Here is a 69,883-nt window from a genome sequence, read left to right on the forward strand (position 1 = left end):
ACAATCAAAACATAGCACAAGTGGATAGTTTTTAGCTACTCTCGGGGAAAATTTAATAAAGTTAACTCCACAAAATAAGAAACAAAGTCAATGAATTTGGGCAAAGATGCAGCCAGCAGGCCTTTGTTTGTTTTTCTTTTTTGGAATTGGAATGAATGATTAGCATTGTTCAAAATAAGAATATATCTTATTATTTATCTTTTATTCTTCGATGATCAAAACAGATTTCTTGTTTTTCACAAAAAAAAAATACTAGGTTTCGAAATATTAAAAGAATTTTTTTTGGATAAGATAGTCATACTCCTTAAAAAAAATCAAACATGTATTTTTTTTCCTAAAACTATTACCAACTCCCAAAATATAATCAATCAATAAAATTATTCACCGAGCACTAGTGACTTTTTTTATAAAAAAAAATTAATAATAACTGTCATGTCTCGAAACTAAACGTGAATATCCGATGTTGTTCAACAATCATATAATCTTAAAACAACAAGTCTCATAGCGGGACCGTTTACAACTTAATAAAATAATTTTGAAATAATATGACTAAAATAAATTCTTGAATCGAAACATGTTCATCACAGTCTCGAAACATATTTTGCTCGTCGGCTTCCTCCTCTACTTGTTCTTCGTTCTTATCTAAGGAGAGAGAATAAGAGATGAATATTTTGTGAAATACTTAACAATTGGAGGCCGTTCGAAACACATAACAACATACATATATAATTTCGAAATCTTTTCATGACCTGAATCGTAACGCATATCATATTTCGTAATCTTGGCATCATAACATAAATAATAATAAACACTAAAATTTATCAATTTTTCATAGTTTACTGATATCGGTTCCTAATTTTTAATCATTTAATAGGACGAGACCATATAATGGTTATAATCCCAATATATAAGGGCTATAAATTTATTGGATTTGGGATTCTCACTCATATCCATTTGAATCATAATAGTGCTCAAAATATAGGGTTCTTTAAATACAATACGAAACGAATAACTCGTGCTCGAACGAAACATTCGAAAACTGAAATGATTCATGTGTGAATTAATTGAAAACATAAGCTCACTTACACGAAAAAGTATGCCAAATTATATCAAAAGCTCACTTACGTTAGTATTGCTTGAATAATCAATCGTTTTGAAAATCCTTTGCGACTTACTGGATCGCTATATCAAGCTTAAACTTGCACAGTGCGTCCTTAAGTAAAGCAACTAAATTGTGAAATGTGGAGTCGTTTTTACTTGTTTATGGACGAAAAACCGTAGATATATTATTCTCATCTAAACTCTGAACAGTTTTCTTGTAGAGACTGTATACAAAAATGTAACCATTGGATTTGGCTGAATCTTGAATATGTTATTTGGAACATATGATATTGTATTGCGAATGAAGATTGGATTTTGAGCAATATAAATACAAAATAATTTTTCAAACGTGGACAATACTTCGATGACTGTAGCAGCACTAGGGAAAGGCTTTTCAAAAATATTGCAGAGTAAAACTTGAAAATTTGAGACTTGAGAGGTTTGAGAGCCTTATATATAGCTGTGTAGATGCTATCCAGATTGCATATTATCTTCATGTTAAATTTTGAGTTTAAGTCTTGAATTTAGGATAGATTGTAATCCAAGGTTTGAGTTTTGGATAGATTATGATCTCTTAATCCATTCAATTAGTATGGAATTTCGAAAATCTAAATTGATGCACCTAAAAATCGAAATATGTATGCAAAATTTCCATATCTGATGGATATTTTATTTGAAAAATTGTAGGAAGAATTTATTCAAGAATTACATACAACTTGGCAGATCGAGATTGAAGTTGAACTTTGACGTGACATCAAAATTTCAAGGAAAAAGACTTGTGAAAGAAGGTAATAGGTAATATTCTATTACATATCAAATTTCATATGCTTTATCTAATACACATCATTCAGAATTATTTATTAAAATGAGTTTATCGAAATAACAGATATTTGGAAAAGTTGTTCAAACAATCTATCCAACAAAAATCGAGTTTCCTTTAATACATGAAACAAATATCCAGATCCAAGACAAACATATTCTAAAAAGAAGTCAAAGTCTTATACTGGAACCAATGAGACTATCTTTTCAAGGAGATATAATAACAAGTCACTGGTGGAGAAAAACACATATCCAAGAAGTCCAACCGAAAACTCAAAATTTTCAACAATAGGAAAAATTAGATGTCTAGAAAGATGAAATTTGAAATAGTAATTGATATTACAAGACAAAGAAATCAATTTTCTTGTAATACTATACACTATTTGGAACAACCTATGATATGAATTACTAAGGAATGATTAATATTGGAGAATTGAAAGTTCACATCAAAGGAATCCCAAGAAAAAAATCAGATCGATTGGTTCTTGGGCTAGAGTTTCTCGAGGAACATAAAACTTGGAAACGACTGGATGATATAATGGAATTCATGGCAGATGATAGAATGTGGAAGATCCAATTATCATGAGCTCATTCTCGATATGCATTCCAGTACAGATGCTATATAAACAATATAAGGTACAATACTTTGCTGCTTTGATTTAGATGCTCGAATCTGTACAGCAAAAACATGAGTTTTTCCAAAAGTATTGGAAGAAGAATTACCTCAGATTATTGGACGGGATTTACGAGATTTCTCTAAACGAATCTTAATCTTATGTAAATGAATTAAGATGATAGAAATATTAATCGGAGGTGCTGGACAAACACAGTGGTACAAGGTAAAAACACCATTGATTTATTTTTATGATACAGGAGCTGACATTCAGTTATGAAACAATTTCCTAAAAATGTATAAACCATATACACAAGAAAATGAGACTAAAAGATTTTACAACACCATGTGATCAAAAAGTCATCGTCCATAGATTAAGAGATGTATTTTATAGAAAATTGTCAATCTAATTTCGTAGCTACACAAAAATGAAAGATTCTAGATGGTTTTGAGAAACAATGCTCCAATTGAAAGCAGATAAGGATATTCGACCAGAAGAAATAGAATTTCTCAAGATAGCTCTACACCAGAATGATGTAGATTTTGAATTGAAGGTATCCCTAGAAGATATCAAAAAAATGATGAAAGAAAATTATAATGAAGATCCTTTGGTGTTGTAAGATAAAAATCAACTCAAAAATAGCCTTACAATCAAGAAAGTCAAATAATATGAATTTGTCATATGCAAGCATATCCCGATGAACATAATTGATCAAAACGATATGCATATTATTATCAAAGAACATCTGGATCTTAGACTAATCAAAACATGAATTTCACCATGTAGCAGGAAAATATCCCAAGGTATGTATGAAACTGATTCATATCCGAAGGATGTCAAGATATGGTATGAATTCAGGCTTTTGTCTCAGTTTATGCTACATCACCCAACTTTCCAGAAATTCCAGGATTACCTAAGTGGATTCAAGAATAAGTGCACGAGACATGGACAAACAATGATTATTTGTGTTGGGAAGATATTTTGGAACTATACTTTTCAGTGCAACACCAAAACCAACAGGAAAAGGCTCACATGAAGCCTTTCATTTTGTCAAGCTAAGGAAGCCAGATACAAATATTCAAAAATTTATCAAAGATCGTCTAACAAAAAAACACCTTTGTTGCTTCATTAAATGAAGATGACATCTCTATCAAAAAATCATGAGGTCTATGTGTATGTCTAATCGAGATGGAAAAAGTCAAGTTTCGATTTAAGTTTTATCATAATTATGTAAATGAATCTTTTATATTAAATATTATAACAGGAAAAACAATAAGCTTTGTAGAAGACCTATTTGAAAAGAAAAGAAATATTCCGTGGAATAGCAAGTTGTCGAGGAGCAAAGAAACTCACCAAAATTTTGTAATATGGCTCATGTGGGAAGATGACCAAAAAGCATCTGTCCAAAATGCCTGAACCTGAAGGTAACATAATTCAGAAAAGGTTTTTGGTCAAGATCTGACCAAAAATATCTTGCAGAAACATGACCAAGTGGTGAAGAACCACACAAAAATATTTCAAGGACCATACAAAGGCAGAAGAAAGATAAAATAGGCATGTGATCCAACCACTCCATTAATAGAAGATGGGCCACCACTAAAAGTCGATTGAACTACACAGTGGAAGATGGATCATTCAATCATCCATAAAGACAAGCCATTAACTAGTGGTTGAAGAGACCGCCACTCACAAGATGTTGTCGGCCATAACTAGCAGAATAATTCACAAGATTTGAAACCTGGATTTCAAATTCATCAAGAGTTATATAAATACCAAGACAGAAGGAAGATAAAGACATCATTCAACCTCTCCATTTTCTTTTAAATAGATTGTAATATTTTTCTTTCTAAGTTTATATGTTGTATTCATGTTACTATAAGTAGTTAGGGGTGGGTACGGTACGGTATACCATACCGAACTACGGTATCATATATTGTACCGAAAATATCGGTATGAAATTTTTTCATACCGATACCTATATCGGAAATTCGGTATACCGCAGATTCGGTATACCGAATTTTCGATATGAAAAATGTTCATCCATGTACCGTACCGACACTAAAAATTTTGTCGGTATACCGAAAACATTTTCAGTATACCGACATTTTTTCGGTATACCGAACTTAAATTTTTTAAAAAATAATAAAAAATTATTTTCGGTATTTTTCGGTAAAAAAAATATTTCGTACCGATACCGAAAATTTCGGTACCGTATCGAAATAATGTGTATACCGATTTTTTTGGTAAGTTTGGTATTTTTTTGGGTACGATTTTTCGGTATTTTCGGTATATTTTCCCACCCCTATAAATAGTTAAGCAAGGTCCTCCTCCTCTAGAAGAGATTACCATGTATTAATAAAATGTATGTTTGAATAAAAAGACCAAGGCTTACAACCATTTTCATGTATTATTTTCAAATTGAACTACCTTGCTATACATCATGAGGTAGGAAACGAAACATGGTTGTGCTAGGTATTGTTGAAGGAATCTATGCTAGGAAGCATCTACTGCGACTACGTGGTTAGAATATGATGAGCAGTCTGTAAAACCTGATGGATATAACCTGACGGTACTTTTGTAAAAGAGGTAAAATGTTCAATTTATTTTATGGAAGCATGATGTATCATTAAAATAAATTAATCACCTGAATCAGGGTATATGTAATGCCCGGGATTTTATTTATTGTAATATGAGATTAATCTGGAATGATTTCTTGATTAATTGATGTGATTACAGACGGAACGGGGTGTACCGGAAAAGGTGAGAAAGGACACGAAATATCTGCGAGGGAGACGCCATTCGCGCACATGCGCGATCTGGTGCTCACTCATGCGCGGATTTGGCAGAAGACTCCGCGCATATGCGTGGCGTGAGGGCGCGCATATGCGCGAGGTGTCCAGTAGCCAAAGTTATATCCAGAAGACCTCGCTCGGCGCATATGCGCGAGATGCTGCCGAGACACACGCACCGAGACTTGGTGTCTCGCGCATATGCGCCGAGATAGGTCGTGCATATGCGCGAGACGTGCAATATGAATATTAAGCCACGTTGCTTGGATATGCATGATGTATATATATATACATACAAACGTAAATATTAGTTAGAAGAAAGAAAAAGAAACGAGGAGACGGCTCAAGTTCTAATTTTGAATTGCGAACGATCCGTCCGTTTGAATTGAAATCTAAGCACAACACCGAGTTCCTAGCAACGACAGCTACAACTGGACGTAAGTTTTATAAAGTTTTGATATGATTTGTAATTATGATACTGCCAGAATTAGATAGGATCTATATATGTTGTTCTTACGATATCAGACATCGTATAATTGAAACCGGGTCGAAGAACAAAGACCGTATGGAATTGTTATGATTTTCAGAGTGATTAGACTGATAATTGATATAAGATTTGTATTGTTATCGAGTATGAGTTACAAGAATTGATATATGTTGATTTATATTGCCGGGTATATTTATATGGTACTGTTATGTCGTTGAAACCAAATTTGATTAGGTTCTGATTTTATCCAGTATTGATTTGAGTTTTATATTGATACAGTACATTCGATAGTATTCAGAGATGGTATCAGATGAGTTATTGATTTGTATATACTGATATTGTATTACCGATATTGCGAGATTAGACAGAGTTGAGATTATGATCTGTTATTGTTAAGATTTCGAGTAGTACTGATATTGATTATGAACCGTGTTATTATACCTGTGACGTGAGATTGACGGGGCTACTGAGACTTTATTGTTATGCCGTCGAAACATCAGTAGGTTGATATTGATCAGATTCAGTATTGATTGAGATTATATCGTCATATCGTTGATATTGATCAGATTATGTTTTGATTCGAGTATTGATCAGAGCAAGTATTGAATTGAGTTGTATTTTGACACAGTACATTCGATATTGTCATTTCAGATTTGATATGGACAGATTGGACTTCGAGACTTCGACTTCGTCAGATCGAGACGACAAAGGTATAAGTCAATGTGGTATTGGGAGATCGACTCAAGTAGGATATACTTGAGTTTCCCTAAATCACATACTTATTGTTATTATATGCATTGATTTGATTTGATATGCTTGTTCTATTGATTTATAGGAAGCATGTATTAGAAGAGTGATCTTGTGACAGAAGTGCCTGATAGTGGTGGGATGGCCACAGGCACATTGCACGATGTCACAAGATAGTGAGTGTGTCACGTATAGGTCACCGGAAAATTGGCTATCGATGTGGATAGAATTAGAGTTTCTTCTATTACTGGTGATCGATACCATATCGATGTGGATAGAATTGGAGTTTCTTCTATTACTGGTGATTGATATGGAATGCCAACGTCTGGAAACCGGGATCCCTAGACTAGGAATGAGTCTAGTCTTAGATGTGGAGTCACGAGTCTGGTTGACAGTTTTATATGGATTATGTTCTTAGGAATTGATATAGGATTACTAGTTCATGTTCCCGATTGTGGTACATGTTCAGAGTATGATTTATTGTTTGATATTGATTCATGTTTCTGATTGCGATACATGTTATGAATATATGTTTCATGCTTTTATATATGTTATATGAAATGCATGTTACGTTGATTTATACTGGGAATATAATTCTCACCGGAGTATCCGGCTGTTGTCTTGTTTGTATGTGTGCATGACACAGGTGGGACAGGTTCAGGGTCAAGGATATGAATAAAGATTGTGATTAGAGTGGAGACTACGGCCTTGGAGTAGAAATAGGGTTTGGACACTTGATGTTTAGTTGTTACACTCTAGTTTGAATATATGTATGCTGTACATGACTTGTACTTTAATTTATACTGATATGTATAATATATGAATGCCATTACGTTCCGCATGTAATAGTGTATGTCAAAAAAAAATTTAGACCCTGTTAATTATAATTGATTAATTAGTCCCAAAGATGATTAAGAATCGAATTAGCGTCCGGGTCCCCACAACAGGTGGTATCAGAGCGATATATCCTTTAGATTGATATAGAAGCTAGTGAGCGGGGTAGATTGAGGTTTTCTTTCTTGCTTTTGATTGCTAGCATGTGATTTATTATAATGTTGACTTACATTGTACACGCTAATAGTGCAGTATGTTTTACTGTTTTGTTTGAAGATACATGTTACCTGAATATCTGAGTTGATGTGGTAATGTGCATTATTAGAGGACGAATCAGAACCAATTCTCGATCAGAGGTAAGCTTATCAGAAAAGGACTGAGATGGATTTGTCTCATGTGATTGATAACACTTGTGATTATCAGATATACCTCCTAGAAGAATTCCGGAACGGGATAGTACTGTGACCAGTCAGATGGATGTGTCAGAAACTACGATAGAAACAATGGTGAAAAGGTTTCAGTCGTTTCAACCGCCGATTCTGAAGGGTACTGAGATGCCAGTCGATTGTGAGAATTGGTTAGATGATATAGAAATACTATTTGAATTTCTGGGTTTCACAGATGATTGTAGAGCCAAACTGATTGGGCACCAGTTACGGGAAGTCGCAAGGAGTTGGTGGCTGATAACCAAAGAAGCCTTAGAACATCGTAGTTCAGTGATTACGTGGAAAATTTTTAAAGTTGAATTCTATCAAAGATTCTTCCCCGTATCATACAGACATGATAAAAGTGCAGAGTTTGTGAATCTAAGACAGGGTCAGTTGAAGGTTGATGAGTATTTGGCTCAGTTCTTCACCTTGCTACATTTTGCCCTCAGGTGGCTAGGAATGATGCAACTGTATTTGATCAGTTCATCCAGGGATTGAATCCGGAGATACGTACATTGGTAAATGTGAAACCACCGAATAACTTTGCTGATACTCTGAACAGAGCCAGAAGAGCAGAAACAGTTCTGATAAGACAAAAAGAAGCTTCGTATGATCTTCCAACACCGAGACCACATCAACTGCTTCCTAGAATCGAGATTGGTAGCAGCAGTAGTGGGAAGAAAGAACAGTTGAAAGCTCGAAAGAAGCAGTTCAAGAAGTTAGGGATCGGTTCATCTAGCTCCAGTGGTTCTAGCCCGAGTTATACCGGGGTGTATTATAGAACATGTGGAGGAAGACATTCCACAGAGCAATGCCGAGGAGTATTTGGTAGTTGCAACGTCTGTCATCAGCCAGGACATTTTGCTAGAGTATGTCCACTGAGAGCTTCCCGACGAACTCAGGGAGCAGAACCATCTGGACCAGTGGCACTGCCTGAGAGACAATCACCAGTTGTTCACTCTTTCCAACCGCCGACGACTTCTCAAGCATGACCAAGGCCAGGACATACCTGACCGTATGAATTATATTGCATATGTATTGATAGATACTAATGCCTTCCATACGATTGTTCTTTAATGAATTGCATTGATATATGCTTTGAGTATTGTGTTATTATATGTTGTAGTATTTATCTCTTTTTTGTTGGGGAGAGGTTTTATATCAAGAATATCTGTTGGATTTTGTATGCTACAGTACGACATATATGAGATTGAGTTAAATAATATAGTACTTGGTGTCATTTTATTCTAACCGCATTATTGATATTGATGTGTTGGCCAAGTACAGAGTTATCGTAGATTATTTCCAGGAAATGCTAAGAGTCGGACCTGAAATGGCCAAAAAATGAACATGGTACGGTAATGATTCTGGATTTAGAATACCTTTGATAAATGTGATGTTCATAATTCAATAATTATCGAAAGGAACGGAGTGATTTCTTATGTACTCAGTTGATTTACGGAAATTGAGCGTATCATTGACTGATTTCGCCAGTGACAGCAGAGTTGCTAAAGTCGTCTCAGATGAACTTCTGGGTTGCCTTTAATCAGGAAGATTGATTACAGTCTTGAATTGATATCAGGTAATGTTATTACTTTTAGAATTTCGTACATAATGATATTGATTGAATTGAAAGACTTGAAAGATTGGATAGCACATTTAGTAACCGAGAGTTACATCTGATTGAATGTTTCTCGTTAGGGATGTATCAGCTATAGTGGTGAGTTGATAAACTCAGTGTTCAGAATATTTTGATAATTTTCTGATGTATTTATTGATGGTATTCTGATATATTCGAAGCTATGACTGCTTTGTTGAATATCTGAGTATTGTATTGAATATTCTGGGAACTGGAAAGTTGTATACGGGAACTGTGGAAATGTGTATTTTGACTGAGACAGATTGTATTCAGGATTTGTGATATCTGAAGATGATATATCTGTTAATTCTAGCACATTTGAGACCGCGATCAGTTGGCCGGGATTAATATCCGTGTCGGAAATTTGTAGTTGCATGAGTTAGCAGGCTACTGTATCTGTTTGTTATTTTGAATTGCTTGTGAATGATTATTTTTTGCAGCAGTATTTGATACAGATTGTATACAGTTAAGATGCGATACCGTACAATCCGAATCAGAGCTGATTTTGAGAGCTGAAACAGTTCAGAAAGTTGATCAGGTATGTGATACTGTATTTTATGTTCATAACCGACTTGTTTGTGCCAGATATTTTGAATCTAAAATGACAGATATGGTCAGAAGCGCACAATAGTCGATTAAATATTTATCCGGGTGACAGAATTTGTACTGAAATGTCTGAATCGCCGACAGATGAAGACAGAAAGATAGAAACCAGGGGATTGGTTATACAGATTATTGATTTCTGAATAAAAATGGTAGTACATTTCTATGAATTTTGTGACGAAACTACCGAAATCTTTTTAAGACTGTACTGTGATGTGATTGTAATTGACAGATTTCTAGAATCTGCGTATATTATGTGGTACAGGATGAAGTACAAATATAACGGGATGACTGAGATATATATCAGAAAAGTGGCAGATTGCACTGAATGCCAAGTTGATTATATCATACCATGATTTTCGGTTGATTTTGTATTTTTGGCTGAATATACAATAAGATCTTCCACCTATTGTTTATAGATCAACGGATAATCGGAGCGAACTATCCTCATACTGGAGAATGTACAGGAACTGTAGTGTTGGATTTTAGCACTAGTTGACATGATTTATTGTCACTTGTAAATTATCGTATAACGATAGCTATCCGATGAGTGTCGATATAGCATCTTTCGAGGTATTGTACAGTGAAAACAGTAAGTTTCCATCATATGGGGATAATATCTCGAAGATACCTGAGATTTGATCTGATGAGGATCAAAGATATGACCAAGTAATTGAAGCTGATTCAGAAAAAAATAAAGACAGCTTAGAATATATAGACGGAAAATGTCAACGTCGGACGATGACGGTTGATATTAGAGATAGAAGACTGAATATAACCTGGATAGGGATTAACAGATTTAGTAGCAGATGATGTTATTATGTTATTCGGAGCTGTTGATTGGTATATACGGATAAGGTATAGCCAATATTCTGAGATTGAAATTTCAAAATGGTCTCTTGAGATGAATTTTCTGATTTACCCTGTTAGACATTTATTTCCTTATCTGAATTGATTATTTGCGATTTCGGGGACGAAATCGAATCTTAGAGGGGAGAAATGTAATGACTGGGATTTTATTTATTGTAATCTGAGATTAATATGGAATGATTTCTTGATTAATTGATGTGATTACAGACGGAACGGGGTGGACCGGGAAAGGTGAGAAAAGACGCGAAATATGTGCGAGGGAGATGCAATTCGCGCACATGCGCGATCTGGTGCGCACTCATGCGCGGATTTGGCAGAAGACCCCGCGCATATGCGCGGCGTGAGGGCGCGCATATGCGCGAGGTGTCCAGTAGCCAAAGTTATATCCAGAAGACCTCGCGCATATGCGCCAAGTGAAGGCGCGCATATGCGCGAGATGCTGCCGAGACACACGCGCCGAGACTTGGTGTCTCGCGCATATGCGCCGAGATAGGTCGCGCATATGCGCGAGACGTGCAGTATGAATATTAAGCCACGTTGCTTGGATATGCATGATGTGTGTGTATATATATATATATATATATATATATATATATATATATATACACACAAACGTAAATATTAGTTAGAAGAAAGAAAAATAAACGAGAAGACGGCTCAAGTTCTGATTTTGAATTGCGAATGATCCGCCCGTTTGAATTGAAATCTAAGCACAACACCGAGTTCCTAGCAACGACAGCTACAACTGGACGTAAGTTTTATCAAGTTTTGATATGATTTGTAATTATGATACTGCCAGAATTAGATAGGATCTATATATGTTGTTCTTACGATATCAGACATCGTATAATAGAAACCGGGTCGAAGAACAAAGAACGTATGGAATTGTTATGATTTTCAGAGTGATTAGACTGAGAATTGATATCAGATTTGTATTGTTATCTAGTATGAGTTACACGAATTGATATCTGTTGATTTATATTGCTGGGTATATATAATGGTATTGTTATGCCGTTGAAACCGAATTTGATTAGGTTATGATTTTATCCAATATTGATTTGAGTTTTATGTTGATACAGTACATTCGATAGTATTCAGAGCTGGTATCAGATGAGTTATTGATTTGTATATACTGATACTGTATTACCGATATTGCGAGATTAGACAGAGTTGAGATTATGATCTGTTATTGTTAAGATTTCGAGTTGTACTGATATTGATTATGAGCTGTGTTATTATACTTGTGATGTGAGATTGACGGGGCTACTGAGACTTTATTGTTATGCTTTCAGATTTGATATGGACAGATTGGACTTCGAGACTTCGACTTCGTCAGATCGAGAAGACAAAGGTATAAGTCAATGTGGTATTGGGAGATCGACTCAAGTAGGATATACTTGAGTTTCCCTAAATCACATACTTATTGTTATTATATGCATTGATTTGATTTGATATGCTTGTTCTATTGATTTATATGAAGCATGTATTAGAAGAGTGATCTTGTGACAGAAGTGCCTGATAGTGGTGGGATCGCCACGTGCACATTGCACGATGTCACAAGATAGTGAGTGTATCACGTATAGGTCACCGGACAATTGGCTATCGATGTGGATAGAATTAGAGTTTCTTCTATTACTGGTGATCGATACCATATCGATGTGGATAGAATTGGAGTTTCTTCTATTACTGGTGATCGATATGGAATGCCAACGTCTGGAAACCGGGATCCCTAGACTAGGAATGAGTCTAGTCTTAGATGTGGAGTCACGAGTCTGGTTGACAGTTTTATATGGATTATGTTCTTAGGAATTGATATAGGATTACTAGTTCATGTTCCCGATTGTGGTACATGTTCAGAGTATGATTTATTGTTTGATATTGATTCATGTTTCTGATTGCGATACATGTTATGAATATATGTTTCATGCTTTTATATCTGTTATATGAAATGCATGTTACGTTGATTTATACTGGAAATATAATTCTCACCGGAGTATCCGGCTGTTGTCTTGTTTGTATGTGTGCATGACAACAGGTGGGACATGTTCAGGGTCAAGGAGATGAAGAGAGATTGTGATTAGAGTGGAGAATACGGACTTGAATATATGTATGCTGTAAGGACTCGTACTTTAATTTATACTGATATGTATAATAGATGAATACCATTACGTTCCGCATGTAATAGTGTATGTTAAAAAAAATTTAGACCCTGTTAATTATAATTGATTAATTAGTCCCAAAGATGATTAAGAATCGAATTAGCGTCCGGGTCCCCACAGTATATAAGTTGGAAACATTGTGTAGTGGCATATCTTTGGGCTATATGTTTTTAAGAGCATGCTCAATAGGTATAACAGTGGCTCGTATCATAATTATGAATATTTATGATATTTTTGGAAAATTTACATGATTAGGGATATGATATTTTTGCAAAATTTAAATGATTAGTGAGCTCAAACAAACATTTAGATGAAAGGGGAATAAAGAGAAAGTTATGTTTAGATATTGAGAGTTATTAATAGTTTGTCCATAGATATATGCAAGTGTATTTAGAAATTTAACCATACTGAATCAAACTGTAAAACCAAACCATATTGTATGGTTTAGGTCGGTTTTCAGGCAATCATGATTTGAATTTTTTTTTTTAAATCAACCAAACCTTAAAATTCTATTTGGTTCAAACTTTGTATACATAAATCAAGCAAAACCGATCCAAATCGGCTACATTAATATAAAAAATCATGTAATTTTTTTTTTAAATTTAGTGTGATTTTTTTTAATATAAGTATATTTTATTTTAGTTTATATTAAATTATTAGTGAGCTTTGTAATAGTCCAATTACATTGAAAATTTGTATATTGTAGATTTTAGTCCAAATAAACATAGTTATAACCTTAAAAATATATGTTTTTTTTATAAGTTACAAAATTATGTAATATTCATAAGTATTTTAAAATAAGAATTTTAATAATAACTATATTAGTCCACAATAAAATAAAATATTCACTCGATTTCTGTGAAAGTTTGAAAGTACTTTTTCAAAATATAACATTTCATACACTAATTCATTATGAAATTCAATACTGAAAATTAGTCATTTAAATCAGATCAAACCAAGTTCATGAAGTGAGTTGGTTTGGTTATAAAAATCTCATAATTTGATCGGTTTGAAATTATGTAAAATCCATAAAATATGTTTTGATTCAAATTTTTATTCAAAATCGAACCAAATTGCAGTTGAACATCCCTATATATACATAATTGTTATATATAAATCGCAATCCATACCTATCATTGACAAGGTGTTTCAGCAAGTCCACCAAAGCAAAAAAGTCCAAGAACTGTGGGACATTAGATAATTATGGGGCATTAAATTAATAAATATTTTTTTGACAAATACATATATTTTATGTATCTTTTTTAACATGACAGTTAAATTTATTTTGGTTATAGTATGTTAAGATCGTAAAAAGAGTTTAAAAGGAGAGTTATATAAACTTTTTATTTTTTTTTGAACTTGAGCCGAGAAAAACAATTATTAGCTATTAGTGTATGTTTCTCGATCAGCTAGACACAATTAGACTACTATAAATAATTTTTCAAGTGTGGAAAGATCCGACTAGATTAGTGATATAATATATACACTCACCTGAACAAACTTTAAAAAAAAATACTAGCAGATAATAATGGCAAACATAAATTAATCAGTTGGAAACAAATAACACAAAATATATAGAAATTTGAAGACAATCACCTTCTATGCCTCTTATTCTTCCACTAAAAAAATGAATTCACTAAAAAACTTTAATTTTTTACAATATTTTATAACACCTTAGTTCAACTAAAACTTATCCAATGCATTTACTTAAACTCTAAGTATCTATACAGACACAAAAACATCATTGTCTATTAAACCCTATGTCCTGACAGAAGCAAAAAAAAAAAAAAAAAAACAAGTCTCTTCAACAGATAGATTGATCAGCTTGATTTGGTTGTGCGACACATATTGATTCTTAATGTTCATATATAAATAGAAGTGTGTGCTATCGAGAAACTTGAATGTAATGCCCGGAAATTTAATTACCGTAATCTGAAATGATTTGGATATGATTACTGTAATCGGAGATTAATCCGGAATGATTTATTAAATTAATCGAGATGATTATAGACGGAACGGATCGGACTAGGACACATGATAAAGGTGTGAAATGTGTGTGCAAGAAGTGAGAGGGCGCACATGCGCGTGGAGTCTTGCGCGAGATTGGCAGCACCTTTCGCGCACATGCGCGGATGAAGTCGCGCACATGCGCGGAGGTGGCCGAGACATGCGCGCACATGCGCGGACGGACTGTGCGCATATGCGCGTAGCGTCCCGAGCCATGGGCGCATATGCGCGGAAAGCGTCGCGCATATGCGCGCGGCATGCATTTGGTCGAATCGCCACTTGTCTCTTGAAATGCGTGAGATGTATATATATATATATATATATATATATATATATATATATATATATATATATATATATATATATATATATATATATATATATATATATAGCATGCAAAATCTTCAGAAAAGGGGAAAGAAATCGAGGGTTAGGGAAAAGCTTTGTTCTTTTTCTTTAGAAATTGATTTACGAGCAAATCGTTTATCTGAATTGGAATCCGACTTCGGTACTGTGTTCCTATCAACGCAGGCTACAACTGGACGTAAGTTTTATTACGTTTAGACAAGATTTGATTTTATGATGTTGTTAGAATTGAATATGATTCGGATATGGTGTTTCTACTACCGTAGATATTGTAGAATCGAAGTCAGATTTAGAAACAGATTGTTTATAGAATTGTTATGAATTTTAGAGTTGATTTGATTGAGATTGCTATCAGAATTATGCTGTTATTCATTTTAAAGTGTACCGGTACTGAAGTTATAGAATGTACTGAGATTTATTAGGAATTCTGGTATTATAATTGTGATGTTAAGATTGACGGGATTACTAGACTGTAGCATTATGCCATCCAAACATCAGTTGGTACAGATTGATCAGATTCAGTATTGGTTTCTGTTATCTTGTAATATGGCTGATACGAATCAGATTATAGTTTATTCAGATATTAACCAGACAGATGTTGAATTGGATTACACATTGATACAGTGTATTGGTTATTGTCATTTCAGATCAGATATGGACAAGTTTGACTTCGAGACTTCGTCTTCCTCAGACGGGGAAGATAAAGGTATAATGCATGTGATATTCGGGAAGTCCCAACTCAAATGAAATCTCATTTGAGTTTCCCAATAAAATCACATACTAGATTATTATTTATATTGTTACCTGATTATGCTTTGATTTTAGAATTGTATTCAAGCAGGTAAGATAATTGTGATATTCAGTTATGAATATGATTATGCTTTGTTTACAGATTGTTATTCATTGCATTTAAGATAGGAAAGTCTTGACAGTCATTGTCAGACTTCTAGACGTTCGGTGTATCTCAACTTAGGAGTAGCCATTACTCCTATTGCCAGCCGTCGATACAGCTCGGACCGAAGTCTAGGAATAAGACGTACAGTCGCCCCGAGTGGTTGGGTAGGTGACAGCCAGTGACGTTTTATTCACCCCGGGATCCCTAGAGTTATAGTTGAGTCGAGTCTAGACATGATTTGATTAGGACTGCATGCTCATATGGATGTGGCTCCTAGATTATGGGACCCATCGTTATTGCTTTCAGTTATGATAGCATGTTTGTATGATTTAGATTGTTTATGTGCATATTTATTGATTTAAATTGCATGCGAGTTTAAATGGATTTCGTAGATTAGGAAATCTATTATTTTGATTCTAATCATGATTTATTTTGAATATATACATGCTTACCATGTTTTATACTGGGATTTATTCTCACCGGAGTTATCCGGCTGTTGTCTTGTTTTGTATGTGTGCATGACAACAGGTGGGGCTGGATCAGGGTCAAGATGATGATGAGAGAAGACGAGTGTAGCGTGGTGATTCCGGACTTACAGTAGACTTGGTTTTATTACTAGACTTTAGTAGTTGAACCTTAAATTAGCTTGTTGTACTTTAATACTGAAATGTATTTTATACAGACATGTATAGTATTTAGATTCCATTACCTTCCGCAGTTATATCTTAAAACAAATTTTTTTTTTTTTGACCCTGTTTTATCTTAATTGATAATTAAATCCCAAAGATGATTAGCGTCCGGGTCCCCACAACAGGTGGTATCAGAGCGAAGATCCTTTAGAGATAGATCTTTAGATTGAGATAGTCAGAACTGATAGATTTTTTTAGACTGACTTAGATTAAGATAGAAGAGAATGAGCGGGGTAGATGAATTTTCTTTCCTTGCATGTGTGTGCTAGCATGAGATTGATTTTAATATTGACTGACATTGTGTGCTAGCATGAGACTATGTGTTACTGCTTAAAGATACATGTTTACCTGATTATATGATTTGAATTGGTATTATGTATTCTTGAATATGAATCAGATCGGATTCATGATCAGCAGTAAGATGATCATGATCAGAGAAAAGATTGGCACAGCATTGTATTATTGGATTACTAATGTTTGTGGTAATCAGATGTACCTCCCCGAAGGATTTTGGAAACAGGCAGTACTTCGTATGAGCAGCCATATATACCAGAACCGCAGATAGATGTGTCAGCGACTCCGATGGAAACCAAGTTGGCAGAATTTCAGTTATTTCAGCCGCCGATTCTGAGTGGTACAGAGACGCCTGAAACGTGTCAGCACTGGGTTGAGGACATAGAGATATTGTTTGATCTACTGGATTGTACAGATGACCAAAGAGTTAAATTGGTATTTCACCAATTACAAGAGGCTGCCAGAAGTTGGTGGATTACAATCAAAAGAGTATTAGCACTACGTGGTACTGTGATCACGTGGGAAATCTTCAAGACTGAATTCTATCAAAGATTTTTCTCCGCCTCGTACCGAGAAGACAAGAAAGCAGAATTTGAGAATTTAAGTCAAGGTCAATTGAATATTGATGATTATGCTGCTAAATTTTCTACTCTGTTGCGTTTTGCTCCTCATATGGCTAGGGATGATGAAGCTGTAGTGAATCAATTCATTAGAGGATTGAATTCGGAGATAGTTGCATTCATGAATCTACAGCGACCCTATCACTTTGCTGATGTCTTGAGTAAAGCAAAGAGAGCAGAAGAGAGTTTGATTCGACAATTAACAAGGTTGTGTGTGAAGCAACCCCAGACACCACAATTCCCTTCGAGATCTGAACGTGGCAGCACGAGTGGAAAGCAAGATTTGCTGAAAGCTCGGAAGAAACAGTTCAAGAAGTTAGGCAGTGGTTCCTCCAGTTCCAGTGGTTCCAGTCCGAGTTATACTGGAGTCTATTGCGCTAGGTGTGGAGGGAGACATCCCACCGAACAATGCCAGGGAGTGACTGGTAGATGCAATATCTGCGGACAGCATGGGCATTTTTCTAGAGTGTGTCCTCAGAAGGGTTCCCAAAGATTCTGGGGAGCAGGACCATCGGGTGGCAATGCGTGAAAAACAGACCCAGTAGTTACAACAGGTACCATTCTTTATGATTATATTGCATACGTATTGATATATACTAATGCATTCGTTATGAGTATCTGTGAATGAGTAGTATGGAGATATGCTGTATCTGTTGGGTCTGTGTATACTGTAGTATTGATTCCTTGGCTGTTGAGGAATATGTTGATATCAGAAATTTCTGTGACATATTATATACTACAGTTAGATGAGGATGGGACTGGATTAGATTATGATGTACTTGTAACTATCTGATTGGATTGCATCATTGACATGAATATGCTGAACAAGTACCGAAATATTGTAGCATGTGTTCCAGAAATAGTAAGATTAAGACAAGATCTAGGTGATAAATGAGGATTTTCGATCCAGAAGTCCTTAGAAAATTTTAGGGTTTAGGACTCAATTATTACAGAAAGGAACATATGGCATCCTTATGTATCCAGTAGATCCACTGAAATCGAGTCTAAAATTTGATAGTAAGATAATAGTTAACTGGTGTTTGCTTAGATAAGATGTCAGATGGGTTCTCTATTAGAGAGAATTGAAAGCATTGACAGATTAAAGTATGGGCTAAAGAATCAAGTTGATTGTGTATTTCTCTTGAAGACATTTTAGTTCTGTTTCTAGATTGACAGATTATGTGTTCAGGGGTATTTTGAAGAATTATGCTTGTTATATCTATGATTCCGGGATATATCCACAGCATCTGATTGTTTATATTGAATATTTGAAGATTGTGTTCAATATTCCGAGAACTGTGATTATGGTATACAGCAATGGGTCAGGTAGGGATCCGAATGCAGTTATTGATACAGGTTTTTATTCAGACTATGTAGTATCAGAAATATCAAAATTAGCAGAATGTCAAAGATGTCAGAACTTTATTAGCTGGTTTGGGCAGATTATCTTCTTCTGATTATCTTATTCTCGTATTGCTGTATATCTGCTGAGTATTGTTATTGTTCTAAATCAGTATTTGAGACATTTTATATTGGTTGGGAGTATATTCTAATTGCAGATGAGATATAGCAGTTGATTTGGGCAGTATGAAGATTTGGTCAGCCAGCCAGAATTTATTATGTTATGAGTTTCTTAAACTCACTAGATCTGTATAAGTTTTTTCTATTCAGAATTCGATGTGATATTACCGTTATTGTGAATCAGTGTAATACAGTTTATTGTAAACAGTTGAAATTAGAGCAGAGTATCGTTTACAGTAACAGATATGTGACTTTGTGTTTGTATCAGACAGACTACTTCTATTGTGTGATGTCAGAATGTTTCAGAATTATTTATAGCTTTTGATATGGGTAGTCAGAGCCGAATGCCAGGTAGGTATTTCTTCATTATTTTATATTATTAACTGATTGTTTATACCGGATAGTTCGAATCTGAAGTCACAAGTAGTGTCAGAAACGCACCGCAGGGGATTCAGTTTTCATTCAGATATTTCAGAATGTATGATATTCGAACAAATAGTGTTGGTATAGACAGATTTGATCAGTTCTAACAGAATTTGTACCGAAAGGTTGGTAAAAATGGTACTGATATGTCTGGATCGCTAACAAAAGAAGCCAGAAAGCTAGGAATCAGAAGATGATTACCGACTTAGTATATTCCTGAATAGAAATGGGAGTACATTTCTATTACTTTGGTGATAAATTACCGCTATTTTCTTCAGATAGAGATATGAGATGATTGTGATTGATAGATTATTCAATCTATATCTAATAGTTTGTATAAGATAATGTACAAACAGAACAAGGTGACAGAGATCCCTGTCAAAGAAATAGTCAGATTGACTAGAATGATGATTTCGAGTAGAGTATATCAGACTATGATTACGATTAAGTGTGTACTTGTGGTAGATTATATCATCAGCTCTCTCTGGCAGATTGTTCACAAAGTGACAGGTAGTCGGAGTGTCTAGTTCAGATAGTGAAAGATATTGGTAGAACTCTAGTGCTGAATGTCAGCACTAGTTATCAAGATAATTCAGAATGGATAGATGTAGGAAGCCAATGTCGAATGATGACGATTGGTATTTGAAACCGAAGATGGAATAGGTCCTTGATTGGGATAAACAGATGGGATAGCAACTACAGATGGTATTGCTTTGTTATGGATTGCAATTAGTATATACGGATGTTGTATAGCCAGTAATGCGAGATTGATTCCGTCAGAAGAATTGGAGGAGTATTAGGATCTGATACTTAGTGAATTCTTATTCCCGATAGGAATCAGATGTTTGAGTTTTGGTTTAAACTCTGTTACACATTTCTTTTGTTAGACTTGAATTGATTGTTGGTGAGTTCGAGGACGAACTCAGATCTAAGAGGGGGAGAAATGTAATGCCCGGAAATTTAATTACCGTAATCTGAAATGATTTGGATATGATTACTGTAATCGGAGATTAATCCAGAATGATTTATTAAATTAATCGAGATGATTATAGACGGAACGGATCGGACTAGGACACATGATAAAGGTGTGAAATGTGTGTGCAAGAAGTGAGAGGGCGCACATGCGCGTGGAGTCTTGCGCGAGATTGGCAGCACCTTTCGCGCACATGCGCGGAGGTGGCCGAGGCATGCGCGCACATGCGCGGACGGACTGCGCGCATATGCGCGTAGCGTCCCGAGCCATGGGCGCATATGCGCGGAAAGCGTCGCGCATATGCGCGCGGCATGCATTTGGTCGAATCGCCACTTGTCTCTTGAAATGCGTGAGATGTATATATATATATATATATATATATATATATATATATATATATATATATATATATATATATATATATATATATATATCAGCATGCAAAATCTTCAGAAAAGGGGAAAGAAATCGAGGGTTAGGGAAAATCTTTGTTCTTTTTCTTTAGAAATTGATTTACGAGCAAATCGTTTATCTGAATTGGAATCCGACTTCGGTACTGTGTTCCTATCAACGCAGGCTACAACTGGACGTAAGTTTTATTACGTTTAGACAAGATTTGATTTTATGATGTTGTTAGAATTGAATATGATTCGGATATGGTGTTTCTACTACCGTAGATATTGTAGAATCGAAGTCAGATTTAGAAACAGATTGTTTATAGAATTGTTATGAATTTTAGAGTTGATTTGATTGAGATTGCTATCAGAATTATGCTGTTATTCATTTTAAAGTGTACCGGTACTGAAGTTATAGAATGTACTGAGATTTATTAGGAATTCTGGTATTATAATTGTGATGTTAAGATTGACGGGATTACTAGACTGTAGCGTTATGCCATCCAAACATCAGTTGGTACAGATTGATCAGATTCAGTATTGGTTTCTGTTATCTTGTAATATGGCTGATACGAATCAGATTATAGTTTATTCAGATATTAACCAGACAGATGTTGAATTGGATTACACATTGATACAGTGTATTGGTTATTGTCATTTCAGATCAGATATGGACAAGTTTGACTTCGAGACTTCGTCTTCCTCAGACGGGGAAGATAAAGGTATAATGCATGTGATATTCGGGAAGTCCCAACTCAAATGAAATCTCATTTGAGTTTCCCAATAAAATCACATACTAGATTATTATTTATATTGTTACCTGATTATGCTTTGATTTTAGAATTGTATTCAAGCAGGTAAGATAATTGTGATATTCAGTTATGAATATGATTATGCTTTGTTTACAGATTGTTATTCATTGCATTTAAGATAGGAAAGTCTTGACAGTCATTGTCAGACTTCTAGACGTTCGGTGTATCTCAACTTAGGAGTAGCCATTACTCCTATTGCCAGCCGTCGATACAGCTCGGACCGAAGTCTAGGAATAAGACGTACAGTCGCCCCGAGTGGTTGGGTAGGTGACAGCCAGTGACGTCTTATTCACCCCGGGATCCCTAGAGTTATAGTTGAGTCGAGTCTAGACATGATTTGATTAGGACTGCATGCTCATATGGATGTGGCTCCTAGATTATGGGACCCATCGTTATTGCTTTCAGTTATGATAGCATGTTTGTATGATTTAGATTGTTTATGTGCATATTTATTGATTTAAATTGCATGCGAGTTTAAATGGATTTCGTAGATTAGGAAATCTATTATTTTGATTCTAATCATGATTTATTTTGAATATATACATGCTTACCATGTTTTATACTGGGATTTATTCTCACCGGAGTTATCCGGCTGTTGTCTTGTTTTGTATGTGTGCATGACAACATGTGGGGCTGGATCAGGGTCAAGATGATGATGAGAGAAGACGAGTGTAGCGTGGTGATTCTGGACTTACAGTAGACTTGGTTTTATTACTGGACTTTAGTAGTTGAACCTTAAATTAGCTTGTTGTACTTTAATACTGAAATGTATTTTATACAGACATGTATAGTATTTAGATTCCATTACCTTCCGCAGTTATATCTTAAAACGAATTTTTTTTTTTTGACCCTGTTTTATCTTAATTGATAATTAAATCCCAAAGATGATTAGCGTCCGGGTCCCCACATTGAATGTACAACAATAAGTAGTGTTCAAGATCTTTGATAAGACATATTATGATAATTTCATTAATCTTCTTGAGTCTTGAATCAACCTTTAAATACAAGATCTCCTTCAACGGTTAAATATTCAATAAACGAATATTTGTAACGATCAACACAAAAATAATATTTTTGGTCCCATATTCCTTCATAAATACGCCACAATAAATGCATCTTGGCATATAAAAAATTATGACATCTGAAATATTGATTCACGAGACATAAAATTATGCATGTATCTTTGTCTTATTAATAGGCATTCATTAACAGTTTGAGATGTCAGATAATGTGCATGATTTGTTTCCTGGTTTTTTGACTTGTTGAGCTTGTGTGCAACCGTATTGTCTTGAAGTACAAACATGTCACCTAGATCCAAATAACCAGCCTAAGTTAATAGAATAGTTGGACGAGAGTCTTGAAATCAGTTTTATTTAATAGATAGAAGTGCAATTGTATGGCCCATGACATTAGCTCTTTTGAGTCTGCAATTACATCCCTCATGATTGTCCATTGAACTTTACTCACAGAACTCCCACTCATGACAGTGTATTATATGTCTCCCTAAGTCTCGAACCCAAGAACTCGTCTAGATCATAAGTACTTGAATTAAAGAGACTTGGTACTAATTGAGCTATAAGCTATTAGGTGGGACTTGATTGCATGCTCAAATGGATAGTGTAACGCGCCTTACAATAAAACTAGCTTACTTGATATCAATTCTCTTTAATCCATGTACTCATGGCCTGTACGAGGTCTTGAGTTCGAAGCTTGAGGAGGCATGTACTCCACTGCTAGGCGTGGAGAGTTATGTGAGTATGGTGTCATGAGCTACCATAAAAGATGTGATTGTAGACCCAAAAGGGATAGTGTCATAGACCTTACAAACTAGCTCAATTGATATCAAATCTCTTTAATCCAAGTACTTATGACTTTGACGAGGTCTTGAGTTCGAGACTCGGAGAGACATATACTCCATTGCCAAGAATGTAAACTGCCAAGAATGTAGATTTTCGAGTTGTAATGAGCTACCATGATAAATGTAATTGCAGACTAAAAAATGATAGTTTCATGGGCCTTATAGTAACCTGACTCTAAATAGAATATAGGGTTGCCCGACTTGATTTACCATCAAGCTTAAAACTTGTTAATTCAAATTGGACTCAGAAACATCGAGTCTCGATGCTATTTGTTATCATCAAAATGAAGATATTTTCAATCTAACAAAGTATAGTATTAAATGAATTATATGTATATATATATATATATATATATATATATATATAAATATATATATATATATATATATATATATATATATATTTATATATCTTATTGCAAAAGTATACTTTTTTAAAAAATAAATAAAAAAAGTGTTTATTTAGAAGACAAACATATTTATTAAAACATAAATTAGTGGCAGTTTCGAAAAGATTTTCAATTTTTTTGTTGTTGAAATGTCTTCAATAAGCATCAATTTAGTATTTCAGTTTTTGAATATATCAATAAATACAGTTTCAAATATATATATATATATATATATATATATATATCAATAAATATAAAATTAAAAAGAAAATTATATGAAAAGAACTGGAATCTATTAGTTACAGTGCTATTAAAAATAATTTGATGAAACGATCACTGAAACAATAAGAAAATATAGTATTTAGAAATAATAATAAAATGGATGTAATTCCCATGTATCAATTATTATAAGCTGATACACATAAAAAATTACTAATAAAAGTTAAATTTGGAACTTCATGAAGAAATATAAACCTACCAATAAAATTCCACCCAATCAAATATATTAAATAAAATATAATTTGTTATTTTAATTTTGATATAAAGATCAAGGAGCTGTTGATTTTGTAGTATGGTCACTCCTCGCATTTTAATAGTACACACACACACACACAGATATATATATATATATATATATATATATATATATATATATATATATATATATATATATATATATATATATATATATATATATATATATATATATATATATGAGGGTTGGCGCCTGCACAGCTGGCGCTGTGCTGGCGCCCAGCTGGAGATTACATAACGAAACAACGTTTAGCAACGGGTTTAAAGAATCCGTCGCCCATAGCGACGGTTTATTACCAACCGTCGCGATGGGCGACGGATTCTTTAAACCCGTCGCTAAACGTCCAATTTTTTTTTAAAAAAACTAACACAGGAGAGTTCAAAGAACTGAACTCCCCACACCAACACCCACTCACAATGGAAGTGATTTTGTATCCATACTGTAGATAAATTGAGATCAAACAACAGAATGCAAAATTTCCAATATGTGCAGGGTGTTTCATTGTTCGGTGAAATTTGTAAATATACCTTTTCTATCGGCATTTTGTATTCATCTTTAATATTTTTGTTTGAACTTCAAACAGTGGCACAATTGTATAAAAAAAGTTTCTGTAGGCTGTTAAAGATTTATAGGACACCAACCGAAACCGGTTTATAGGACACCAACCGAAACCGGATTTTATATCCAACAGCTTCAGTGTTTGATTTTTCAAACACAAGATTTACCTTCAAACACCCTGCACATCTTGGAAATTTTGTATTCTGTTGTTAGATCTCAATTTATCTACAGTATGGATACAAAATCACTTCCATAAGAGCATCCACAATGGGTTGTTAAATGGGTGTTAACACCCCTCTTTTTTGGTGAGTGGGCGTTGGTGTGGAGAGTTTAATTCTTTGAACGTCCCTGTGTTAGTTATTTTTAAAAAAAAATTGGACAATTAGCGACGGTTTGTAATAATCCGTCGCTACTAGCGACTGGTTTATTACAATATGTCGCTATTAGCGACGGTTGTTTACAACCGTCGCTAGTGGCGACGGATTATTAAAAACCGTCGCTAAATGTGGCGCCCAGCTGGATGCAGTCGCTCATGTTACCTTGCACCCAGGGGTAACAACCCTCTATATATATATATATATATATATATATATATATAATATGCAGATATTTATTACTTATGCACGAATACGCAAAGAATTTAATTATTATTTTTTAAAAGGATGTAATAAACATGTTAATTAATATTTTGTTAGCAAGTTGCACGAGATATAATTAATTATGAAAACACCATTAATTTGTGTGGATTTTATTTGTAAAATAATATTAAATTGGAACAAACTCTTAATGGCTTATTAATTATGCGTGCATAATTTCCCATTTTGGGTCAAAGCATAATAACACCACACAACGTCAATGCAAATGCTATGCGGTATATCCACGTTTTATATAGTCTAATATTAATGAATTCTTAATTCTTGTAGCGATGAGTTGTCTAGTGTGTGGTTTACTTGGCCAATATGATTTGTCTGCTTTTGTGTTATTCTGGAGGTTTACTCAGTGTGCATCGAAGGTAGCGACGACGAGTTTTCACGTCAATAAAAAAAAAAGAAGATAATTACTGGTGGAATAGGTGAACGTTTGATCAATTATTATAAGTTCAAATATCTCTACTAATACCTTATTGGACGAATATGTTACATAAATATTATCCAATGCAATTTACCTATTAGCATAATTTACAGATTATTAAATTTGATCGTAAGGTTTACCTAGGGTCACCCATGCATTACTGAGAAAGCCCATTGAGTAGGCCCGATTCCAGCCGTTTGCATTTCTTGAACACGTGATTTTTACAAATGGTTCGATACAAAGATGAAACTTGGTTGGCTCAGGAGCAGACACATAAATATAATTTATTTAAATAATAATAAAGAAGCAAATTAGAGAAAAAAAAAATAAACAAATAATATAAAGTTTATATATTTACACACCACCATCATTCAGCGGAGGTGAAACGGTGGTCATCTGGGCACAGGCACAGGTACCCTTTATTTTCTTGAACTAGTTTTTATCACACACACAAATAAAAGCATTTAATTTCAAGATTGCGAGTGGTTTTTATCTAATAATTTCTGTAGGTTTTCATATAGATTCTGGTGTCTATGTTAATCTTCATTTTCTTATGTCTGCATGTTGTTACCGTATATGGGACACAAATTAAATTATATATCTGCCCATTATGATTTTTTATCAGGGTTTTTTTTTTGGGTTATGATATCAGTGAAAAAAACATGTAGAATTTTGACAGAGATTATGGAGGGAATAGTGATCGTTGGTGCTGGAATAGCTGGCCTTGCGACGTCTTTAGGACTTCACAGGTACTTGTTGAGTTTGTATTTTTAACCATGGACTTGAGTTTCATCACTAAATTAGGTGAGTCTATCCTAAATCTTGCATCTTCTAGTTTTAGCAGAATATGAAATGTAGATTGGATGACAGCAAGTAGTATTTTTATCTGAATGAATTACTTTACGGATTCGGTTTTTGTAGGCTGGGGATTCGGAACTTGGTGTTGGAGTCAGCAGATGCATTGAGGGCCGAGGGGTACGTTCTGGCATTGTGGCCTAATGCTTGGAAGGCATTGGATGCCATTGGTGTCGGTGGCCTTCTTCGTCGACAACATAACCAGCTTGTTAGGTATAGACGTATAGTCGTGTTGTATTTTTCATTATCTTCGATGGTTGATGAACGTGGCTTCTGCCCGCTTTTTTCCGAACTTTTTAGCCTACCATATTTGTTATTGAACTATTTCTTGCAGTCTAGTGACCACTTCAGTTGTTTCCGGGCTGCCAACCGCAGAACTACCGTTTGGGTGAGTTTCAAATGGATGATTGTTTTCACTTTGCAAAAATTGTTTTCATCACGAGTTGGTTGGTAGTATGATGCATGGTACGTGCAGGGATGATCATGAAGTTCGTCGTATCGATAGGAAGGTCCTGATTGAAACGTTGAAGAGTGAACTTCCTGAAGGCACCATTAGGTACTCATCTAAACTGGTACATATCGAGGAGTCTGGTAACTTCAAGTTAGTTCATCTTGCTGATGGAACTGTTATTAAAACTAAGGTAATGGACCCAACTGAAGAAGTAGGAGAAGTCTTTGATGTTGTTATTTTTCTGCAATTTATAGAGATATTTCATATTATTTTGCACAAGGTGTTGATTGGATGTGATGGAGTGAACTCAAAGGTGGCCAAATATCTAGGCTTGAAGAAGCCATCATTGGCGGGGCGAGCATCGATTAGGGGTCATGTAAAGTTTGAAGATGGCCATGGCTTCGAGCCAAAGTTTTTGCTGTTCTTCGGAAATGGCGCAAGATATGGTGTCACTCCATGTGATGATCATGGTGTCTACTGGTTTTTCACATACATTCCCTCTCCAGCAGGTTCACATTTTTCTTCCTAAGAAACAGGGGCTTAATCAGCCACAAGAGTAATGGAAAAGTCGAAAAACTTTTGAAGACAAAAAATATAATAATTTTTTAGAATACAAATATGGGAGAGGTTGATGGCCCCTTTCAAACGCCCTCTAATCCTGCTTAGAAAGTAGGTCTTGCATGCAGCACTAAGAGTGATTTGTTTTACAGACATTTGAAATTTTGCTTGGTTCTTATTCTTGTGAAGATTCATTCTTTTCTTGCTCCCAAAGTGCATGTGATTTGGGATCTTTATGCTCAATGTGCCAGTTACAATCCATGAACTAATGAAGTTACGTGGCTTTTACTAAATTTGGTGCAGACAGAGGCATGGAAGAAGATCCAGTTAAAATGAAACAATTCGTATCTTCCAAGCTTGGAAACATCCCTGATAAGATTCGAGCCGTTTTTGAAAGAACTGATCTAAACAATATGATATGGTCCCAGCTAAAATTCAGGGACCCATGGGAACTACTATGGGGAAATATCAGTAAAGACAACATTTGTGTGCTCGGTGACGCATTTCACCCTATGACACCAGACATAGGCCAAGGCGGTTGTTCCGCTCTAGAAGATGCTGTTGTTTTAGCCAGGAATTTAGTCGATGCTTTGACTCGGAAATCAAGCACTGGGATGCTCGAAAGCGGCGAGGAACTCGAGCACCGGATGATCGAAATTGGGTTAGTGCAGCTTATGTGGTAGGCTTTGTACAGCAGAGTGATGGGATTTTGTTGAGCTTTTTGAGAGATAAGTTGTTTGCCAAATACTTGGGCGGAACTTTGTTTAGAATGTCTAAATTTGATTGTGGCAAGCTTGTGGATTCTTGATCAACATTTTGTCATTTACTTGCATTGTGTAATGCACTTTGTCGAATATTTCACATCGGTGAGTGACAATTAAGTTTGACAAATGAAGTTATGTTGAAAAATGTTGATATTTTAACAATGACAAAAATTTATGTGAGACGGTCTCACATGTCGTATTTTGGTGAGACAAATCTCTTATTTGAGTTATCTATAAAAAAGTATTAATTTTTATGTTAAGAGTATTATTTTTTATTGTGAATATCGGTAAGATTGACCCGTCTCACAGTAAAAATTTATGAGACCGTCTCACAAGAGACACAGTGTTTAACAAGACAACTCAATTAGAAATCCCAATTTCATGACGTTGCAGCAGACAAATTTTGTTTGTCAATTTTTTTTATTTTAATTATGATATTTAAAAAACTAAATTCGACATACAAATTTATTATAAATTTTAAAAAAAGATTTTTTTAGTAGTTATGAAATGTAAAATTGTAAGCAAATTCTATTATACTAAATAAAAATATAAAAAAATAAAACATGATTTTATAAAATAATAGAACAAAATTATAAATGTTACAGCTACATGTGAATTTATATATCAACTATATCATTAAGAATCTTTATAATATATATATATATATATATATATATATATATAATATATACAAAATCCAAACATTTTAGTTACGGAATTTATTAATTAAATAAAAAAGAAAGAAAGAAAACATAACTGTTTTACTAAAATGCCCCGCACCCATACATCGGCCTTAGGCAAGCAGACCAACTTGTTTTTTCCTACACAGCTTGCTTGGAGAAGAAGAGCCCCCAAATCACTGAGCCAACACTCTAGGGTTTTGATTTCAATTTTCAGAAATTCGTTGAATCCGAGGTACAGATTCCTCTTATCTTCTTCTGTGTATGCATATTTGAACAAAATTTGACTTGTTTTTTTTTATTGAAATTGTTAATATTATTCAATGGCATGCATCGATTTAAAGCGATTGAAACCTTAGATTCGCCCTTTATTATAGATCAAATCTTACCTTGAAAACTACTTTTTGTTTCAATGTTATCAAATCTAGTTTGCGTCAATTAATCTGAACAAACCGCGGATTAATTTTGCGTTTACTTCTCAGATTCGTAGAAAATGACTCAAGATATCGAGATGAAGGAACAGCGGCCCACCCCTTCAAATTCAATTTCCATCAATTCTTCCTCAGCTCTCCAGGGTATGTGTCTTTATTTGGGTGAACATGCTTGAGTTTTCTGTTGTGTGACCAATTAACCAACTAACAAAACTACTTGGAGTTTCATTGTGTTTTTTTAAGCCCTTTGGTTTTACAGTATTCTAGCGAAGTTGCAATGCTGTTGAACGGTTTGTGCCAAAGTTCCAGCTTAACATCTAAGGCGTAGACATGTACATTGGTAGAACATTATTCGAGAAGGGACATAATAAGCCGACTTAATAAAATATGTGGAGCTTTCACTCCCAAGGGACTTTTTCTTTTAGTTGCTTCTAGGAATGGGAAGACTCGTCTTTGCCCTTTGCTCCATTAATTATAAACTTTCCCCGTGTTCACTCTAGAAAATAGGGCAACTACTCCTGACTCGAGGGTGAAAATAAGAGAATCCTACCCTTGCATTCCGAATGAAAGGAAAGAGCCAAGAAAGCACCTTTGTTTCAGTGGATTATTCTAATTAAGCTCACTTTGGTTGGAAACTATAGCTTTACTTCATTCTTTTAAATAAGAAACATCATCGTTCATTCTAGTTTCTATTTTAAGCTTTAGCTATCACTTTAGATCTTAGCTTGAAGATCTAAGTTGGTCTTGAATCTTTTATCCGACTTTGTTACTAAGCTGAAAGACTTAAACCATTTCTCCCAAAAGCTCAAGTTCATGGGAGCGAAGACGATCAATAGTTTTATGCTTTATCAGTACTCAACTACATTTAGAAATCTTATTGAAAATTATATCTTAATTTTAAATGAGTTTGCTTTTTTTTTTTTCCCCTTATTTTTTCGGGTGTTGCTTCTTTTAGATTTGAAGGATATAGCATCTCTGGTTGAGACTGGGGCATACACCCGGGAGGTTCGAAGAATTGCAAGGGCAATTCGATCTACAATTCAGCTGCGGAAGAACCTAATGACTTCTGTTCTATCTGCATTTCTCATTTTTGTGCTAGTGCCAGGATCTGAGGTGCATTCACGATTGTCGTCCTACCTTCGCAAGGTGAGAAACAAGTTTTTACGCCAACATCCAAATAAATTTTGGAAATTTAAGTGCTTAAACTTATTTCAAAGAGAATGATTTCTCAATTTTATTGGTGGAATACATCATCAACAATTTATTGGTATCTTGTGAAATTGTGTACATCTGATTTTGGACGTTCAACTCTGTGTTTTTACAATTGCTCTGAGACATAGCTTCAAACCACATACTTTATCTTGTTCTGGGTTATGGTACTTCATTGACTGAGTAGGCGACGTCTTTTTGTATACCTTGAATAATTGAAGTGCATTTAAACTTGGTGACCAAATTAGATTTGAGCAGCGGTTGGCATTTCATTCTGAGGTCGTTTGTCTCATCAAATTATATGGCATGTAAGATAAACTAGATATATTGTGTATAACTCTTAAAGGTTTTGCTGAATGTTGTAGGAAGATGAAAATGATATGGAAGTTGATTCCGCTACATCTAGTGCTCAAGCTCCTGCAAAACACTCCTTACCAGAGATTGAGATTTATTGCTATTTACTTGTTTTGATATTTCTGATTGATCAGAAGAGATACAGTGAGGTATAGTGGTATGTTAAAATTACTGCAAGGTCATAACTAGATTGTGTTTGAGTGCGTACTAATATATTGATTATTCTTTGATACATTAGGCCAAGGCTTGTTCTTCTGCAAGCATTGCACGTCTAAAGAATCTTAATAGGAGAACTGTTGATGTCCTTGCATCCAGGCTCTATTTTTACTACAGTCTAAGCTATGAACTTACTGGCGATCTTGCTGAAATACGTGGGTATGCCTATGTTTTTACTCGTTTGAATTGCTGGCATAGCCTTTGATACCCTAAATCTTTTTCTGATGCTCAGATACTGATACTTTGAAAACCAAGAAACTGGGATGCTATGTATCTTCTTGTTTGTAACTTTAACTCTGTTAATTATGAACTGATGGTGTTATATCTGATAGAAATTCTCATATTTTTTCAGTAGTCTTCTTACTCTGCACCGAATTGCTACTTTGCGCCATGACGAGTTGGGTCAGGTTGGTGGTTGTTGAATCAGCAATTAAAATTGTTAACTTGGGTAGCCGTGTTCTTGTGAGTGATGATATAGTAATGGCATGATGCAGGAAACTCTTCTGAATCTGTTGCTGAGAAATTACCTCCATTACAACTTATATGATCAAGCTGAAAAACTGAGATCAAAGGCTCCTCGGTTTGAAGCTCACTCAAATCAGCAGGCAACTCTAGAAACACAGCTCCAATCCCTGGATTGTTTATTTCCATAATTGCTTGAATATAAATTATCAATTAATAAAATAATTGGTTTGACTTAGAGCTGAATATCGGGTGGAATATATTTTTATTATTGATAAAAAAAATGGAGATTGGAATGTTGTAAATTTAGTCCGGATGAAATTGTTTTCATCTTAAATGACCTGTAACTCGTAGATTGTTGTCGATATTGCTTGAACTGTTAGCATAGAAAGAGATTGATAGACCAGATTAAACATCGCGTCTATAAGAAATGGAATAGAATATTGTAAATGGCTGTTTCAAACAGCTATATGTTGTGTACTAGAGATATCATCACGCTTTAATGAAGTCAAATTACGAATTTATGCATAGTTTGTGCTCCTACATGTTATTCTTGTATCAACATCACACTTTAACGTTGTAACTTTAGTGATTTTGTCTCTGATACCACACCATAAATGCAGCATTTCTAACTGTACTCAGATCTCGTTTTCTCTTTACATGTGTCAAAAACTTTTTACTATTCCAGGGATAACTGTTGTCTCTGTCATCTGATTGTTATAACTCTACCTGCATTCTCTTTAGTTCTGTCGGTACCTCTTCTACCTCGGAAAGATCAGGACAATTCAGTTGGAATACACCGATGCCAAAGAATCACTCCTGCAAGCTTCCAGGAAAGCACCTGCTTCTGCTCTTGGTTTCCGCGTTCAATGCAATAAGTGGGCCATAATTGTCCGCTTACTGCTTGGAGAGATTCCGGAAAGAACTGTTTTTATGCAGAAAGGGATGGAAAAAGCTCTGAGGCCTTACTTTGAGCTTACAAATGTGAGTATGATTCTATTAAAGTTCATGATAACCATCGACTATCATGAAGAATGAAGAGATACAGTCTATACGCAAATGAAAATGATGGTTTCACGAGGAAACTGTCGAAGGCTTTCCAGACATTTATTTGCATCTGTAGAAATCAGGAAGTTTTTAATTGTAATGCTTTAATTTTATTAGTTAATGGGCACTAGTATTGTCTAGAGTCAAAACTTTCGGTTATATATTTATATTTTATATAAACAAATCCTGAATTTGTGTTGGGCCAGGATAGTATTTTTTTTTGGTGGATTAGCATTCTTAGACCCAAATAGTTTGGTACTGACTGATCTTTTTGTGGGTTTCAGGCCGTTCGAATTGGAGATCTGGAGCTGTTCAAAACAGTTGCTGAAAAGTTCTCCAGTACCTTCAGCTCTGATCGAACTAACAATCTAATTGTCAGGCTACGCCACAATGTTATCAGGACTGGTTTACGCAACATCAGTATCTCATATTCCAAGATCTCACTTGCTGATGTTGCCAAGAAGTTAAGATTGGATTCGCCAAATCCTGTTGCTGATGCTGAAAGCATTGTATCCAAAGCAATTCGAGATGGTGCCATTGATGCCACATTGGACCATGCTAATGGATGGATGGTTTCAAAGGAGACAGGGGATATATACTCTACGAATGAGCCTCAAATTGCTTTCAACTCCAGAATTGCTTTCTGCCTGAATATGCATAATGAGGCAGTCCGTGCTCTTCGATTCCCACCTAATTCCCACAAGGAAAAGGAAACCGCGGAGAAGAGGAGAGAGAGACATCAGCAAGAGCAAGAACTTGCTAAACATATAGCTGAGGAGGACGATGACGAATTCTGATAAATGTTCTCTCTTATACTGTGCACAACTACCAAGTTCTCTTGCAAGCTGTTCCATTTTCTTTGATGGGTTGGGGGGTCTACCGAATTTTCCTAAGACATTTTGTTACGTATATCATACCGAGCTTCAAGACGTTGGATCGCCTCATTTAACTTTAAAGAATCCCCTTTATTCATCATTTATGCTATTATTATTTTTAACAATTCAACATTACTTCTAAATTTGCAATTTGATTCAACAGTAGATAGATTATTTCACTGGGAAGTTGTTCCTTTTCCTTCCCTGAGGTCTCAAGAAAAGCATTTTCCCTGCTTTGGTCGTCATAATTTGCTGCAAAACATTTATGTATTCCATTTTCAGACCATCGTTCTAATATATCCTCAAAACTCTGCCTTGATCTCTGAGGGTGTATTTTATACATAAAAATTTTAATTCTAATAATTATTTTTTCAAATTAAGGAAATTCTAAAGGTTAATGGTTAAATAAGATTCGAGGGCTTTCCCCCCAAAAAAGGTATGCACAACTCTTCACGTAAGAAATAAAGTAACAAAACTAACGTGGTTTAAAGTATTGTTTGGTTGAATAATAAGCATTAGTACCGTTTGGTTCGTGACATGAGACAAATAGTATGGAGATGTGTAATAATTTTTTAATAATAAAATATATAAAAATGATAGTTAATATAATGTTTGATTTGATTGATTAATTTGATTAAATTTGAGATAATCTGATATTATCGTTGTGTTTTTTTGAAAATATCAATAAAATATTTATAATATTATTTATTAAGAATAATATTGTAATTTCAAACTATATCTATAATATATATTGGTTGATTGATAGGGTGAGATTAATAAGAGAGATGTTTAAAGAGGGGTAACCATATTATTAGTATCATACGTGAGAGATACATAATAATCAATATAATATGAAAGTGAAAAATAAGTATGATTAATTTATATAAAGAGAGAAAATATATCCTTTTTTGGCATATTTTTAATTCACATGATTTTGTTTATTTTCAAATCTATAATTATTTATTCTACGTCAATCAAATCATTAAATTTAAATTAATAAAATATCCTTAATAAATAATATTATTAATTATTAAAAGTACAAATATAAGTTTATATTTTATTTCTCTCAAATTTAATTAATGAAACAAACTATTATTTATCAATAAATCAAACATTATATTAATTATAATTTTTACTTATTTTTTTGTTATATTAGATTATCAATTTATATATTATTATAATAATAAAAAAGAAAAAAAAAGTAAAGAAAGGTCGCCTTGGAAACAATTCTACGGTAGTGTAATGACAGAAAGGCCCATGGTAGCCTCTATATTAAGACCACGACCTTTAAACAATGATATGTATATTTTATTGTCTGGATCAAATATAATCGGAGGGAAGTGCCTCACATTCAATCAGCTGCCGTGTTTAGCTCGCTTGTTGCTCTCCGATTTCGAAGGTAATTGGTATTATTATTCTTCGCATTCCTTCGATTTGCGTTTGATTAAATTCCTTATGTATCTTGGCATTTTTTTATATTTGGTGATTCGTTTATTTGTTTCCGACGTTTTGTTGGATTTTTGGCGGACGAGTTGATATAAAAAATTGTTGTTTGATCTGGTTTTTGTGCATTTTATTTGTTAACTCATCCTTTAGCTGTACGAGTTTTTAAAAGACGTTGGGTTTGAGCTTGCGTCTGGGTTCTTCGTTATTTATTACTTCTTTGGTTTTTCTTTTTACTTTTTTTTATAATCTGGATTCTTAAATTTCAGTTTCTCATTATTTTAGCTTCATTCTTATAATGAAAAATTGAAGCTTCCGCAGTGGCGAAGATGGTAAATGTTTAGAAATGAGATACCGGTTATTGTGGAGCATGGTTTTCAAGATGAGGTCTTAAAGAACTCAAATTAGTCCATTATCCATGGCCCCCCCAGGTGTTGGTATTTTATAGGAGAAGGGAATTATCTGCTGCTCACGAAAACAATAGCATTGCACAAAGTAGTCTCATAATTGTTTCTGAAGGCTTGACATTTGGAAAATATATTGCAGATTAAGAAGTTTTTACTTTCACTAGCTTCTTATTCTCTAGTCTTGAATTAAGGAGTATTGCTAATTCTATTTTTTTGTAAGAACTATTAATTTGACTTTTGGTGTTATCCGCAGAGCATGCATTGAGATTTCTGATTTGTTGTATGGTTATCTCTTTTACAGACTTGCCTTGTTAACTTGTTTTCTTTGATGCTTCTCAATTTATTAAAATATTCTCCAATCATATAGAAAGGTTATCCGACGTATGCATGAAGTTCCTGTAAGTGCTTTTGGAATTGAATTTGCATTGAGAGACGAGATTGGGTTATGTATAATTGGACCAATCGAGCAAATGTGACTGTCATCTTCCTTCTACAAACTTAGCATATTTTAAACCTGTTGAAAATCCATTAATGATTATGAATGATTACAAGAAATAACCTGAATATGGGGACTACGATCTTCCACATTTTCGTTATGAGATATTTTTTCCTTTAGTGAAGGGGATGAGTGTGGCATGATCCGATTATCCTGATTGAGATGTTAAATAGAACATCTATCCGCGTTAAAAATAGAGCAGTTAAAATATGGATATTGTGGGCGTATGTCTATATTAGGTACGGATTGCATGCCTTCATGAATGTCTTTATTGCTTGTCAGATGGAATCTCAGCGGAGTCCTGATCCTAATGAACCTACCACTACTACAGAGGACGACACCATTAAACAATGTTATTCAACATGTGGATCAAATAGAGATCCCGACTTGAGCTATGCAAATATATCAGGCGAGGTTCTAAGGAACTTGCAGAATGTTTCATACATTTATAGGCATGATGTTGTGAGTAGCAAAATTAACAGTAAGATTGGTATTGTGACTGAAGTTGCTGGTGATTCAGATTCCGATAGCATTGTAACAGATGATGATGATGAAGAGGATGAAGATGAAAGAGATGATGAAGCTGGCTCTAAAGACGAGTGTTATGAGGAAAGAAACAAAAATTCGGATGAAAATTCTACTGGAAAATTTGGTGATAATGACTCTAAGCACGGAATCCTCTCAGTAGACCAAGTTAGAGTGCTTTGGTTGGAGGAATCTGAAACAAAAGAAAGTACTAATGACGTGACAGTTATTGATAGAGGATTTTTACAAGGGGATTATGTTGCTGCTACTTCAGATCCAACTGGTCAAATCGGGATTGTGGTTGATATCAGTACTACCGTTGATTTATTAATGCATGATGGATCTGTATTGAAAGATCAGTCATCCAAGGACCTTAAACGCATTAGAGAATTCACCGTAGGCGACCATGTTGTCCTTGGGCCCTGGTTGGGTAGAATTGAAGATGTTTCTGATAATGTGACTGTTCTATTTGATGATGGTTCTATCTGCAAGGTCATGAATGCTGACCCATTGCGCCTCAAACCAGCTGGAAAGAACATCCTAGAAGATGGACATTTTCCATATTATCCAGGCCAACACGTGAAGGCAAGCTCGTCATCAGTTTTCAAAAATTCTAGGTGGCTATCTGGATTGTGGAAAGCTAATAGGTTGGAAGGCACAGTGACCAAAGTAGCTGTAGGATCAGTGTTCATTTTCTGGATTGCTTCTGCTGGGTATGGGCCTGATTCTGATAACACTCCAGATGAAGAGCAGAGTCCTAAGAACTTAAAACTGCTGTCTTGTTTTGCACATACAATTTGGCAGTTGGGTGATTGGTGCCTCCTTCCATTGGCCGTGGAGTTCTCACTTACACTATTGGACAAGGAACAATCAAAATCAGAAGCTCAGGATTTTGTGAAATATGAACAGGAATCAGCTGAAACAGGCGACAAGTCTGATGCAGAAATGGCCACTAACGAGGAATTAACTGGGAATGTTGTACTCATGCAGCATGATTCAGAGGCTTTATTTAACAAAAACATAAAATCATCAGAGAACAGTTCCCTTGCAGGATCCAGTATATGCAGTTCGGTGACACCTTCAAAGGAAGCTGTGCATGAAACTTGGCCCCTTCACCGTAAAAAGATTCGTAAAGTTGTAGTTAGGAAGGACAAGAAAGCCCGGAAGAAGGTAGAAAATTTTGAAAGAGCCCTTTTAATTGTCAATACCAAGACAAAAGTTGATGTTGCATGGCAGGATGGAACAATAAAATTGGGCATGGATTCCACATCCTTGATTCCCATTGATAGTCTTGGGGATCATGAATTTGTTGCTGAGCAGTATGTGGTGGAGAAAGCTGCTGATGACAGTAATGATGGCACTGAGATCCGACGTGTCGGGGTTGTTAAAAGTGTAAATGCAAAAGAACGGACATCTTGTGTCAGATGGTTGAAGCCTGTAATGAGGGCAGAGGACCCCAGAGAATTTGACAGAGAGGAAGTGGTAAGTGTTTATGAGCTGGAGGGCCATCCAGATTATGATTATTGTTATGGAGATGTAGTTGTTCGGCTTTCACCAGTAACTTTTCCTACCAAAACTTTTATTGAAGACAGTTCACTTAATAGTTCACATGAGTCAAAGCATGACGAGGGAAAGAATCGTGGAAATAATAATATAGAAAACAACTCTGCTCATGACATGTCTTCGGAATTTTCGGATCTCTCTTGGGTTGGGAACATCACTGGGCTGAAAGACGGTGACATAGAAGTCACATGGGCTGATGGGATGATATCCTCGGTAAATTTTCTGCATGCCTCACGAATTATAATCACTTTGTTTAGTTTTTACTGTTAATCTTGTTCTGGTCATTTGACTCTTCAATTGATTGAAAGCTTTAGTTTCACTCCTGAGTTCTTATGTCCTACTTTCTTCTATTTTTGTTCACTGATTTTTTTTTTTGAGGAATGTTAACTGATTTTCAATGATTAAGAAGTTGGTAAATATGAATATCATATTTTTGGAACAAATGTGAGTATTATTTACCGACTCAGTAATTGCTATTCTTTTATTTTTGTCCGTGCAAAGTGGTCAAGTTTGATACAGCAGTCGTTTGAACCTTCAAGAGAGAAACTGTTGAAGATGATAATCCTCATTGACAGTTGAATCTATGATGTTGTATCAGGTTGGTCCCCAGGAAATATATGTTGTTGGTCGTGATGATGATGAATCTATTGCAGCTGCAAGTGGTGCTAGCGATGATGCTGCCAGCTGGGAAACTGTTGAAGATGATAACATTGAGAGTATTGATGATGACAAGGAGGTAACGGTGGCTAGAGCAGTTTAATTGTTGTCGTTGGTTAATTTCATTTATCACTCCCATTTGCCACATCCTTTGTTAGCATTTTTTAATTGTCACTCTTAAGGTATATGATTTATTAGTTGGTCAGGAGTCTCTCTATTTATGTTGAAATTTACCTAAATTTCTTTTGATAAAATGAATGGACTGCACGTGATACCAGGATCCCATGTCGGACAATTCTAGTGACGTCGAACTTGATATTGAAGAGAGCAACTTGGCTGCAGAAAATTCTGGAAAGAATGGTGCGCTCTCATTTCCCCTTGCTGCTCTTGGTTTTGTGACCAGAATAGCCTCTGGAATATTTTCAAGGGGACGAAAGGATTCTGATTTGCTGGAGTTAAATACCAAAAGTGAAGATGATTTTCATTTAGATGGATTGACTTCTAATAAGGATCCTTGTAATGGATCAAGCTCTCAAAAACTTAATGATATAGAGGATAAACATTCGAATCTAAGCATTGATAGTAAGGGTGAGGAGCACAATACTAAGGCATCTGATTTATTAGAAGTTGCGGAAACACTATGCCACTTAAAATTGACAGAATCAAATGTTTCATTATTCAAAGGCTTTGATATTGTCACAGATCCTTTTGACCACTACTTCTCTGGTGCACCGGCACAGGTTAGTTATCAATCAATTACCACGACGACAGCTTGAAAGCTATTTATGATGAATCATCAGATTGAGAAATTATGCATGTGACTAATATGAGCCTCACGTCCTTGACTTCTTTTCTCAGTCTTTTATTTACCAACTTATGGTGCTTCCTTAGTTGTATCAGGGTTTGTGCTCAACTGATCCCTGCTATCCAATATACAGAATAGTGTTGCAAGGAAATGGCTCAAGAAAGTGCAACAAGACTGGAATATTCTTCAAAATAACCTACCAGGTATGCTTCCGCTGGTTTCCTATTGCTCTGGACATTTTTTAAAAACTCTTATCATCACGTGGAAATGATTTTACACGCTATCTTAAAATTTAAAAGATTGATAAACAGAGGGAATATATGTACGTGCCTATGAAGATAGAATGGATCTTTTGAGGGCAGTCATAGTTGGAGCATATGGGACGCCTTACCAAGATGGCCTTTTCTTCTTTGATTTTCAACTTCCACCAGAATATCCTGATGTTCCGCCTGTAAGAAACCTATGCATTGCCATTCCGGCTCCATCATTCATTTAAAGCTGGAAAGTTTTACTTTTTTTTCACATCTTATTCTTTGCCTCCTTGTTGCACCGAACTACTGTAATTTATCTTTGCTGGTTTTGCTCTGTGACATTCAGCAACCAATTTTCATGTCTGTAGTCTGCATATTATTATTCTGGAGGATGGCGAATAAATCCAAATTTGTACGAGGAGGGAAAAGTTTGCCTCAGTCTTCTGAATACCTGGACAGGTAGAGGAAATGAGGTCTGGCATCCTTCAACTTCGAGCATTCTTCAAGTATTAGTTTCTCTTCAGGGACTTGTGCTAAATTCGAAGCCATATTTCAACGAGGCTGGATATGACAAACAAGTCGGGACAGCTGAAGGGGAGAAAAATTCATTGTCTTACAATGAGAATACATTTCTATTGAACTGTAAGACCATGATGTATCTGATACGAAAGCCCCCAAAGGTGATTGACGCAAAATTTTTTACTTTTCGACTTCTATAGTTGTTAAAACATTATGTTTTACCAAAAGTAATATACGATGGATCCGTTCTGAAAACTAACCAAATCAGTATTTTAGAACAGCTTTTTGATGATTGGTATATTATGATAAATGTCCCACGGAGGTTGGATTAAGTCTTTGAGAGTTGTGTGTATGGAATTGGACAAACTTCACATAGAGTTAGCTTTTGGGTTCGAGTCATATCCAATTCTCAATCTTAACATGATAATTTGATATCAAAGCCAAGACTCACCATTATATATTAGACTGTCTTATAAGCCATCTGATAATGTCTTGTAAACTTCACGTTCCAGTTGTTCATTATTGGACGTGGGGGGAGGTGTTAAATATACGAGAAGATTGAGACTTGAATATAATTCAACTTCAAAAGCTATCTCAAGGGGCGAAGATTGTCTAAATCCATATGTACAACTCTAAAAGACTTAATCTAGCTGATGTGAGATATTTAATATATTGTTTATTAACTGTTGTAAATAACCACATACGTATAGCTTTTAGCGTAAAATATTTTTGTGCTTTTATCATCCCATTATTTTCTCATCTGCTGCATCATAAAATGTTAACAGTTTCTATTAATTGGACGATCTGGCTAGCGCATTTTTTTTTATCACTAACAGTGACGTGCTGTAGTCATCCTTGTTAGATGTTGATTTTCCACGAGTTTTGCAGGACTTTGAAGGCCTGGTTTTCGAGCACTTCAGGAAGCGCGGGTACTACATTCTAAAGGCCTGTGATGCATATATGAAAGGACACCTCATTGGCTCACTCACAAGGGACGCTTCTGTATCTAGTGATAGTAATTCTAACTTGAATTCAATTGGTTTCAAGCTAATGCTTGCTAAAGTTGTACCGAAACTTTTCAATGCATTGACTGGAGTTGGAGCCAAATGTCAGGAATTTAAGCATCTCCAACCCTCGTAGCAGTAATCTGAGAGGACAATTCAGCCATAATAACCCATCCTCAACATACCTCTTGATTTATTTCGGCTGGTCAAAGCGCTGCAGTCTTGAAGTAGAGGCGTTGGAAACTTCAAAGAATAGAGACGTGCTTCCATACTGGGACAGAAACACTAGGTATTCATAATCCGCCGAATGATTTACAGTTATTTTACCAAAAGATTGATTTGTCACATATATGTTTAGCAGTTAGGTTGAAATTTTGATGCTAAAACCGGCAGGCCATTTGTTGCCTGTTTATATATATTATTTCCTTTTCTTTTTTGTTTTTGTTGTTCTGAACTTTTGCTTTGCATTGCCCCCTAATCTGGGAATTTAATGTATTCTTTCAACTATTGTTCTTCTTTTTGGTCCACAATTTATGGATGAAGTTTTACTGATGTATTGGTCCTTCGTTGAATTTATTTATTTTTAATAATCCCATAACTTTACAGCAGTACTCTGTTACCCGAAATATAACATTCTTGGGTGTATCTTCCATAGGTACACACACAAGTACACCAAACTGCAGTGTTGGACTTGGATATCACCTTGACTGAGGTGGGTTTCAAGGGGACTTGATGAGTTGCAGAGGGGTGATCAAGAGGGTGGACTTAATTAGGGAACTGAAAAAAGTTGGTTTGGTTAAAAGCATAAATAAAAAATTCAAATTAAAAATTATATAATTTTTGTCAATAATTTACCTTACTATGATGTTTTTAATTATATAAACTTGATTTGTCGTAATTAATTTAATTTTTTAATCTATTTATTTTTCCTTACTATTTTTCAAGAGATTTTCGTCGATATTAGATTATTAGTTGTGAGGGTTCTTAGAAGCTAAATTAAACCATTGTGGATTTCTTTTATGCTAAATTTGTAGTGTCATTGTTGTAAACTACATTGCTAAATATTATTAATATCCATGTGTACATTGATATTTGTTTTTATTTATAATAGTTATTTTAAATTTTTTGAATTATTATATTTTAAAAAATCTAAATATTTTATTTGAAAATTATCCAACACAAGTTGAACACAACCAAGCAAAAAATATACCAAGCAAAAAATATAGGGCTGACTTGATTTGATATTTACTTTTTAAATTTTAATGGTTTGACTTGGTTCATAAGACCATCTCTAATCCTTAATTATAATTGTACTAAAATAATTGAATTTCTGCATCAAATTCAACATCTAGCTCCAACTCATTTACTTCAAATTTTACGCACAAAAAAATACTCTCAGAATATTCTTTTTTATTTTATATATATTAATCATTATAATTTATATTTATGTTAAAATTAACATTTTTTGTTCTATTGTATTTTTACAAATTGTATTATTGCAATAAAATTTTCATTTGTATTTTACTATTATATTATTTATAAAAATTTTATATTATTATTTAAATTTTATAATTTTTAATACAAATATTTATAATAAATAAGGGGAAGTTGGTGAAAAATCTCCAATCAAAACATTTCTTTGGGTTCACTCTCTACCCACAAAATTGTGGTACTATGTCATACAAAATGTGGTACACTTCATATGGAAATGTGGTACACTTCATGTGGAAATGTAGTACTAAAAAAATACCCAGAGACTGAACACAAAAAAAATCGACGGCTGGGGACTGAAGGCTAATTTCTCGAATAAATAAACAAATTATTTTTTTTTTTAAAATAAATAAGAGCTTTCTGCCAAATCTCCGCGCCAAATCAGCGCAGCTCCATTGGAGAACATCTTTCTACTAATCGGCAAAATAGTGTAGTCCCATTAGAGAACATCTATCTGCACCGAAATGACGTTTTGATGTGAAAGGTTGGAGATGCTCTAACAAATGAGATACCAATCCATCGATCTTAGAACGGGAGACTTTGTGTTCAGTCCCCATTTTCTGTAATCTTTATCTTCACTCCCCATCAATGAAGGATATTTTTTTGGCATTTTCTCTCATCAGAGAGTTGTAAACAATTTTGTTCTGAAACAAGGACTGATCACCAATTCACCGTCTTAGAACTCTATCCCATATTGTTTTACTGAAAGGACAGGCCAACTGAATTGTCAAAACCCTCAAACTTGTGACATTTGTGGTTATGTGATAATATTTGTGGTTATTTACCAAGAACAAAAGGCAAGCGATCCTTTTTAATTTTCATTTTTTTATTATATGCTAATATTTTTGTTTATATACATCAATTTTGAAGATATTTGAAACCAAGCATATGGATTTTGTTGTATTCCCAACCCGTGACTCGATCGTAGGATACCTACATCAAATGGAGCTTCAAGGAACCATAATTCAATGTTACCGGAGACATTCCGGATGTTTATTTCATCCTACTCATGTGTGCATTGCCTCCATGATAGGATGGATGACCAAAATTTGCCCATGCATATATAAGACCCTTTTTTTGTGAGACGGTCTCACGAATCTTTATATGTGAGACGGATCAATCATGCCGATATTCACAATAAAAAGTAATACTCTTAGAATAAAAAGTGATACTTTTTCATGGATGACCCAAATAAGAAATTCGTCTTACAAAATATGACCCGTGAGACGTCTCACACAAGTTTTTGCCTTTATATATCTAGTAATTATTTATTTTACATCAATCAAAATATTCAATTTAAATTACAATATTATCCTTACTAAATATATTATTAATTATTAAAATAAGAAAATAATAATTTATCATCTTATCCCAATTTATCAACCAAATCAAATATTATATTAACTATCATTTTTATTTATTTTTTATTATATTACATTATTTATCTCCATATTTTTTTCTCATATATTTAACTTCACACAGTGTCTTGAAGGATAAATGATAAATAAATCTACTTTGCTAGAACTTTGAAATCTATTTTATCAATTCATAAACAAGTTAAAAATGGTAAGTGAATTTCAAATCCATCGAATTTAAGGATACCAAAATACGTGGTGTGTTTAAATTTTGAATTTAAAATTCTTTTGTAACACTCTTACCAGGCATGCTATTTTATAAAATTCTAGCGTGCAATAATAAAACTTAAATAACCATAATCAAAATAATCATAATAACTCTTAAGAAAAGTAGACAGTGATCCCGCTACACCAGAGGTAAGCCTAAATGTTGTCATACGACTAATCGAATATGCATCTAAAACCCAAAACATATGAGTAAGACCAATCTGTTTCTAGGGAAGCTCCCCTGGTCGCACTGGTCTCCACTAGCCATTATCATATCCGTCTGTTTCGTCCAATCTGAGACTTGCCACGTGAGAACGGGGTGCTCAAGATAAAAACAATTGCTATGAGCGATAAATCGCCTGACAGAAATGTCCAGTTGAGTATACATGCGTTTATATGTTGCATTTTACTTGTCATATGATTATAATGTATATTTTATATGTCATGATATTTTATGCTGCATTTGCATATTATATTGAATCAGTATATTCCTTGTGATGAGCCTTGATCTAATAAAGGTCGCTCAACCTTATTTCATTATGATTGGGGTATTGCGAGCCATCAATTGACTTGACGGACCAGCGTACTACGATGACCTAGAACATTGTAGCTCCATGATCTCCTTTGCGGCATATCAACTTACTAAATACTTGATGCCTATGAGCCAAGTTCAGTTATCAATAAAGTATGACTTAAATAAGATTAAGCGTCATTACATAAGCAAACCGAATTGTTTATTCAGCAGAAAGTTCGTAAGCGCCGAACAGGATCAGAGCTTCCGAAGGTAGTTCGGACGTAAATGAACATTGGCACGTAAGGGTTCATACCATCTTAAGTCACACATCCAATGAAATGTCAAGATGGCGAAGACACATCACTGCATGGTGAGTTTGGAGTTTCCAAACCCGAGTTCGGAACTTCCAAACTTAGGACATTCAGGATTCCGAAATTTGTACACCATTTGCAAGTTTTCCCTCTATATCTTGGTGCATTCTAAGTTTTTCCAGCTAATTCCAAAGGCCGTACGAATTTAGAGTGCTTCCTGAGGAGCTGGCGACTAGCTCTAAGACCGAACTACGATGTTATCGTCTCCAAAAAGGCTTATTGCGGACGCTGGTATGATCCGAGAGCCTTAGTTATATAACTGATGGATAATAGTTAAGTTATGAAACATGTTAGAGAGCTGAAATAGAATATGAGAAATTAATAATGTTATCTTGTTTGATGTCTAGTACTAGTGAGCATACATCTGGCATCAGTTGAGTTTGCATGTTTTCAAGTATTGCATTTTACTTGTCGTATGATTATGATACATGTTTTTATGACATTAAGAGGTATGCTACATATAATGTTGAGCTTGTATACTTGAGATAACCAGTTTAGTATGGTCGCTCAGCCCTCCTTTGTGGACAATCAGGCACTAGTTTACATTAGATCCGACGGGACAACATGCCACGGGTCTCCAAGACATTGTGTGTCCGCGTCTGTTTAGTCTCCCAGAGGTACGATCCGTTACGAGGCTTGCTGCGCTAATATTTTCATATATTTATTTGAATTAATTTATTGTGATTAGGAGAATTTTAATTGTTTAAATTGATTTTATATTTTCTAATAGAAAGTATAAACGCCGGAAAACTGACAGAAATCTCGGTGTTCAGTTTATTTTTTATTTGTATATTTATTGTCTAAAATTACAGCACGTGAGACCAACATTCGGCACCCTGCACAACGCTGCTGCAAGGGGAGAAATCAATGGAAAGACCAAAGGATCGGGCTAAGACTAGTGTACGGATCGAAATGTAAAGAATGGAGTTTAGCAAGAATTGAGGCAGCCATGTGTATATATATATACACAAATATATATGTGATATATATATATATATATATATATGTGTGTGTATATATATATATATATATATATATATCACATATATATGTGTGTATATATATATACACATGGCTGCCTCAATTCTTTGTGTATACACATGGCTGCCTCAATTCTTAATACACACATGGCTGCCTCAATTCTTTGTGTATACACATGGCTGCCTCAATTCTTAATACACACATATATATGTGATATATATATATATATATATATATCACATATATATGTGTGTATATATATATACACATGGCTGCCTCAATTCTTGCTAAACTCCATTCTTAGTATGTGTGTGTGTATATATATATATATATCACATATATATGTATATATATATATACACATGGCTGCCTCAATTCTTGCTAAACTCCATTCTTTGATATATATATATATATATATATAAATATATATATATATATATATATATATATATATATATATATATATATATATATATATATATATATATATATATACTAGGAATGATCACGTGCGATGCACGTAGATGACTGATAATAAAAAATAAAGATTTAGATAATTTTTAAAATCGTTTGAATAACATCTTGTTTATAAGTATTTATTAATCTAAATATATCAAAACACAATAAATAAAAATACATGATGACGATAAATCAAATATATTCATTTATTTATATAACTGTGATTATAACATAATGATAGCTCTATAAAATTAACAAAAATATTTTTCGTCCAAATATTATTCACAATGGAAAATAAAAAAATAAAATTAATAGAATAATGAATATTAATAAAACCAAAATCACAATATTTTTAAATGAAGTGAATATAGCGATTGTCAAATTAAATTCTCTTAATTAACTAAATTATCATAATGATATTAAAATAAAACCCCTAAACTTGTTATTAAGTTAAATATCAATTTTGTTTTTGCTAACTTTTAACTCCTTGCGAATTTTGTTTAACTTTATCGTTTTTTAAAATATTTATTATACATACTGGAGATGGCGAATCTGTTTTAAGGAAATTTTACACGCTACATGCTTCGGTTTGGTTTTGCTTTCTTTTATACAATAGTCATACTGTAAACATCACACTTGTTTCGGTAATTGCTTTATCTCTACAAGTTTGTTTCTACACTACTGCTGTTAGCATTTATTCTAACAAACTTAAAATCTGCTAATTTTTAATCCCTTGCCGATTTTGTTTAACTTTCTCTGTTTTTTTTAGAATACATATTATATTATAGATAGTTAATTTTATATCAGAATGGATCATTTGTAAATTAATATTGATGATTAATATTTCATGGTAAATACACTTTTAAATAATATCAATCAAATAAATATGTACAGGAAAACACATATATAAATAAAATAATAAGTAATACTGTGGGGACCCGGACGCTAATCATGTTCTTAATCATCATTGGAACAATTTAATCAATTATAATAAACAAGGTCTAATTTTTTTTTAAATACAAATGCGGAAACGTAATGTATTCGATCTAGTATACATGTCAGTATTAAAGTACAAGTCTTGTACTATATACAATCATTCAAACTTAAACTAAGGTTCAACAACTAAATGTCAAGTGCTTAATCCTATCTACAGCAACGTCAAAGTCCGTAGTCTCCACTCTAATCATGATCTCTCATCATTTCCTCGACCCCGATCCTGTCCTGTTGCCATGCACACATATAAACACGACAACAGCCGGATAACTCTGGAGAGAATAAAATCCCAGTATAAGCAATGTATACATGCGATGCATAAAATCATATACAAAAGCATAAACCATGTATTAAGAACATGAATCATAATTTATGACACATTAGTGAATATAGATAAAACTCTCTAACTCGTCATCTCCGACTCGACTCATCTCTAATATAGGGATTCCGGTTCCTGGACATTAACACATATATCGAATCTCAGCGATAGGAGTCGATCCGTCCCTAAGCAATATCGATATAAGTCAATAATCCAGTGTCTTGGCATATCCGCCACAGACTTGGCATATCCGCCAAAGCTATCCTATGACAATGTGCAATAGGCCAATGACCACTCTATCACTGTCTGGCCCTTCTGTCAATGACTCTCGCTCAATAGCTATCGGCTATTCTCTACTTTCTATAAATCAATAGATTAATCATATCAATGTCAAACAATTACAATAAAATAAAGTATGTGCTTTTAGGGAAATTAGATTCCAATCTGACTCCAGTTAATCTCTCGGTTAATATCGATTTATACCTTTCGTTCGTAGTATCGGTCTGAAGAATTGGAAATTCTAAATTCAAGACTGTCTCTGTCAATCTGAAATGACATATCGAGAATAGTAATATCAACATTCCATTCCCAATTCAATACTAAATCCGATCAATCTGAATCTAATTCAAAATTAACAGCATAACGGCACAATCCCGATATCTCCGTCAATACAACATCAACAGATATCAATTACAAATCATAACCAATATCCGATACAATCCAGAATCAGTTAATAATCCAAATCTATATATCTCAATCAATATAATCTGAAAAATCATAATAATTTCATAAACAGTCTAATCTTTGATCTGACTTCGATTCTACGATGTCTAACATATCCAGAACATCATATAATGATCAAATAATAATTCCTCAAATATCATAATTTCAAATGATAACAGAAATCGATGAAACTTACATCCTTGAGTAGCTCTTGAAGAGAGGATCACAGAATTGTGTTTCTGATTCAAATCCTGGTGACTAGATTGCATAAAATCACAATCTAGTGTAAAGTGAAGCTTGAGGGAAATTGTAATGCAACTCTCGGTTTTCCTTCTGAAAGTCCCAAAGAAATGAAAGTTATTTATATATCAAATTCATGGTGAAGACAAGTGTCCCACTCAATCCCATTAATTGCACTTTAGCTCCTAAAATCTTCATTATTTGCAATTTGGTCATCACAACTCTTTTTAATTCAATTTCAATCCTAATTAATTACAAACCGTGGAACCTAATTCATCATTCCAAAATTCATAAATTAAATAATCTTGGATTAAAATGATAACATCTCATGCCTTACAATTCTCCCCCTCTGAGACATGATTTCGTCCTCGAAATCACAGACAATCAAATCACATAAGATAAGAAGATATAACAGAAGCTAAAATAAAAGACTCACATCCGTGAAATAAGTCTGGGAATTCCTGTCTCATATCTGATTCAGTCTCCCAAGTAGCTTCCTCAATGCCTTTACGAGTCCACTGGACTTTCACAAGAGGAATAATCTTCGTTCTGAGTTGTTTTCTTTTACGATCAATAATCTGGATTGGTTTCTCGATATACTCAGAGATTCATCAAGTTCTGCCTCGTCTAGCTGAATAATGTGAGAATCATCAGGGAGATACTTCCGCAGCATAGATACATGAAAGACATCATGTATTCCAGATAGAGAATGCGGTAATGCGAGTCGATAGGCACGATCTCCTATCTTCTCGAAAATCTCGTATGGCCCAATATATCGTGGAGACAGCTTCCTTTTCTTGCCAAATCTGACAACTCCTCTGAAAGGTGAAATCTTTAAAAATACTCGGTCTCTTGCCTCAAATACCAACGGTCTACGTCGAATATTGCCATATTTGGCTTGTCTGTCTTGAGCTGTTTTCGTTCTCTTCTGAATCAGCTTCACTTTTTCTGTCATATCTCTAATCATATCAGGTCCAAACTCAGGTACCTCAGAGATATCATCCCAATACAGAGGGGATCTGCACTTCTTACCGTACAATGCTTCAAACGGAGCCATCTTAATACTCTTCTGATAGCTATTATTGTACGAAAACTCACAAAGTGGCAATTCATCTTGCCAACTGGTGCTAAAATCAAGCACTACAGCTCTCAGCATATCTTCCAGTGTCTGGATAGTCCGCTCTGACTGTCCGTCGGTATGTGGATGATATGCGGTACTCAAATGTAACTTCGTACCTAGAGTCTGCTGCAAACTCTGCCAAAAGTGCAAAGTAAATCGAGGATCACGATCTGATACAATCGACTTCCGCACTCCGTGCAATCTGACCACTTCTCTGACATAGATTTCTGCCATTTGGTCATATCTGTACGTCATCTGATACGGAATGAAGCATGCTGAGGTCAATCTGTCAATCACGACCCAAATCGCATCACAACCTCTGAAGGAACATGGTAACTGCGTCACGAAGTCCATGGAAATGTGATCCCATTTCCATTCAGGAATCGATAAACTGTGCAGTACACCTCCTGGTTTATTTCTTTCCGCTTTCACTTGTTGGCAATTCAGACACTTGGAAACAAATTCTGCAACATCAGTCTTTATCTGTTTCCAACAAAACTGTCCTTTCAAATTATTGTAATTCTTTCTGTCACCAGGATGAATGCTAAAACGACTGCTGTGCGCTTCTGCCAGTATCCGCTGTCTCAATTCTGAAACATTCGGCACAACCATACGATTGTTCATATACACTACATCATCACGTACCTGATACTCTGATCTATAACCTGATCTGATCATCTCAATTGAGTTCTGTACATTCTGATCAACTTTCTGAGCCGCTTTAATTTTCAAAATCAGCTCTGGTTCGACTTGAATAGCATACAATCTCAGAGGCTGACAATCTGTTTCAAATGCTAATCCAGACAAACAGAAAGCTTCTATCAAATTTGAAACACCTATTGTCGATAAGGACAAAGAACATACCTTACGACTCAGTGCATCAGCTGCTGCATTGGAATTTCTCGGATAGTACTTGATTTCACAATCGAAATCTTTCAGCAAATCAAGCCATCTTCTTTGTCTCATATTCAATTCAGACTGTGAAAACAGATATTTCAAGATTTTATGATCAGAATAGATTTCGAATTTCTCACCGTACAGGTAATGTCGCCAAATCTTCAATGCAAAGACAACGGCCGCCAATTCAAGATCATGAATTGGATAGCGAGTCTCATGTGGCTTCAACTGTCTCGAAGCATAGGCAATGACATGCCCTCGCTGCATCAACACACAACCGAACCCTCTGTGAGAAGCGTCACAATATACACAAAATCACCAGTACCTGACGGAATAGTCAACACCAGAGCACTGGTCAATCTCTTCTTTAACTCAACAAAACTGGACTCACACTCCTCAGACCAGACAAATGGAGCATTCCTCTGAGTTAACTGCGTAATAGGTTTAGCAATACTCGAGAAATCTTTAATGACGGCGATAATATCCTGCCAAACCCATAAAGCTGCGTATCTCTGGTACAGATGTCGGTCTCGGCCAACTGATCACAGCCTCAAACTTACTAGGATCAACTGAAATTCCATCACCAAATATGATGTGACCCAGAAATACAACATGTCTCAGCCAAAACTCACATTTCGACAGTTTGGCATACAATTTCTCAGCCCTCAAAATTTTCAACACAGTTCTCAGATGTTCAGCATGTTCTATCATATTCTTCGAATAAATCAAAATATCATCGATGAATATAATCCAAAATCATCAAGATATTTTTGAAACACACGATTCATTAATCCCATAAACACAGATGGAGCATTTGTTAAACCGAAAGGCATGACAATAAACTCATAATGTCCATACCTGGTTCTAAACATTGTTTTCTAGATATCAAAATCTCTGACTCTCAGCTGATGATATCCAGATCTCAGATCGATCTTGGAATAAACAGATGATCCCTGCAACTGATCAAACAAATCATCTATACGAGGCAATGGATATTTATTCTTTACCGTAGCCTTGTTCAGTTGCCGGTAGTCAATGCAAAGTCTCATTGAACCGTCTTTCTTCTTCACAAACAACACTGGAGCACCCCAAGGAGAAACACTCGGTCTGATGTAACCCTTGGCCAGTAAGTCTTCTAACTGCTTTTTCAATTCTTTCAATTCAATTGGTGCTATTCTGTACGGAGCTCCAGAAATCGGAACTGTACCTGACATCAATTCAATGCTGAAATCTATTTATCGAATCGGAAGCAATCCCGGAATCTCATCGGGGAAAACATTTGCAAACTCGCATACCACTGGCAAATCAGCCAATGATGGGCTCGATTTCAGTAAATCAACTGAATAGACAAGGAATCCCTCCGCTCCTTTCTGCAATAATCGAGTCATAGACATAGCAGATATCAAAGGAATTATAGATCTAGAACCCTTACCATAAAATTTCCACTCCTCAGCCATCTCAGGTCTGATTCTAACAATCTTATGGAAACAATCAATAGTAGCTCTGTACTTGGTCAGCATATCGATACCGATAATACAATCAAAATCAGATAACCCAAGCACAATACAGTTTAACTCGATCTCATGCCCATCATACTGCAGTATACAAGATCTAACAGACTTCATTGATATCAAACTTGTCCCTAACGGAGACGAGACAGATACTACAGCAGCTAGGGACTCAACAGGTAATGCATGCATCAATGCAAATCTCTCAGAAATAAATGTATGTGATGCACCAATATCAATCAATACATAAGCAGGATAACCAGAAATAAAACAATTACCTGCAACAACATCGTCAGGTACCTCCTGAGCCTGCTCCTCTGTCAAAGCAAATACTCTGGCCTGCTGTCTAGGAGGCTGGCTAACTGTCTGGCTCCCTCTTGGCCTTGGCTGTGACTGAGATGGTGCTGGCTGGAAAGAGTAAACTGCAGATGGTCGTCTACCAGTCTGAGCTACTGATCCAGTTGATTCAGCACCCTGTGACCTCTGAGTATCTCTCTAGGGACAAACTCGAGCAAAATATCCCTGCTGTCTACAAATACGGCAAGTGCCAAACAGTCCTCGGCACTGCTCTGTGGAATGTTTCCGTCCACAAGTGCTGCCGTAAGGTCCTGTATAACTCTGGCCCTGACCAGTCTGTTTCGAGCAACTAGAACTGGATGAACTGCTTCCAGATCTTTTGAACTGCTTCCCTCTAGCTTTCAGAAATTCTTTCTTTCCACTACCACTGTCACTCTCAAATCTGGGAGATGGTGAAGGCATCTTGGGTCTCGGTGCTGGTGGCACAAACGAAGCTCCTCTCTATCTCATCAGATCGGCGTCGGCTCTCTTATCTCTGTTCAAAGCATCAATAAAATTATTCGGTCTCCCGGTATTCACCAAGGTAAAGATTTCCAGATTCAGGCCATTAATGAACTGATCAGCAACGGCTTCGTCATTCTCGGCCACATGTCAGGCAAATCGTAGCAGTTTAGAGAACTTGGCCACATATTCCTCGATGTTCAGCTGACCATGTCTCAAGTTTGCAAATTCTGCTCCCTTATCCTTCCTATATGACACTGGAAAGAATCTCTGATAAAACTCAGTTCTAAATACATTCCAGGTGATAACTGTACCTCGATGCTCCAACGCCCTCTTTGTGGTGAGCCACCAATTCTTCGCGACGTCATGCAATTGGTGCCCGATCAGTTTCACTCTCCACTCATCAGTGTAATCCAAGGACTCAAACAACATCTCAATGTCATCTAGCCAACTCTCATAATCCACTGAAGTCTCAGTACCCTTCAGAGTCGGTGGATGGAATGGCTGAAATCTCTTCAGCAATGTTTCCATTGGTGTTGGTGTCACATCCATTGGAGGATTCAAAGTGCTACCCTGTTCTGGTACTCTACGAGAAGGCATATCTGATTATCAAAAGGGTTAGCAATTGTAATACAACCCAGACCTGTTTTCAGTCATCCTCTGATCATCTTACTGCTGATCAAGAATTGGTTCTGATTCATTCTAAATAAAACACATTACCAACCAACTCAGACAATTCAGGTAAACATGTATTATATAAAGCAGTAACACATACTAGCAATCAAAAGCAGGAAAGAAAACTCAATCTATCCCGCTCCCTAGCTTCTATCTCAATCTAAAGGATCTATCGCTCTGATACCACCTGTTGTGGGAACCCGGACGCTAATCATTTTCTTAATCATCATTGGGACAATTTAATCAATTATAATAAACAAGTTCTAATTTTTTTTTTTAAAATACAAATGCGGAAACGTAATGTATTCGATCTAATATATATGTCAGTATTAAAGTACAAGTATTGTACTATATACAATCATTCAAACTTAAACTAAGGTTCAACAACTAAATGTCAAATGCTTAATCCTATCTACAGCAATGTCAAAGTCCGTAGTCTCCACTCTAATCATGATCTCTCATCATCTCCTCGACCCTGATCCTGTCCCACCTATTGTCATGCACACATACAAACACGACAACAGCCGGATAACACCGGTGAGAATAAAATCCTAGTATAAGCAATGTATACATGCGATGCATAAAATCATATACAAAAGCATAAACCATGTATTAAGAACATGAATCATAATTTATGACACATTAGTGAATATAGATAAAAATCTCTAACTCGTCATCTCCGACTCGACTCATCTCTAATCTAGGGATCCCGGTTCCTGGACATTAACACATATATCGAATCTCAGCGATATGAGTCGATCCGCCCCTAAGCAATATCGAGATAAGTCAATAATCCAGTGTCTTGGCATATCCGCCACAGACTTGGCATATTCGCCAAAGCTATCCTATGACAATGTGCAATGAACCAATGACCACTCTATCACTGTCTGGCCCTTCTGTCAATGACTCTCGCTCAATAGCTATCGGCTATTCTCTACTTTCTATAAATCAATAGATTAATCATATCAATGTCAAACAATTACAATAAAATAAAGTATGTGGGTTTTAGGGAAACTAGATTCCAATCTGACTCCAGTTAATCTCCCGGTTAATATCGATTTATACCTTTCGTTCGTAGTCTCGGTCTGAAGAATTGGAAATTCTAAATTCAAGACTGTCTCTGTCAATCTGAAATGACATATCGAGAATAGTAATATCAACATTCCATTCCCAATTCAATACTAAATCCGATCAATCTGAATCTAATTCAAAATTAACAGCATAACGGCACAATCTCGATATTTCCGTCAATACAACATCAACTGATATCAATTACAAATCATAACCAATATCCGATACAATCCAGAATCAGTCAATAATCCAAATCTGTATATCTCAGTCAATATACTCTGAAAAATCATAATAATTTCATAAACAGTATGTTCTTTGATCTGACTTCGATTCTACGATGTCTAACATATCCAGAATACCATATAATGATCAAATAATAATTCCTCAAATATCATAATTTCAAATGATAACAGAAATCGATGAAACTTACATCCTTGAGTAGCTCTTGAAGAGAGGATCACAGAACTGTGTTTCTGATTCAAATCCTGGTGACCGGATTGCAAAAAATCACAATCTAGTGTAAAGTGAAGCTTGAGGGAAATTGTAATGGCAACTCTCGCTTTTCCGTCTGAAAGTCCCAAAGAAATGAAACTTATTTATATATCAAATTCATGGCGAAGACAAGTGTCCCACTCAATCCCATTAATTGCACTTTAGCTCCTGAAATCTTCATTATTTGCAATTTGGTCCTCACAACTCTTTTTAATTCAATTTAAATCCTAATTAATTACAAAAACCGTGGAACCTAATTCTTCATTCCAAAATTCATAAATTAAATAATCTTGAATTAAAATGATAACGTCTCGAGCCTTACAAATACAAAGTTAAAAAATATCATAGTTAAAAAATTAATTTCTAATGAATTAAAATAAATTATTACTATAATTCATATTTATTAAAAGAATTATTTTCGTTAAAAATTATAAGAATTATATAATAAATTTAATACAAAAAGTAAGTAATTTTTGCTCTTTTTAATTTATCATCAATTTCTCTTCTAGTTGAAATAAATCAAACTAATCAAATTACACGAAAAATAAAATATAAGAAAATTTACAAAAAAACATATAGAATCTACATGATCTCAATATCCATTTTCATTGGAAATGTACCATAAAGAATTAAATTTTCTGAAGTTTGATATGTGTATTAAGACATTAATTAAATATCGCAATTTATGAAATTAAAAATAAAATAAAATATCATATTAATGTGTTTGTAATATTTGTCGTCCATTCAACTAAAATAATGAAATAAAGTTATTTTTATTTTCAATATCAATCTTTAGATCAGAAAATTTAAAAGTCACATAAATAAATAAATAAAAAATGAATGAAGTAATGGTGAGTGAAATGTTAACTAAGTAAACTAACAATTCAAACTCATATCTCACCTAAATAAATAAATAAAATTAAATATTAATGAAGTAATAGTGAGTGAAAAGGTAACTAAATAAATTCACAATTCAAACTCACAAATTTATAGATAGTATAGAATGAAGTAATGATGAGTGAAAGGATAACTAAGTAAATTCACAATTGAAACTCACAATTTATAGATAGTATAAGTGTGTGTGTGTCTATATATATATATATATATATATATATATATATATATATATATATATATATATATATATATATATATATATATATATATATATATATAAATAGAGGGTTGTTACCCTGCACCCAAGGGTGCAGGGTAACCGTGGGCGCCAGCTGAGCTGTGGATGGTACGAAACAACGTTTAGCGACGGTTTTCAGTAATCCGCCGCTAATAACGACCGTTTTTAAAATTCCGTCGCTAATAACGACGGTTTTTAAGAAACCGTCGCAAATTGTCTAATTTTTTTAAAAAAATCGGACAACTGTCTTTGTTCCATTTTTTTTTTAAAGATAAACAATAAATTAAACAGAAGACTTCTTTCTTCATTCACGCTCAAATTTCAATACAGGATAGGGCAGCCCTCGAAGACTCAATTCAAGCACCGATTTTCACGATTCTTAAATCAAAACTGGTATGTAACATCAACAAGAACGATTTTCGTTTATTAGCGTGTGTTTCTACAGATTTGTATTTCTTTCCCTTTTATTCTTCATCGATTGATATAAATATTAGTGTATGCAAAGGGTAACTCAATTCAATTATTTGTTTGTGCCTCTGTGCAATAAATAGTGTATGTATCTATATTAATTTTCATTTTCATATTTCATAAAATGCTAGGACTTCGAATTTTTTAATTCTTGAAACCTTACTATTTTAATAAATAAAAAGGAATTTAAATATCTAACCAAAATTAATTTTGTTCTTTTCATATTGTAGAATGGAAGAAAACAGCGTCGATGAACTGTCATACATTCCCCAAGTTGGAGACAATCAAAAGCCAGAAATAGGGATGAAATTCGAATCTTTAGAGGAGGCGTTTTCGTTCTACAACCAATACGCACGAGAATCTGGTTTTAGTGCGAGAATGAGCAATAGCAAAACAAGTAAGAAAACAAATGAAGTTATCTGGAAAAAATTTGTATGCTTTAAAGAAGGACATACAGATGCAATTAGATGGAGTAAACAATCAAAAAGTGATGAACCAATAAAGGAAAGAGCTCGTGGTGAGATTAGAACTGGATGTAAGTCAAAGATTTCAGTTGTGAAGGAACAAACTGGTCTAAGTTGGGTTGTTAGTACCTTCATAGAAAGTCATAATCATTCACTATCAACTCCTTCAAAGGTGCATTTGTTACGCTCACATCGTACTGTTTCTGCAGCAAAGAAAGCACTGAGTCAACAGTTTGCAGAAGCGAATGTACCTACTTGTCAACAAATGCGATTGTTTGAAATAGAGTCTAGAGGGCCTGAACATGTAGGTTGCACGGAAAGAGATATAAGAAACTACGAGAAAACGCTTAGGGATGAGCACAAGGGTATTGATGCCGAAACATTGATTGATTTCTTTCTGTCTGAGAAAGACAAGAGTTCAACTTTCTTTTTTGATTACGAGACAGATTCAGACAATAGATTTATCGGTTGTTTTTGGGCGGATCCTGTGTCACGGAGGGCATACACTGCATTTGGTGATGTAGTGGTGTTTGATACAACGTATAACACCAACAAATATGGGATGATTTTTGCACCATTTGTAGGAGTTAATCATCATCATCAGACCATTGTTTTCGGTTGTGGATTTTTGAGTGATGAGAAAACTGATTCTTTTGTTTGGTTGCTTAATAAGTTTCTAGAAGCCATGCCTAAAGGAGCACCAAACTTGATCATAACTGACCAGGATCCTGCTCTGACGAAAGCCATAGGTGAAGTTTTCCCTAAAACAATTCATCGATATTGTTTGTGGCACATTCTAAACAAATTCCCAGATAAATTGAACCCGGCGACTTTTCGTGACCACTATCAAAGCATAAAAAATGTCATTGTACATTCTACGACTTCTATTGAATTTGAGAGATCATGGGAAGAGGTTATGAATTGTGCTGACTTGGTAGAAAATGATTGGTTGTCATTGATGTATGAGTTGCGACATAAGTGGGTGCCGGCATATTTCAACCATGTATTTTCTGCTGGAATGTCAAGTAGTCAGAGGTCTGAAAGTTCACATTCATTTTTCAAGAAGTACGTCTGTAGCAATAACTCGTTGATGGATTTTATAATTCGTTTCAATAAGGCACTTCGACACCAAAGACACAATGAGTTAGTTTCCGATCATACTGATTTGAACGAGTAGCCGAAGGTTAAATCGAACTGGCCAATGGAATTGCAAATGGTGAATGTATACACCAAAAACAAATGGTTGGAGTTTCAAAATGAAATTAGTCTGAGTCATGGTTATTATGTGCAACAAGCATCTATTGGAATTGAGTTTGGGGTTTACAATGTCATTAATTTTCAAGGTTCTTCTTCTGCCAAACATAGGCTGCTTACGCATGACATACAAAGAGACGATATATCATGTAGTTGCATGAAATTTCAATTTGAGGGTATTCCGTGCAGGCATATGTTAGCATTTTTTCGTATCAACCAAGTTTTCTACTTACCTGATCAGTATATACTCAAACGGTGGACAAAAGATGCAAAGATTGGTGTACATTACACTATGGCTGAGCAAAATGTGGTTGACGATCCAGAAAGGTGTTTGATGTCTAGACATATGAGGCTATCTTGTAAAGCCTCAGCTTTAATTGATGTTGCATCTTTCAGTGATGAGGGGACAAACTTTTTGACTGAGCAGTTTGATTGTATTGATAGCAAAATGAAGGAGATGAATATTAATAGAACATTACGCAGTGGAATTCAAAGTAGGAGAACCTTGGATGGAGCCATTGGTATCATTGATCCTTCTGAAATTAGAACAAAAGGACGTGGGAAGAGACTAAAATCATCGAAAGAAAAGTCAACATCAAGGGACAGACAATGTCGTGGATGCGGGCGTCGAGGCGTGTCACATGACAAACGTAACTGTCCAAATTTGAAAGACGGGTATGTATTGATTAATTTTTTGAAAAGTTAATAGTTTCTTTAATATTACTACAGATGACAAAGTTCATTTATCAGGTCAACCGTCAAAAATGATAACACTGATGAGAACTCAGATGAAGAAGATTTTGGCTCAATACATGGTAACTCAAATACATAAATTATTTTATGCATTTAAATTTTGTTTATTTCATAATTTTTTTGTAATCAACGTGTTCATAATTGCAGGTAGTACAAACATGTGGACAACTGGAATGGGCTTTGATGACTGAAATTAATCTGTATGAAGTTATGTTTTTGGTGCTGGTGCTTGTATGGTATTAACTTTTGATTACATATGTTGAGTTCGGATCTGTATAAACCCGTTGTATTCAACCAGAACTTGGATATTACTGCAGATGCTGATTGATCTTCGTGGAGTTCATAGAAATCGAGATCTCAAGAGTGCTCGAGAGTTGGTCAAACTTCAGCAGCCCCCAGAGCCTGATTTTACTGCAGATGCTGATTGATCTTGTATTTCGACTTTTGAAATGAGTGACGTTAGATACTTGTTTACTGGTGAAAAATGTGTATCAGGAAGAAATTGCAATTGTGAGGAAAATGGAGTATGGTAATGTAACTGGGAGAAACAATATTTTGTGAAGATTACCCTCCCTCTTTGTCACTTGTTATTTGATGCAATTTGTCAATACCGTTGTCGACCAACTTCTTATGATTTATGACTTATGACTCATGAATTCAAGTGTACCATTGTATATTTTCAAATTGATGAGTTTTATTAACAATTGCTTGATTTAATACACTGGTGTCAATAGTTGAGTCAGTGGTATAAAAATTACACATTTACACTGAAATATATTGCCCGTTGTGGAATAATGTGCACGTCGAAAACATTACATGTCCCATGGGAGTATTGATCAATTTAAGTTTCTAAAATATGGACAGTTTTATTAATGATAGCATCCCATAAACTGATTTTTTTTTTAAAAAAAGACATTTGTATTAATAAAAAAATTAGACATTTTGCGACGGTTTCTTAAAAACCGTCGTTATTAGCGACAGAATGTTACAAACCGTCGTTATTCGCGACGGATTTGTAAAAACCGTCGCTAAACGTTGTTTCGTAGCATCCACATGCGCTTGCACAGCTGTTTAAATTTTTTTTTTTTTTTAAAAAAAAAAGGGACATGTGGGCTGGCGCCCACGGTTACCCTGCACCCTTGGTGCAGGGTAACAACCCTCATATATATATATATATATATATAAATATATATATATAAATATATATATATATATATATATATATATATATATATATATATATATATATATATATATATTACCCAAATTCCATACAATGTTTCGGTCAAAACTTGTGGAAAGTCGAGAGCACAGAAGGGCCCCGCGCATGAAATACGAAGTCCATCAAATTAATAAATACTAGGTAGCTGCCGCTTTTGATTTGAACTGTTTGAAGAAAGATAAATCATGAAGGAAATAGAGCACGAGCCATACAAGGGACGATTCAAGTTGCCGTAGTTTTGCAAATTCCACATAATATCGAGTATTAAGGAAACATTCCAAAAGGAGAAAAGTACTAGATATTCAGATTTTGAATGGAAAAGGATTTTAGCCTATTTCACACTAGTTTCTTTCAAGATTTTAAAGGAATAAAAACCGAATAGTGGAAATAAGGGGAAAAAATATTAGTGGGAATATCACGACGTCACATTATTTTCTTTCGCTTCTTGGGCAGCAAGTTTTGATATCCTGTATCTCTTATATTTTCTTTGGATTTTAGATAGTTTTAGACAAAATTCTCTAGTTTAGTTTATGGCCTTTTGTCGCTAAACTTTTAGTTCTTGGGTAGAAAGACAAGATCTTGAAATTGTTTTAATTTGTGAGATTTAAGGTTTGTGTTTGATTTTGATTGATTTATATTTGATAATCAATTGTTTTCTTGCTTTAGATGATTATTGATTATTCCTTTGATTGTTATACTGATCAACTTGTTTTTTTTCCCTCTAATCTACCATTAAATTAGATATTGTTGGATCCCTCTGATTTGTGAGGCAATTAAGATTAATAATTTTATGCTTTTGAATCTATTAGTTCTTGGCAAAAACTTGTGTGAGACGGTCTCACAGATCGTATTTGTGAGACGGATCTCTTACTTGGGTCACCCATGAAAAAATATTACTTTTTATGCTAATAGTATTACTTTTTATTGTGAATATGTGTAGGATTGACCCGTCTCACAGGTCTCACAAGAGACCCACTCTTAGTTCTTAGGGAAAACAATTGACTAGATTAAATGCAACCGCTCGTGTTTGTATTGTTTAGCTCCACGACTCTTGCTATATTTTTAATGCTATCATTATATTAAATCTTTATTGCTTATATTAGTTTGTTTGATTGTTAAGTGAATGGAAATATATTTTATTTATTTAATTGATATATTTTTTATCTTAAATAATTTCCTTAATATTATCTTTCTTTGTTGATTTGATTGTGTATAACATTTAATGAGATTTTACCTTTATAGATAATGAGATAAGTATGCAAGTATTATCATGATATGATAACAATGTTTAAAAGAAGAGTTTATTTTCTAATCAAATTATTACCTTTCTTATCTTATAGATTTCATTGTGAGGAATGTGATAAAAAAGAGACACACTATCGATCAATCACACAACCAAGCTCGTGCTTTGCGAAATTTCATAAGAAATCATTCTTCAAGAGACGTGCAGTTTTGATGTGTGCAGATACCGCGTGTCGTCTTGAATGCTGGAGACATCTACAGATAACATCCGTGACGAAGTTGGCTGAAGATCGTTTTTTTTTCTACTGTTTTGGCATCACGTTTTTGTTTGCTTTCTTGACTAAGTTTATTCTAGTTATTTGTTTCAGAAAGCGTTTATTTTCTCAATGTGTTGAAGAAATTGATTTTAGTCATAATCACTAGTGTTTATTATTTTTTTTTTTTGTAAATGATTTGGTTTTCTAGTGATTAAGTTTTGCCCTGAGACAATGCACAAGTATAAAAGTATTTATACTTATGCATATTTAATCTTGTCTATCTATTTATTTAAAGTCAATCTATGTTATAAATTTTAATATTCCGCTGCATGTTGTCTTAAATATTGTAACATTTGACACAACACTTAGTTCTGATATAACACAAATTCATAACCTTACACTACCGTTATTATATAACCTTGCAACTGTCAAACAATATTCCTAACAAGTGGTATCAGAGCCTTCTCTTGATATACTAAGTGTTGATTCTTGTTTTTGTTTTGTTTGACAGAATTAATTAAATAGATACATCCTTTGCAAACGCGGCACTTCGACCATCAATCCTAGATGGAACCAACTACAGCCTATGAAAGGTCAAAATCAGGTATTACATAAAATCCATAGATGAACGAGCATGGCAGCGTGTCATCAATGGATGGACTCCACCGAAGAGGGTAGACGAAGATGGTGACAGCCTGATAAAATCGGAAAGTGATTGGACTAGCGATGAAGTGCAGGTTTCAAATTACAACTCAAAAGCATTGAATGCGATCTTCTCTTCAGTTGATATGAACATTTTCAGTTTGATTTCGAACTGCACTTCTGTCAAGGATGCATGGAAAACCCTTCAAAGACATTGTGAATGCTCGGAAAGTGCGAGGAGGACAAAGTTGAGAATGCTCACCTCAAAGTTCAAGAATCTGCGAATGGAAGAAACTGAAACTATAACAGACTATGATCGATGTCTCAGAGAAATTGCGAATGAACCATTCAGTCTAGGTGATCCCATCTCGAATGAAAGGTTGGTCATCAAAGTTCTCTGATCCCTGCCCGAGAGATTTAACATAAAAATCCGTGCAATTGATGAAGCAAAGGATAAAACTCTAATGGCACTGGAAGATTTGATAAGTTCACTTCGCACCTTCGAATTAAACATGGACATGCAAAAAAAAGACAAGGGAAATACTATTGCATTCCAAGTCTCGAATGACTCCTACAATGAACTCCTTCAAATATCCCAAGAAGTTAATGATCCATACCTTTGTGAGGACTCCATCACCTATATCACAAAGAAATTCGGGGATTACTTGAAGAGAATTAGAGATAAGAAGAAGGATGCACAACCATCTAATTTCCCAGTCCACTAGCACCTGAGAGACCACAAAAGTTTCCTGTTCAAAGCCAGTTTCAACCAAGGAACGAAGGCAATGGTCAATTTAATTTGAAAAGGTATTACTCAGTGCAGTGTAGAGAGTGCAATGATTTCGGTCACTATGCCAATGAATGTGCTAACAGATTACGAAAGAACAAAGGCTATAATGTCTCCCTAAGTGATGAGGAATCTGATAAGGAGGAGAAATCAAATGAAGAAGCTGAGCACACCTCCTTGACTGCACTGTTGAACGAAAAACGATGGCTGCAAGTGAACCCTTTATGTTTTGCCCTAGGTGTTGTCACTCCTGGACGCAACACGTATTCAAAACCAGTATGCTTAAAATCTACGTCGTCTGTAAATTTCATTGAAGATGATGTGGAAGCTGAAAATGAAGAAATTACTTGAAATGGTACAGAAACTTTATGAGGAGCTGTTTACGGATTGGACCAAAAGAAACGAGCTTAACTCAACTCTTATGAAGGATAACACCGATCTAAAAGCCGTGGTTGCCAAACTCGAAGTAATTTTTCAGCAAAAAAGACTTAGAACTTGGCAATACCAAGGATCAGCTTCAAACGGCAACTGAGACTTTATCCAAGTTTAATTCGAGCACAACCAAGCTTGAATCCATACTTTTGATGGGAAGAGATGACAAGAAAGACTTAGATTTCAAAGACAGTATGTACGAAATAGGTGAATCTTAAAAATAAACGGTCTTTGTGAAAGGAAAAGTTGATACATCCTCACAGTCACAATCCACGTCGATGAAAAGCACGCCTCCAAAAAGACAACATTATGCACTTGTTCCTAAGAAAAGAAAACGCAGGTATGTATGTCATTACTGTTTTAAGCCTGGACACATCAGGCCCTACTGCTTTAAACTCATAGATGACAGCATGAACCAAAAGTCAAGCCAGATGTTGCTGTTGGAAACTTAATTTCGGTTGTTTGACAAACTAAGTGATTAATTTATTGGACTAACTGTCAAGTAGTTTGATGTAACTGAACTACATAAATCAACTGACAGTTGCCTAACTGAAGATTAACGTGCAGTTTATTGAAGGCAACTGAAACCAGCTGAACTGAACTTACGAAGACAACTGACTGATCAGTTGGAAACTAATCAGTTGATATATTCAGTTGTGAGATCATTCAGCTGTACACGTCATCAATTGTTGAAAAGGACATTCAACCAACAATAGTACAAAGCAGACTGCAACTCATAGTGGAACGCCGCATTTCAGAGTTTACAGTCTACGAATGTCAGAGGAATATTGACGTGACAATCAACGGATATAAAGATTCAAATTATTTAATGTTACCGTTGAAGAGAAGCCTATAAATAGGTGAGAAAAACATTTGCGAAATATAATCGATCTATCTATTCTCACAAACTTGCTGTTACTCTGCTAAATTCATCGCTCTTACTCAAGAATCAAAAAGCTCACACTTATCTGATTTATTTGTGGCATTTGAGGCTACATGGTAAGTGCATGGTAAGTGCATTTTGTGCACTTAAATTATCTTTATAATTCATACAGACTGTTAGTTTTCTCGAACAGAATTATGCGTTTTTTGTTATTTTTTGTGTGATTGCAGGAAGCTAAGAAAAACTGCGACATAGGCGTGAAAAGGAACGAAAGTGGCGCTTTGAAGAAATTGGTGAACAATGGACAAGCTTTTGTGGCAGAAAGACCCGCGCATATGCACGAGTCATAGACGCGCACATGAAAAGACAATGAAAACCAGAGAAGGGCGTGCATATGTGCGCAGAAGGAATGATGGATGAACAAACAGAAAACTCCGCGCATGTGCGCGAAGCAAGGGCGTGCATGTGCGCGTGCCGAAGAGTAGATTGCCCAGCAAGACAGAAAGATGTGCGCATATGCGCCGTTCAAGGTCGCGCATATGCGCGCGGTGCAATTTTTCAGAATCAAATAGGTCTCGATATGGGCTTTGGGAAAGGGTTCTAATTTGGAGAGAGTCGACATAGTAGAGAGAAAGAAAGGAGCGAAAAATTCAGAGCACACGGACGACGGAACGCGAAGAACGGAGATAGAAGACGCTGAATCCGGACACGGAGATGCACTTTCATCTCTCCTCAACACGTTTCTAATTCGGTTCTTTACTTTTACGCTTTTAATGAATACAAAAAGGTTTTGTATTAATTTAGATTCGAGTATGAACTAATTTTATTTTCTAGAGATTGACGTAGTCTTGGTCGAACTTATGTTATTGACATCTTGAATTTACATTGAATTAATTCATTTGGTTTATTTGTGATTTCTAGTCTTCAATGCTTTTGGATTACTGGCCATAATTCGACTGATCAAATAATGAAGATCTAATGTTCGACAGAGGGGATTGAGATTAAGACAGAGGGAATCACATTGTCAGATGTTTATAACGTGCAAAAGACGTATAACTCTGGTGAATCCATAAAAAAGAACATTGTTTGCATTTATTATGTGTTACATGATTTTGAATAGACATATTAAAATCAGTAATAGGTAGTACGTTTCTATTTATCACTTGAAAAAGGGAATAGGAAAATTGCGAGTTCTTGGTTAGTAAACATGATGCAATTTAATAATATGTTATTCAATTTTAATTTAACATAGGAGTAACCAGACGAAATCATATCTCTAGATTTATTTACTCATTTAATTTCTACTGCGTGCTAGAATAACATGATTTGTTATGTTCTTTGAATTGATTATAAACCATCGCTTTGATTTTTCTAAATAAAATTGAACTATGTCAATTACGGTACTTAATATACAGTTTTAAATAATCACTCCTCGTGGGATCGATATATGTACTCATACCAGTACTAAACTTGACACCGTATATTTGCGGTAGTGAAAATACGCAACACTACCTTTCGATCTTACAAAAACAAACCATTTTATTGTTTAGTGCTAAGTTCAGTCGAAAAACTGTGAGATATTTAGTAAACTAAGATATTAGGTGTGCTAAGGTCCTGTAAATAGAAAAATAGAGCTTTGTGTGATTTAGGTGCCAGTATTAATTTAATGTCTTTTTCTATTTATAGGACCTTGGAGCTTGGTGAGGTGAAGCCTAGCACTATTACTTTGCAGATGGCTGACATATCACTTACCTATCCACGAGGGATAGTAGAGGATGTGCTGGTAAAGGTATACAAATTCATATTTCCTGCTGATTTTGTCATTTTAGATATGAAAGAAGACCAGGAGACTCCGCTTATCTTTGGAAGACCATTCTTGGCCACCGAAAAGGCCCTGATTGATGTGCACAAGGGCGAGCTCACACTGAGAGTAGGTGGAGATGAAGTGGCGTTCAACATCTACAACACCATCAGATGACCAAATGAGGTAAGTACTTGTAATAGTATTGATATCATTGATTCATGTGTATCTCAAGTGAGCGCAGGTAACTTGATGAAAGACTCCTTGGAGAGATGCTTATTGGAATCAACTTCCATAGTGGATGAAGAGGACTGGGATGTGCAAGAGGAGTTACTTGCTCTCAATACTCTGCCTAAAGAAAAGATTGATGCCCAGCATGAAGAGTTACTTGAAGATGCAAGTAAAGAGGTACCAAAAACATCCCCTGCATTAAAGGATTTACCAAGTCACTTGTGCTATGCATTCCTAGACGAGAGTTCATCATATCCGGTAATTATATCTTCTGCTCTTACTATTGATGAAAAGGATAGGTTGTTGAGAGTATTGCGAGAGTTTAAATTTTCTTTGGAATGTACAATTTCTGATATCAAGAGGATTAGCCTTACTGTTTGTATGCATAAAATCTTGATGCAGGAATACTGTTCCTCCTATGTTGATCATCAGAGGAGGCTTAATTCAGCCATGAAAGAGGTTGTGAGAGCTGAGGTATTAAATTTGTTAAATGCTGGTGTTATTTATGCTATATCTGACAGTTCTTGGGTTTCACCAGTACAAGTAGTGCCTAAGAAGGGGGATATAACTGTGGTGAAGAATGAGATGAATGAATTAATTTCAACTCGTCCAGTGACTGGTTTGCGAGTCTGTATAGATTACAGGAAATTGAATGATGCTACTAGGAAATATCACTTCTCTCTTCCTTTTATTGGCCAGATTCTTGATAGAGTAGGTGGTTATCATTATTATTGCTTTCTAGATGGTTATTCAGGTTACAATCAAATTTTCGTAGCACCGGAAGATCAAGAGAATACTACCTTCACTTGCCCCTACGGTACATTTGCTTTCAGGAGAATGTCATTTGGTCTTTGCAATGCACCTGCTACTTTTCAGAGGTGTATGATGGCCATATTTTCTGACATGGTCGAGGAAATAATGGAAGTTTTTATGCATGATATATCTGTCTTTGGTTCATCATTTGATCATTGTTTGCAGAATGTAACGCTTGTTTTGCAGAGATGTCGGGAGAAGAATTTAGTGTTGAATTGGGAGAAATGTCACTTCAAGGTGCAAGAAGGTATTGTGCTTGGGCACAAAATTTCAGCCAGAGGGATAGAAGTGGACATAGCCAAAGTTGTGGCAGTTGAAAATCTCCCAGCACCGAAGAATGTGAAAGGGATAAGAAGTTTCTTGGGACAAGCCGGGTTCTATCGTCGTTATATTAAAGATTTATCTAAAATTACTAGACCTTAATGTAATTTGTTAGAGAAAGATTCTACATTTATTTTTGACGATGATTGTTTGTAGGCGTTTCACAGGATCAAGACAACACTGATTTCTGCACCCATTATAATAGTGCCTGATCGGAAGGAGCCCTTTGAGCTCATGTGTGACGCTAGTGACTATGCTGTGGGAGCAGCATTGGGAGAAAGACGAGACAAGATGTTCAAAGCTATCTACTATGCAAGTCGTACACTTAATGCAGCCCAACATAATTACACAACTACTGAGAAAGAGATGCTAGCAGTGGTGTTTGCATTCGACAAGTTCTGAACATATCTCATTGACACAAAGGTAACGGTTTTCACTGACCATGCAGCTCTTCGTTACTTGTTTGCCAAAAAGGATGCAAAGCCCAGGTTGATACGTTGGATACCCCTACTTCAAGAATTTGACTTTGAAGTCAAAGACAAGAAAGGTTGTGAGAACCAGGTGGCAGATCACTTGTCACGCCTAGAGCTGGAAGAAAGAACTGAAGGTGGAGTGATCAATGAGTCGTTCCCAGACGAACAACTCTTCAAGGTAAATGTTACACATCTTTGGTTTGCAGATATAGCTAATTTTATTGCTGCAGGAGAATTACCACTAGATTTAACTTATCACCAAAAGAAGAAATTTCTTCATGATGCCAAGTTTCATATGTGCGACGATCCTTTCTTGTTCAAGAGATTCACTGCTCAGATAATTAGATGATGTGTAGCAAAGGA

General features: G+C 35.0%; 5 protein-coding genes and 1 pseudogene across 12 annotated transcripts in view; 5 read left to right on the plus strand and 1 right to left on the minus strand.

The window, feature by feature from the left end:
* Window positions 1–150, minus strand: part of LOC140822519 (probable protein phosphatase 2C 46) — a 3,691-nt gene extending 3,541 nt beyond the window's left edge. Inside the window, exon 1 of the mRNA XM_073183292.1 lies at window positions 1–150. This exon is cut by the window's left edge and continues 514 nt beyond it. The gene's annotated coding sequence lies outside the window, so the exon portion shown is untranslated.
* A 26,737-nt stretch (window positions 151–26,887) lies between these two features.
* LOC140822517 (monooxygenase 2-like) lies at window positions 26,888–29,208 on the plus strand (annotated as a pseudogene).
* Window positions 29,209–29,923: 715 nt separating this feature from the next.
* On the plus strand, window positions 29,924–34,716 carry LOC140822523 (probable 26S proteasome non-ATPase regulatory subunit 3). Of its 2 annotated transcripts, none has more exons than XM_073183295.1 (9): window positions 29,924–30,039; window positions 30,287–30,379; window positions 31,191–31,381; window positions 31,810–31,947; window positions 32,037–32,173; window positions 32,367–32,421; window positions 32,509–32,619; window positions 33,221–33,460; window positions 33,808–34,716. In XM_073183295.1, the coding sequence occupies exons 2-9, from the start codon at window positions 30,298–30,300 to the stop codon at window positions 34,318–34,320; spliced, it is 1,467 nt and encodes a 488-aa protein (XP_073039396.1). In that variant the 5' UTR covers window positions 29,924–30,039; window positions 30,287–30,297; the 3' UTR covers window positions 34,321–34,716. The 2 variants fall into 2 exon arrangements, with proteins under 2 accessions (XP_073039396.1, XP_073039397.1); XM_073183296.1 differs by having other exon boundaries at window positions 29,970–29,997; window positions 30,284–30,379.
* Window positions 34,717–35,698: 982 nt separating this feature from the next.
* LOC140822513 (probable ubiquitin-conjugating enzyme E2 23) lies at window positions 35,699–42,976 on the plus strand. 7 transcript variants are annotated; one of them, XR_012115972.1, is made up of 9 exons: window positions 35,699–35,797; window positions 37,027–39,045; window positions 39,431–39,568; window positions 39,768–40,229; window positions 40,428–40,497; window positions 40,606–40,745; window positions 40,914–41,225; window positions 41,953–42,357; window positions 42,724–42,976. XR_012115972.1 is itself a non-coding variant. In XM_073183286.1 (8 exons), exons 2-8 carry the CDS (start codon window positions 37,027–37,029, stop codon window positions 42,202–42,204), a joined length of 3,393 nt encoding a protein of 1,130 aa, XP_073039387.1. In that variant the 5' UTR covers window positions 35,699–35,797; the 3' UTR covers window positions 42,205–42,585. The 7 variants fall into 7 exon arrangements, 2 of the variants coding, with proteins under 2 accessions (XP_073039387.1, XP_073039389.1); XR_012115973.1 differs by lacking the exon at window positions 42,724–42,976 and having other exon boundaries at window positions 40,892–41,225; window positions 41,953–42,168; XM_073183286.1 differs by lacking the exon at window positions 42,724–42,976 and having other exon boundaries at window positions 41,953–42,585.
* A 15,200-nt stretch (window positions 42,977–58,176) lies between these two features.
* On the plus strand, window positions 58,177–59,586 carry LOC140822538 (protein FAR1-RELATED SEQUENCE 5-like). Its single transcript, XM_073183311.1, has one exon. It carries the CDS (start codon window positions 58,177–58,179, stop codon window positions 59,584–59,586), a length of 1,410 nt encoding a protein of 469 aa, XP_073039412.1.
* On the plus strand, window positions 58,862–60,720 carry LOC140822525 (protein FAR1-RELATED SEQUENCE 3-like). Its single transcript, XM_073183298.1, has 3 exons — window positions 58,862–60,338; window positions 60,414–60,478; window positions 60,564–60,720. The coding sequence occupies exons 1-3, from the start codon at window positions 59,611–59,613 to the stop codon at window positions 60,605–60,607; spliced, it is 837 nt and encodes a 278-aa protein (XP_073039399.1). The 5' UTR covers window positions 58,862–59,610; the 3' UTR covers window positions 60,608–60,720.
* Window positions 60,721–69,883: the final 9,163 nt, after the last annotated feature.

The sequence above is a fragment of the Primulina eburnea genome, unplaced genomic scaffold, assembly GCF_022965805.1.
Source record: "Primulina eburnea isolate SZY01 unplaced genomic scaffold, ASM2296580v1 ctg884_ERROPOS889272+, whole genome shotgun sequence".
Lineage (NCBI taxonomy): Eukaryota > Viridiplantae > Streptophyta > Magnoliopsida > Lamiales > Gesneriaceae > Primulina > Primulina eburnea.

Coding starts and splice junctions, on each gene's coding strand:
- LOC140822525 (XM_073183298.1), top strand. CDS start 59,611: ATGGAATTGCAAATGGTGAATGTATACACCAAAAACAAATGGTTGGAG. Junction 60,339..60,413: donor TGTCCAAATTTGAAAGACGG/GTATGTATTGAT, acceptor TTCATTTATCAG/GTCAACCGTCAAAAATGATA. Junction 60,479..60,563: donor AGATTTTGGCTCAATACATG/GTAACTCAAATA, acceptor TCATAATTGCAG/GTAGTACAAACATGTGGACA.
- LOC140822523 (XM_073183295.1), top strand. CDS start 30,298: ATGACTCAAGATATCGAGATGAAGGAACAGCGGCCCACCCCTTCAAAT. Junction 32,174..32,366: donor GATCTTGCTGAAATACGTGG/GTATGCCTATGT, acceptor ATATTTTTTCAG/TAGTCTTCTTACTCTGCACC. Junction 33,461..33,807: donor CTTACTTTGAGCTTACAAAT/GTGAGTATGATT, acceptor TGTGGGTTTCAG/GCCGTTCGAATTGGAGATCT.
- LOC140822513 (XM_073183286.1), top strand. CDS start 37,027: ATGGAATCTCAGCGGAGTCCTGATCCTAATGAACCTACCACTACTACA. Junction 39,046..39,430: donor CTGATGGGATGATATCCTCG/GTAAATTTTCTG, acceptor ATGTTGTATCAG/GTTGGTCCCCAGGAAATATA. Junction 40,230..40,427: donor TCTCTGGTGCACCGGCACAG/GTTAGTTATCAA, acceptor TCCAATATACAG/AATAGTGTTGCAAGGAAATG.
- LOC140822538 (XM_073183311.1), top strand. CDS start 58,177: ATGGAAGAAAACAGCGTCGATGAACTGTCATACATTCCCCAAGTTGGA.